General features: G+C 35.1%; 2 protein-coding genes across 3 annotated transcripts; both read left to right on the forward strand.

Moving 5' to 3' along the window:
• Positions 1 to 23,480: 23,480 nt before the first annotated feature.
• LOC107879262 lies at positions 23,481 to 23,864 on the forward strand. The gene has a single exon (XM_016726335.1). It carries the CDS (start codon positions 23,481 to 23,483, stop codon positions 23,862 to 23,864), a length of 384 nt encoding a protein of 127 aa, XP_016581821.1.
• A 6,365-nt stretch (positions 23,865 to 30,229) lies between these two features.
• Positions 30,230 to 53,789, forward strand: LOC107839316. 2 transcript variants are annotated; one of them, XM_016682749.2, is made up of 9 exons: positions 30,230 to 31,323; positions 32,358 to 32,546; positions 46,220 to 46,312; positions 46,477 to 46,659; positions 46,745 to 46,847; positions 46,942 to 47,127; positions 49,182 to 51,616; positions 52,512 to 53,104; positions 53,298 to 53,789. In XM_016682749.2, the coding sequence occupies exons 1-9, from the start codon at positions 31,096 to 31,098 to the stop codon at positions 53,305 to 53,307; spliced, it is 4,020 nt and encodes a 1,339-aa protein (XP_016538235.1). In that variant the 5' UTR covers positions 30,230 to 31,095; the 3' UTR covers positions 53,308 to 53,789. The 2 variants fall into 2 exon arrangements, with proteins under 2 accessions (XP_016538235.1, XP_016538234.1); XM_016682748.2 differs by having other exon boundaries at positions 30,232 to 31,323; positions 52,509 to 53,104.
• Positions 53,790 to 54,031: the final 242 nt, after the last annotated feature.

The following is a 54,031-nucleotide window of genomic DNA, read 5'->3' on the forward strand; positions in this document are numbered from 1 at the left end:
ATTATTATAATTTATAATTTTTTTATTTCAATTTAAGTGATACGATGTTTAGATATCCATAATAATTAATTAGGTGTGATATAATAAATTCATGATTGAAGTAGCGAAACAGACATGTCTTAAATAACTTATAATAATTAACTAGTAGTGATATAGAAAAATTACTATAAAAATAGTTGATAAAACGATTTAACTAAGTCTCATATAAGAGGTCAAGTTAATTTAATATAAAATATTATTAAATAATTTGTAATAATTAATTAGGGGTGATATAGTAATATCACAAAAAAGTCGACAAGCAGGCATGTCGACGGAGACCTGTCTGCTCACTGTGACTTCTAATATAGGAAAAAGAACCTAGTATTACAACTCTTTCTAGCTTTGGGTAACAACCTAACACACCCTGGTACGTGGCTTATTCTTGTAGAAGTCATCTACCCCTCACTAATGTGAAAGATATTCATCATCCAGCCTGATGAGAAGTCATCTGCCCCTCACCCTTTTCTTTCTCCAGGCAGTGGCATTTATTCTCTATGTGAAATTAATTCTACATTTATTCACTTAGTGTAATGCAAAGATGAATAACTTTTACGTTACAAAGGAGGTGAATAAATTTATTCTAAACATCCGTTCTAATAGAATTATGTAACATGTAAATTAATGGTTCTTTAATACTATTAAATATCACTCTTGCAACTCCATTTTCAAATATTATATAAAGGGTGTCTTTGGAGAAGATAAAAACACACCACATAAAGAAAGAAATCATCTTCCTCCTTTCCTCTTCCTCTTGAATTGTTTTGGGCAATTGGTTTGGTCAACCTTCAAACTTTCAGCCACGAGTGTACGTGTTTGGAAGTAGTTGTGGAACCTTGGGAAGCGACCAGCTAGAAAGATTTGCACCGGAGTCGGGCCAAAATCGCTTTCAAGGCAGTGGCTTGCCACGACACAGTTTTTGTGACTATTCTCTTACTATTATTAATTCCAGTTTCATATCTAATATTGTAGTAATTTTTTCAATAATTTGAAAGCGATTTTCTTAAATACAATATTGATAAATGGCTATTTCTTTGAACAAAATTTTTTCTGATTAGTCAAAAAATGAGCCATTGGACGAAAATAATTTTAAAAGTTGGTCACAAAAATTTTTGATTTTCTTAGAACAATTAGAAGTTGATTATATTTTATTTAATGATAGTTCTAATATTATTATCAGTTCCAACACTATTGTGATTGTTGATAAATTTGCTAAAAATGAAGGATAAAAGGGATAGCAAAAATGTCAGAGGACATTTATTGAATCATATGGTTAATACTTTATTTGATTTATTTGTTAGTTAAAAATCTGCTAAAGAAATATGGGATAGTTTGCAAAATTCAAAACAGGGAGGACAAAATGATGTCCAAGTTCATCTTGTTGAGGGTGATAAAATGATCGTTGCTATAGTCGTTGAGACGAGCCTGGTGGCTAACAAGACTGACTGGGTGTTGGACACAGGGGTTTCAAGGCAATTCTGCGCCAATAAAGAATTGTTCCATGACTTTCTCGAGTCCATTGATGACGAGTGAATCTACATGGGTAACTCCACTATTGCTGGAGTTATGTGTAAAGGAAAAATTTCTCTTAAATTAACTTCTGGTAAAACATTAGTGTTGAACAATGTTATATATGTTCCCTCTCTCCATAGAAACTTAGTTTCTAGAGCACTTCTAAATAATGTAGATCTTAAACTTATTTTTGAATCTGATAAAATGATGAATTCTATGCTTTTAAGCTCGAATCTTCCTGACTATATATGGAAGGGAAGCTGTCTTATTTGCATGTTATATTCTTAATAGAGACCTTGATAAAAGAATAGACAAGACTCCATATGAGTTATGAAAAAGGTTTGTTCCTAACTTGAAATTTTTGAAAGCGTGAGGGGTGTTTGGCTAAGGTTGGTCTACCTGATTTTAAATTGATAAATGTAGGTTCTAAGACTTTTGGCACTGTCTTTATTGGTTATACTCAAAATAGTACTGCATATAGATTTAAGTCATTAAATGATTATTCCATTTGTGAATCTAGAGATACAAAATTTTTTGAGCATGTTTTTCCTTTGAAAAATGATGTACCTATTGATGTTCAAAATAATACTTTTATATCTCTGTCGATTAACTCTCAAGTAATGCTTGCATCTGATGTTATTACTAATGAGCATGAAAATGAGCTTAGAAGGAGTAAAGGACTTAGAATTGAGACTAATTTTGATCCTGATTTTATCACCATTTTCTTTACTGAGAATTTTGATGTCAATACTTTAAATGATAAATTAGTGTCTATCTACTTAATAGAAGAAGACCCTAAGACACATGATGAAGCAATGAGTTCAATGGATGTGATATTTTGGAAAGAGGCTACTAAAAGTGATTAGATTCTATAGCCTCTAATCACACATGGGAATTGTATGATTTGCCTAAAGGTTGTAAACCCATAAATAGTAAGTGAATATTTAAGAAGAAATTGAGGCATAATGGTACAATTGATAAATATAAGACTAGACTTATGATTAGGGGTTTTAACCAAAAGAAAAGTGTTGATTATTTTGATTCTTATTCTCCTGTAACTAAAATAGCGATCATTAGGACTCTTATTGCTCTAGCCGCTATTCATGTTCTAGTGGTACACCAAATGAATGTCAAAACTGTATTTTTAAATGGTGATTGAGAGGAAGAGATCTATATGACTCAACCTGAGGGTTTTGTGGTCCCAGGACAAGAGAATAAAGTATGCAAATTGAGAAAGTCCTTATATGGACTTAAGCAGACACCTAAGCAGTGGTATGAAAAATTTAATTCCACATTAATGAATAATAACTTTGTTGTTAATTCATTTGATATCTGTGTTTATTCTAAAATGATAGAATCAGATTGTGTGATTATATGTTTATATGTGGATGAAATGTTAATCTTTGACGTTGTCATACCCTATTTTTACCTGAGGTCAAAACGAGCATGACGTTATAGATTCTAAAAGAATGAAAATTGTACAGAGTCGCCACCTTATTTTAAGGGAAATGAGGAAAATCTTTTTTTATTTATTAAAATGCATGACTTGTGTTTTAGTCTACGAAACCAGTTTAGATTCTAGGTAAGGGTTTAAGTTATTCTGAAGGGAAGGGATTAGGCATCCTTCAGAATCCACAAGTGTGGTACCCGGCTAGACTAAATTTATCAAAGAGGGAGGAGGTATAAATATTTAAATAATATAAACCTGTATGTGTACTAAATATATAAATAAGTTTACTGTTATGAAAATATGTACAAAAGTATGTATAAAAATATAAAGATTTCATGTAAAAGGAAAAAAATATTTTTTGTAACGTATAAAAAAAAGAAAAGTATTTTTATATACAAAAAAGGAAAAGTATTTTTTAATCAAAAATCACAAAGGAAAATATAAATTCATTTTTTAAAAGAGAGCTATGTAATATGTGAATGTGAATTAGTTGATTAACTTAATTATTTTATGTAAATATTAACGGCTTAAGTTTTGCCTAAAATTGATGAAATTATGTAAATAAAGAATATCCCCGTCCGGCACCCAAAAAGTAAAATTTTCACTATTTTTACAAGTGTGAGAATATAAAATACAATATAAAATTTAAGGGCCCCTTTGACTGCAACTCCCGACGAATATTTCAAAATAACCTGTATAAACACTTAAAAAAAGAATATTAGTAACAAATAAAATAATCAAAATAAATTGAACAAGTATGTATGCGTATAAATATTTAAAAATATATTTTTTGTTAAAAAGTGGGCTCAGATAATGTCATGACTGCGAAATGGTTGCTCAATTAATTGGTCGTCCTAAATCGTCCTGCAACTAAGTGGTTGCTCAATTAATTAGCCGTCCTAAATCGTCTTGCCAAGATATGAATTGTAAAATCTTGTGTTGTTATAAGTTTCATCATCACCCAAAATATTTATTTTATTACGTATTTGTACACGTAAAGTCCGTGTTTTGTTTACGGAGGCCTCAAATTAATAATAATTTTTCATCGGCCATTGTATTGTTACTTGATATGAATAAATAAACTTGAGAAAAATAAAGTTTATCTTTGTAATGGGGTGGCCTCAAGTATCCGATGGAGAGATAATGTCATTGGCCAAGCATTTATTTTTTTATGTAAATAAGTAAACTTTGAGAAATAAAAATCCGTCTTTTGTCACAGGGTGACCTCAAGTATCCGACGGAGAGGTAATGTCATTGGCCAAGCATTTATTTTGATATAAAATAGTAATCTTTTGAAAATAAAATCCGTCATTTGTAATGGAGTGGCCTCAAGTATCCGACGGATAGATATTTTCATCGGCCAAACAATTAATGGTTTTTAATAACAATGAAAAATGACGAAAAATTAACAAAGTCACTGAACGCATATCAAAATCATAAATAGAAATTCAAACGATTATCAATGATTAAAATAATAAAATGACAAAAAGATCAAAGTTAATGAATAAAATGATGTAGCCATGACGAAGTAATTGAAAATAACAAAAATAGAGTAAAATTCCTAATTGTATAACAGAGTAATGTAATAAAATAGAAATAATAGTTCAAACATGATTGAAAAATGTGAACATTCACTGAGAAGTGACAATAACCACCATTAAGCATCCATAAACAAAGAAATACGAAAATAAATTCACATAAAATATCAATCAACAAAACCATTAAAAAATATAACGAAGATTGATGGAAATGGATAAAGGAAAGAAAGTCACTGGGACACAAAGTTTCGACCATGAATAGTAAGAAAATATGAATAGCAACTACAACACTTGAAATATATATATATGTGTGTGTGTGTGTGTGTGTGTGTGTGTGTGTAACCAATATAATCCCTAGTAAAAATGGTGGAATTTCACCAAAATAGGGAGCAAAAATTTATTTTATTTTATGTGTATATATATATTTTTTTGTTTGTTTGAGAGAAAGAAAAATGAGGAAAAATTTATGTGTATTTATTTATTCTTGAGAGAGGGGAGAATGAAGAATAGAATGTGTATGTGATTAAAAAATGTGCATATGCATTTGTGTATTTTTGGGAGAGAAAATGAAAAATAAGAAAAGATTTTTTCTTGTGTTTTTTTTTTGTGTATGTATTTGAGAGAGAGAAAAAATATGTGTGGGTGTATGAGAATGTGTGTGTAGGGAGAAAAGATGAATAAAATTGTCTTCCATCCTTGCCTATTTATAATAAAATTGGGCACTCCTATTATCCAATGGATAAAAGGGTGTCCCCTCCTTTTATAATAACACATTCTTTAGTTCTTAAGATATTGATCAAGGGATGTTCATCCTTTTGACCAATGGATAGAGTTATTGTCCAAAAGGTAGTGTCATTGAGAGGTCATTGTCAGATGTGACAAGACAACACTGAGTGGTCATTGTCGGACGTGACAAGACATTATTGTGTAGTCATTGTCGGATGTGATAAGACATCGAATTATTATACTGCACAAAAATAATTGATCCGACTCAGCATTTGCGGACTGTAAAATATAGATGTTGAATGAAAAAATGTAAAAAATATTAAAATTATTAAAATATAATTAATTTAAAAATATATTAAATATATATATATATATATATAACATCATGTCTTGTACGTGTGCGGTTGATTGTAAAATGTTAATAACGATGATGATTTGATAAAAATCCTAAAATTAGAAAAATTATTAATAAATTATAAAAAAATAAAAATATGAAGAAAAATTGATTAAAATCCTAAAGAAAGAATAATTATCAATAATTTATCAAACAATTGTAAAAAGATGTGAAAATTATGCTTCGTGCCCTTTAACTAACAAAAAGCCTGAAGACGTTAATTTTAGGCACGGAGAGAAAAAATTGGGTGTCAACAGTTGCCGCTTTTCATTTGAGGACGATGTAGAAGTCTCAAAATGAAAACATTGACGTGTAGCCAATTTTTCTCAACAAAAATTATTTGAAGAAAATTCGATCGAACTTCAATTTAAAGTTACCTACATACCTCGAGTTGTATAAGGATCAGGTCAATGTATTTCAAAAAATTTAAGCAAATTGCCCTGTTGTTAAGGGTGAGAGATCATGCGAAATGATTATTGGGAGAAGGACTAATAGGAAACAAAAGTGTTCATCTATTTTCTATGCCCCTTTCAAAATTTCCCCTGTGAGTTGCTGGAGACACAAGATTGTGCACTTGCTGGGGAGAAAGAATGATTGCGGTTGTGACGATCGAAATCTACACAGAGCTTCCTAAATATCTCGAGTGTTACGAGAATCAGGTCACTGTAATTCGAATCATAGCTATATCAAAATTTGCCTCAGTGTAGAGTTATGGTGACACTGGGTTCCTTCAAGGAAGACAATAAAGATTTTAACACGAATGGAATGAATACGGATGCTTGTTCCAAAATTAACTGTTTGGGTAGCTGGAAATGAGTAGATGTCGGATAACAATATTTGCTGGGGACTTTGAGGAAAAAGAAGATTGCGAATTTTCAAAGAATGCCTCAGTATCAGATTAAGACAACATTGATTAATGATAATAAGGATTATAAAAATGAGAGTTTTGGGTCGAGTTGAGTTGAGTTTCTTTGCCAAAATTTCTGACGTAACTAGGGATTCCTGACATTCCGCTAGCTTGCCCCAGTTTGTTGCTAAGAGAATAGTTTCACGTTGAACTGCATGTTCCAGTATTGTCTCTGTTTTTTAAGGCAATCTGCCTGGCGGGGTGATAACTGAAATATAAATAGCCTTCGTCGGCTGAGTAGTAATTGAAATGTAAATAGCCCCCGTCGGCTGAGCAGTTTATTAAATATAAATAGCCTCCGTCGGCCGAAATTTAAACAGCCTCCGTCAGCTGAGCAATTGCTGAAATGTAAATAGCCTCCGTCGGCTGAAATGTAAATAGCCTTCCCTGGCTGAAATGTAAATAGCCTCCGCCGGCTGAAATGTAAATAACCTCCGTCGGCTGAAATGCTTGTTGAGGAAGTGAAAGCTGCATTATATGCCCTATTATTGGGGGCGAGCATGCCCTGTCCTATTGTTTGGGGTGGATTTGCCTTGTCCTATTATTTAGGGCGGACTACCCTGTCCTATTATTCAGGGCGGACTGCCCTGTCTTGTTGTTCGGGGGGAACTGCCTTGTGTTATGTTAGAGTTTTATAAACATCTGTTAGTACTTGATAACCGAGTCTTAATGGGGATATCCCTTTAATGCGACCTGCAAAAATTCAAGAAATTTCTTTTAGAGTTAAAAAGTATTAGCGAATGAATTGATAAAACCTGGCTTCCTGGCTTGTGATAGAGATCTGATGTTGCGTTTCTGATGGAATGTTGCAAGATACTTGACACGTGCCTCCTTGAGCATTATTATGACCTGCAAGATTCGAGAAGATTCCTTAGTGTCTTGGAATAATTATGGATAAATTGACGATACCTGAATTCTCAGCTTGTGATGGTGAGACAGTATTTAGGCTTCCAAGATGTTTAAACCTTTGTTGTACAGTGTTGTACCTGCGCTCAAAGAAAGTTTCTTAGTTTGGGGAGGGGATGTTGATTTTGTATTGATCGAGAACTCGACCTAGCAGCTATCTCGTCTTTCAATCTTTCAAAAATCGATAATCTATTCAGGATTTGGAGAAGTGACACTTCCTAACTCCACATAATGTGCTTATACTAGTATGTCTTCTGGTGGAAACTTTCTTCATCTTGATCTTCGCTTTCGGAATTCCATCAAAGTGACGTGGTTGTTGTGGCTTGAGATGATAAATGAAATTTGAAAAGATGTAAAAGATTATGTTGTTAATATGACCGAGCCTGACTTAAGCTGCCTACATATCCTAGAATAGAAATCAAGTCAAAACGTAGTTTCGTGTGAGGGAAATCAAAAAAAATTGGCCACAAGGGTGGGTATGTGGAGAATGGTAAGGTTGATAATCATGAGCTTGCTTTGGAAAGCTCATTTGGCCATTTGCTGAAGTGGTGCCTCTTATGTATGAGTCTTCAACATCTTATGGCTTTTTCTTGTGCTAACAATGAACATCAAAGAATTTCTTAATTTGAGCAATGCTTTTATAAGTTGTTGGAGTCGATCAAGCGTTGAGATTTTCATCTCAATATTTTTTGTGTCAGAATTTTGAGCGGAAGAGTAGTGAAAGCGTTGTATAAGCTATCTTCATATGTAGTCTCCCTGACTTGCGTTTTGATGAAAGCAAGAGTCTTGGGTACATGCGCGAGTCTTCTCTGAGTAAACTCTGAATATTTCTTGGGCCTCATTGATAGTCTCCTTATCTTGTAGGCGTCTTCGTATATGAACTCTTTTTGGGTCCATTACAGTCGTCCTTTCATGTACCTATTTGAAAAGAAATAACTTGCAACAACAGATACAACAACCCTTTTGGTTGTTGCATAATTATTTGTCAGTTGAATATGTTTTCAAAGTGGGGTGCCCCTTTTGGACACCGATGACACTTTATGCAGAAGGGCCCCTGTGATCGTGTAATCTTGTATTGATGCGGTAACCCTTTTGAGTCACCTATAATGCTTTTGGAATGATAACCTCTCTAGTTATTGCCAATAAATCTTCGCATATGATCTCGGAAAAGTCTTGCGCATCTTTTGTATCAATACTACTTATAGATTCCTCTTGAATCGTCAATCTTTGGATTATCTTGCGCATTATTTGATGTTGGATACGAGGCGACTTATAGATATCCTTTGAATTGTCAGCCTTTAGGTAATCCTACGCATTATCCAACTTTGGATAAGAGACGACTTACAGATATCCCTTCAATCGCTAGCTTTTAGGTGTTCCTGGACATCTTCCGACCTTGGACATAATATGACTTATAGATATCTCTCAAATTGTTATTCCTTGGGTAATCCTGCACATAATCAATCTTGGATATGACGCGGCTTATAGAGAACCCTTGGACATACCAATTTGATAATCTCGCATATTCTCCGGTAAGGATTTAGTCGTGACTTATGGGTAACCTTCGGACTATCAATTTTAGGTAACCCTGCATACTATCTGGTTAGGATGTCATTGCGTCTTACGGATGACCTATGGGCTATCAACTCAGAGATAATCTTGCACACTATCTTATTTCAAATAATATGACTTAAAGATGATCCTCAAATTGTCAATTTCAAGGAAATCTCATATGACATTCGCTTTCAGATAGCGACTTAAAGACGAATCATGTGTTTTTGATGAATTCAGATGTTGATTCATAGAATGATGAGATATCCTCGATGCCAATGTATGCTATCTTACGTGTCAATAGATATTGAATGTTGATATCCTCGATTGATGTATCAGTCATAATCCAAGCTTGAACGCTTGTAAGCATATTCTAAAAATCCTCCTGAAGATTTGGTAGACCTCCTTATGACTGAAGTAACGAGTGTTTGATCCTGTGCTAATCGTCGATGTGATTTTGGAGCATTTGTATTAATAGTATCTTTTAACAATATTTGTAGAGAAGATCTTTGGTTAAGTTGTGGAAGTGTCTTCTGTATTGACCCTTGGTGCATTTCTCTCGATATTGTAGTCAATTCATCCCCCGTTGATGTCTTGTAGCTCTAATGATGTCTTGCATTATTTGGTACAAATCAACCTTAATTGTAACATTTCCAAGTTAAACGTCTTAGCCTTCGTTGATTTTTGAAACGTTCTTCAAAATTTTGCCCCAGGCTCTTGGAGAGACTTTCTCGATGATTCTTCGCTGCGTATCTTGGGATAGTCTTGATGGATCGTGTCGGGTTTTTTGGATACCATCGCGTTCAACTTTCGCTCATCGTTAGGAAAAAATAAAATTTTGTATTATAAAGGGACCGAGCCTTATATAGGCTACCTACGTATCCCGCCGAGGGAAATCAGGTCACACGTAGTTCCAACTATAAAAAGAAAAATGATTCTACTTAAGTTCGACCGAACCCGATAAGGGTTGCCTACGTATCTCACCATGAGAAATCAGGTCAGAACGTAGTTCTGATACAAGATAATTAGAGGAGATCTTATGCCTTCAAATATAGGACTCTATTTATTGTCTCTAAGTCAATCAACTTGGATTCGTCTATATCGTATTCCCGCTAAAGTTAGCGTTTCTCTGTAGAGTGGCTTATATGAAGGCCCCTCTGGCTCGACGTGGAGGATGGTGTCTCTAACGTCATATACACTCCTCTATTTTCATGATTTGGCACCAAATCATTATTTGCATTTGGTTGATCTTCGACACATTGGATTGCACAGGTCTTGATCAAGCACTCAATTCTATGCCTTAGCCTATTACAATCTCCAGTATCGTACCCTAAAACTCCAGAGTGGAAAGCACATCGCTTTGTTTCATCGAACTATTTAGGTAATGGATTAGGAATCTTTGCCAACTCCGGTCGCAATAAATTTACAGCTCTCATTCTCTTAAAAAGTGTCAATGGTTAAATAAATTGAGTGTAGCTTCGATTGCGCTTACCCTTCGAATTTTGTCTTAGCGCAAAAGTTATCAGATTTTGATAAACTGACAATTTGATTGGTACTCGTGGTTGTGGTGGATTTGGTATGTGATAGCTTGGGGTTAAAGGTAATTTTGTTGGATATTATAGGCATGATGAAATATATGATTCGATATTTGCATCAGTTCATTATCAGGACTTTGAAGTGATTGGGATGATTCAGGTATTGAATGGTGTGGTATCATAACAAATATTTCTTCTTCATTCTCCTCCTTGGCTCCTTCGATGGACTCTAACTGAGTAGAATTGCTCGAGTTATTTGCCGACTTAATCTTTCCAGAGTTAATCGCCTCTTCTACAAAATTCCCCATTTTGACACAATCAGCAAACTTCGGCCCCAATGTGGACATTATCCTTTCAAAATAAACACCCTTTTGACTGCGGATAAAATACTTCGTTAATTCACTTTCATCCATTGGTGGTTGAACCTTTTCAGCCTCAGACCTCCATCGCCAAGCATATTCCTGGAAGGATTCAGAGGACTTCGTTTGTATATTGATAAGGTAAAGTCAATCAGGTATAATTTGTATTAAACTTGAAACGATTCATAAATACTTCAGCCATGTCGCTCCATTTACGCCAATGACAAGGGTCTTGTTTGGTGTACCAAGTGAGAGCCTCACCAGACAAACTTCTAATGAACAACTTCATTATGAGCTTTTCATTTTTTTCTAATCTTACCAATTTATCACATTACGCTCTTAAATGAGTATGAGGATCCCCGGTTCCATCAAACAAGTCAAACTTAGGTGGCTTGAACACGATTGGCAAATCAACATTTGGATAGATACATAAATCTTCGTAGTACAAATGATTGTTGGCTTAAGTTTCTTGGAGGTGTTTCATCGCTCGCTTGAGATTACGAAGCTCATTTACGATTTTGTCATTCCCCTCTTTTTGTCCTTGTACTTATCGGAAGCCTACCTTTAGCAGGCATGGTGAAAACGGGTGTCTCAGTCACTCACATTGGAGAAATATATTGTTCTTGAAAGGTAGCTTTGATTTATTCGTTGAATATCACGAGCAGATGTGACAATATTTGGATGTGGGGTCCAATGAGAAAATTTATAGGAGGTGATGAGTGTGAACGGGGATGAGGGATTTTTTAAACCAACAGTCGTTGTGGGAGGTTGTACTGACTGATAACGTTCATGTATTGGAGTTTCTAGCGACGAAAAAATAGGAGGGTGCGGATGTGTGGGGTTCCTTCCTTAGTGTAGTTCTCCTCTTAACGTCTCGAGTTGTTGCTCCAAGAGAAAAATACGGTCATCTTTATCTGCATCGTCTTGTCTTTTCAAAGTCCCTGATATATTTGTTAGTGTTGGACTACTTCTAGTCGAGTTGACGACATTGGTGTTCATTCTTGGGATATAGCTTAAGTCGGCTAGTTCGATCGATCAACACAATCAACCTCTCTCAGGTGATAATGCAAACATAAATGAAAGTTAAAGAGTTAGTTCATGTCAATGGACAAGCACATTCAAACAATGTCAAGTAAGCACAACCTATATTATGGAGCCTCTTTTTGCCAGAGGTAGGCCATCGCTCAGATAAATTGATATAGATAGATCTAGATTCTGACACACTGTGGATTCAGAACATTTTTAATTTTTTCTTGAAGAGGGAATGTATACAACAAGGGCGGTTAAGAGAGGCCTTGATGATGGCGATAAAGATATACAGTCGGTATGAATTGATGAAAGCGAGCTAAAATGATGCCTTTAAAAGAGTGAGCATCTCAAGCCTCGTTATTGATGAATGGGGATCTTGTGGTAGAGATATCGAATGCAAGAAGAGTATTGACGATGTCTCACGCTCATTGGCAGGAAAGAGTTAGAAGTGGGTGAAGATGAATAGTATTCCACATCCATTGTCTTGAAGAAGGGTGTCAAATAATTGAAGAGTTTTGAATAATATTCTATGTCTGTTGACTAAAAAAAGGAATCAAACATTGGAAGAATGCTTGACGACATTCTACTCTAGTTTGGATCAAAAGAAGTTAGACGTCGGTGGAGTTTTTTAGTGACATTCCCTGTCTGCGGACTTGAAGAGAACGTCGAACAAAAGCAAAACATTTTTAGAACACTCGGCTTTCATGGAATTTGAGAAAGATATTTGTGAAGCAGAGTTTTAACAATGCTCTGTATTCGTGAAAATGGTGTCAAATGTTGGCGAGTTTGGGTAATACTCTATGTTTATTGACGTGAAAATGATGTCGAATGAAGGAAGAGTAAAAGAAGGCCAATTTGATTGTTCTGAATCCATCAATGTTCGATTTCTGGATTATCTGAATCAGTTCTAACACAAAATATGTCATAAAGGTTTCATAACCTTCTGACGAAAGGGTGGCTGCCTAGTTGCGAAGACAATACCTTGGACCGTCCCGCCTAAGGTATATGCAATATGACCTATTTCTAGAGTAGGATTTTTCAATAAATGTTTAAGAGTGGGACTGAATATTTGCGAGAAAGTGCACTAACCTAACTACACCGACTCTGAAACTAAGGAATCCAAAGAAGGTTCGGAGGAGTGCAGTACACCCCTCGCGTGTACCACAGTGTGTGAATTGTGTACGGCCAAAGACTCGATAGAAAAATGCAAGTCATAAAGCATTAACAAGTAGTGTTATTCAAACAAATAAGGAACACAAGTTTGGATTTGACTTGCGCTCTTTCACACATAGCATGATATAAAATTATGTAAAACGAATAACATAATAAAGCATAAAAACCCTAAACTAAGCATGATATAAAAATGTAAAGAATTTATGAGCAAATTCACATAATTTGTAGTGTGATAGGTAAAAAATTTAATCATATACAAAAAATGTAAAAATACCTCCCCTGATTGAAAATCGAGTCGATCATGATTAGAATGTCTCCTCATCCTCAGCAGAGTCGTCATTCTGTCATATCCTATTTTTACATGAGGTCAAAACGAGCACGACGTTATGAATTCTAAAAGAATGAAAATTGTACAGAGTCGCCACCTTATTTAAGGGAAATGAGGAAATCCCTTTTTTATTTATTAAAATGCATGACTTGTGTTTTAGTCTACAAAACCAGTTTAGATTCTAGGTAAGGGTTCAAGTTATTCTGAAGGGAAGGGTTAGGCATCCTTCAGAATCCACAAGTGTGGTACCCGGCTAGACTAAATTTATTAAAGAGGGAGAAGGTATAAATATTTAAATAATATAAAGCTGTATGTGTATTAAATATATAAATAAGTTTATTGTTATGAAAATATGTACAAAAGTATGTATAAAAATATAAAGATTTCAAGTAAAAGGAAAAAAAATATTTTTTGTAACGTATAAAAAAAAAAGTATTTTTATATACTAAAAAGGAAAAGTATTTTTTAATCAAAAATCACAAAGGAAAATATAAATTCATTTTTTAAAAAAGAGCTATGTAATATGTGAATGTGAATTAGTTGATTAACTTAATTATTTTATGTAAATATTAACGGCTTAAGTTTTGCCTAAAATTGATGAAATTATGTAAATAAAGAGTATCCCCGCCCGGCACCCAAAAAGTAAAATTTTCACTATTTTTACAAGTGTGAGAATATAAAATACAATATAAAATTTAAGGGCCCCTTTGACTGCAACTCCCGACGAATATTTCAAAATAACCTGTATAAACACTTTAAAAAAGAATATTAGTAACAAATAAAATAATCAAAATAAATTGAACAAGTATGTATGCGTATAAATATTTAAAAATATATTTTTTGTTAAAAAGTGGGCTCAGATAATGTCATGACTGCGAAATGGTTGCTCAATTAATTGGCCGTCCTAAATCGTCTTGCAACGAAGTGGTTGCTCAATTAATTGGCCGTCCTAAATCATCTTGCCAAGATATGAATTGTAAAATCTTGCGTTGTTATAAAGTTTCATCATCGCTCAAAATATTTATTTTATTATGTATTTGTACACGTAAAGTCCGTGTTTTGTTTACGGAGGCCTCAAATTAATAATAATTTTTCATCGGCCATTGTATTGATACTTGATATGAATAAATAAACTTGAGAAAAATAAAGTTTGTCTTTGTAATGGGGTGGCCTCAAGTATCCGACGGAGAGATAATGTCATTGGCCAAACATTTATTTTTGATGTAAATAAGTAAACTTTGAGAAATAAAAATCCGTCTTTTGTCACGGGATGGCCTCAAGTATCCGACGGAGAGGTAATGTCATTGGCCAAGCATTTATTTTGATATAAAATAGTAATCTTTTGAAAAAATAAAATCCGTCATTTGTAATGGAGTGGCCTCAAGTATTCGACGGATAGATATTTTCATTGACCAAATAATTAATAGTATTTAATAACAATGAAAATGATGAAAAATTAACAAAGTCACTGAACGCATATCAAAATCATACATAGAAATTCAAACGATTATCAATGATTAAAATAATAAAATGACAAAAAGGTCAAAGTTAATGAATAAAATGATGTCGCCATGACGAAGTACTTGAAAATAACAAAAATAGAGTAAAATTCCTAATTGTATAACAGAGTAATGTAATAAATAGAAATAATTGTTCAAACATGATTGAAAAATGTGAACATTCACTAAGAAGTGACAATAACCATCATTAAACATCCATAAACAAAGAAATGTGAAAATAAATTCACATAAAATATCAATCAACAAAACCCTTAAAAAATATAACAAAGATTGATGGAAATGGATAAACGAAAGAAAGTCACTGGAACATAAAGTTTCGGCCATGAACAGTAAGAAAATATGAATAGCAACAACAACACTTGAGAAATATATATATATATATAAATGTAATCAATATAATCCCTAGTAAAAATGGTGGAATTTCACCAAAATAGGGAGCAAAAATTTATTTTATTTTATGTGTATTTATATGCTTTATTGTGTGTTTGAGAGAAAGAAAAAGGAGAAAAAATTTATGTGTATTTGTTTATTCTTGAGATAGGGGAGAATGAAGAATATAATGTGTGTGTGATTAAAAAATGTGCATATGCATTTGTGAATTTTTTGGAGAGAAAATGAAAAATAAGGAAAGATTTTTTCTTGTGTTTTTTTTTTGTGTATGTATTTGAGAGAGAGAAAAGATCTGTGTGGGTGTATGAAAATGTGTTTGTAGAGAGAAAAAATGAATAAAATTGTCTTCCATCTTTGCCTATTTATAATAAAATTGGGCACTCCTATTATCCATTGGATAAAGGGATGTCCCCTCCTTTTATAATAGCACATTCTTTAGTTCTTAAGATATTAACCAAAGGATGTTCATTCTTTTGACCAATGGATAGAGTTATTGTCCAAAGGGTAGTGTCATTGAGTGGTCATTGTTAGATGTGACAAGACAACACTGAGTGGTCATTGTCGGATGTGACAAGACATTATTGTATAGTCATTGTCGGATGTGATAAGATATCGAATTATTATACTGTACAAAAATAATTGATCCGACTCAGCGCTTGCGGACTGTAAAATATAGATATTGAATGAAAAAATGTAAAGAATATTAAAATTATTAAAATATAATTAATTTAAAAATACTGTAAATATATATATATATAACGTCATGTCGTGCACGTGTACGGGTGATTGTAAAATGTTAAGAACGATAATGAATTGATAAAAATTTTAAAATTAGAAAAATTATTAATAAATTATAAAAAAAATAAAAATATGACTAAAAATTGATTAAAATCCTAAAGAAAAGATAATTATCAATAATTTATCAAACAATTGTAAAAAGATGTGAAAATTATGCTTCGTGCTCTTTAACGAACAAAAGGCCTGAAGATGTTAATTTTAGGCACGGAGAGAAAAAATTGGGTGTCAACAGCCATAATATGAATGTTGTAAATGAGACTAAGAAATTTTTATTTTCTAAATTTGAAATAAAAGACCTTGGAGAAACTGATGTGATTTTAGGGATTAAAATCAAAAGAATTATTAATGGTTTTTCTTTGTGTCAGTCTCATTATATTGAAAAGATGTTGAAAAGGTTTGATTGTTTTGATATAGTTTCAGTGAGAACTCCTTATGATCCTAGCATACACTTGAAAAAGAATAAAGATTTCAGTGTTTCTCAAACTGAATATGCTAAAATAATTGGGAGTGCAATATTTCTTATGAACTATACTCGACCTAATATAGCTTATGTTGTTAGTAGATTGAGCAGATATACTCATAATTCCAGTAGTGAACACTGGAGTGCTTTTCATCGCTTATTAAGGTATCTGAGAGGTACTGTGGATTGATGTTTGCATTTTAATAAATTTTCTACCGTTTTAGAAAGTTTTTGTGATGCAAACTGGGTGACTGACAATGATGAAGTTAGCTCTACCAGTGACTATGTGTTTACTTTTGGTGCAGGTGTTATTTCATGGACTCCTTCAAAGCAGACTTGTATAGTACGTTTTACCATGAAATCTAAATTCATTGCTCTCGAGTTGGCAAGGCAAGAAGCTAAGTGGCTGCGAAATCTTTTGACAAATGTGCCTTTATGGGGAAGACAAATGTCACCAATCTCTTTACATTGTGACTCATAAACTGCAATTGGGATTGCTAAAAATAGTGTATACAATGGTAAAAAGAGACATATTCGCATCAGACATGGTATAGTTAAACAACTATTGAAACATGATGTTATTTCCTTGGAATATGTAAGATCCGAAAGAAATTTGACGGATCTTACGACCAAGGGTTTGACAAGAAAAATGATCCTTGAATTGTCGAGGGGATGGGGCTAAAGCCCATGGATTGAGGTAATATGGTGGATACCCATTTGTGATCAAACGAAGCTATATAGGTCTTCAATAAACACTACACGTCCTATCTCTACGACATGAGGTAGTGTATTATGAGGTTGAACTTATTTTTGTTCTTAATGATCCATAGCCTTGAGGTGGTCTATGAGATAAACTTGATGGATAACATACGTGAGTGTAAAAGGTTGGTCGCCTTTTTATGAAAGACTTGGGTTATCTTTCTAGAGCACTCATGAGACCCAAGGTTTGTGTGCATAACCATAAAAAGCACTTTGTAGTATCGCGGAGGTTGCTTAAAATCAAGGATATAGTATGTGTTGTTGGGGTCTCAACTTATATCCATCTAGTTCAAGAGTATTTTACTTTTTTGATATTTGTTGTTGTATCATATCACTACGTGTCAATTCAAATCGAAAAATATTGACATTTAAGTACGTGTTCCTTCTTTTTGCCCAGAATTTATTCTTATTCTTTATCTTTGCATTAGTGGGGGACTGTGGAATTAATTTTATATTTATTCATTTAGTGTAATGCAAAGATGAATAACTTCTACGTTACAAAGTAGATGAATACATCTATTCAAAACGTCCATTCTAATAGAATTATGTAACATGTAAATTAATGGTTCTTTAATACCATTAAATATCACTCTTGCAACTCCACTTTCAAATACTATATAAAGGGTGTCTTTGGAGAAGATAAAAGCACACCACATAAATAAAGAAATCATCTTCCTCATTTCCTCTTCCTCTTGAATTGTTTTGGGCAACCTCCAAACTTTCAGCCACGAGTGCAAGTGTTTGGAAGTAGCTGTGAAACCTTAGGGAGCGACCGGCTAGAAGGATTTGCACCGGAGTCGGGCCGAAATCGCTTTCAAGACAGTGACTTGCCACGACACAGTTTTTGTGACTATTCTCTTACTATTATTAATTCCAGTTTCATATCAATATTGTAGTAATTTTTCCAACACTCTATAAAACATCTATTGTGCATTTACAATACATTTACTAGGAGAGCTTTCACAGCATATGGTTCTGGTGGTACAATACTCAAGAGACTATGACTCGAGCAATTATCTGAATGCTGTGAACAACATTATAAGGCAACGCAAAAAACTACTTGTCCAGAGAGTAAGGAAGTAGAGGAACCTGATTTGGCTGTTATTGGTTTCACAGTGTCCACATGATTGGAGCTATGAGCGCGACATGAAGCTAGAGGAGTATTAAGAAAGGAAATAACCTCGAGTGTTTGATTTCCTAGTGAGAATTCATACCCCTTACCTTAAGCCTTTTCTTACCTCCGACTTGCCAAATCACAAATCTATTAAAGGAGCTCAACCTTATTTCAGACTTGTTCTATCCAATTAGAACCTATAAGTTATCTGATAACCTATGATCTTGACAGGCATATACGAGGGAGAGATGATCCAATCTGTTATATCAAGACTGTCATACCTTATAGCAACAAAGTGTAGATGTATCGGGAGAGGAGCGCATAAGCAAAAAAGGCTGGTATGACTACTATTTACTATGCAAGTATTGTAAGTGCATGGTGTTAGCAGCCACCCTTTGGAAAATGAGGAGGGATATAGGGTGTGTTTGGTATGATGGAAAATGTTTTCTGGAAAATCCTATTTTTCCTTGTTTGGTTGCAAAAAAATGTTTGGAAAACATTTTCCACAACAACTCATTTTCCTAAATTTGTGGGAAAGTGACAAATGTGACTTATGACCCCACCTCCATCAACCCCACCTCCATCATTCTTTCCCACCCCAACTACACTCATGTTCACATGACTCAAAAAATTCACATTTCTCAAAAATTTACATTACTCGAAAAAAAAATTCACTGTGCTTTACTTCAGTTTTTCACTGCTTGAAATAAAAAATAGTGAAACCCGAATTTTTCCCATTTCCAATGTTCGTTAAATGCATTGTTATTTTCATATGCATAAAGGAGGACTTACCTATGTTACTTTTGCTAATTGCATATTTCATTTTGTCATCGATGTAACTTGTTTCACAAAGTTGAATAAGCTTGTCATTCCGTTATATTTCTATTGATTGTAATATCTTGAGATTGTCCTGACAAAATATTGAAAAGTGTCTCCTATATTTGCTAATTAATAGTTGGTTAAATTTAGTGATTGTAATATTTTAGTATTCGATATTGATATTATTTGTTATGCTTAAATTAGTTCTTACAAATTGTTGAGTTGCTAGAGATACTGATATACTAGTTAACTGTTAGTAGTATTTTCTAAAAAAAATATTTTTTCACTCACCAATCAAACACTAGAAAATATATTTCTAAAAAATAGTTTCTACCCACCAACCAAACACCATAAAATAATTTTCAAAAAATATTTTCCACTCACCAACCAAACATGCAAAAAAAAGTAGCAAATCAACTTATTTTCCGAAAAAATATTTTCCAAGAAAACATTTTCCATGAAAAATATTTTCCATCATACCAAACACACCCATTGTAGGGACAGAAATCATAAGAGGAAGTACATGAAATGTTGTCAAATTGTATCATCTTGTATATAGTCTTGTCTAGTCAAAACACCATGTCAAGTAATTGTAGCATGGAAAATAATTGTTTATAGTATAAATAAATGGTCAAACTTGTGAGTTGTTAAGTCTTACTTGAAAAGTAGTTATAAGCACCTACAGTATCGGATCACCAAATTTCATAATGCTATCCTCATGACAATCAAGAAGCTATACTAATTTGTCAATATGGCAACGGGAACACCGCTCGCATCCATACAAAGCTCAAACTTGTTATAGAACCCTAGACTCCTCCTTTCAGAAATTGAAAAGAGGAAACATCTCAAAAATTGGTCGACAAAGTCAAAAGGAGAGATGTAGAAAATGAATTCTAGCTGATGCATAAATTAAACTCTCCGCTCAATATTGTTGAGCTGCACCAGCAGTCATGAGCAACAAAAAATTAGTAGTCCACCAACAGTCATGCTCTATTTGATTTTAGACAAACTTTAAAAGGCATATTACCCATTACTACAAAATAAAATAAATAAACCGATACTAGCTTCTGACAATAAACCTGCAGTTACTCTAAATTTCACAGAAATGGGGAAAAAAAACAGCAAAGCTAACCAAGCCTGAAAATTGACTAATTGGAAAAAACATCATCTCAATGCATATAGTCTGTTCCTGGACTGTAAGGTATTTTTCCTGTTGCTTAGCTAGTTGAAAGGCGTCACTAATGGTGGCAGGGGTTTCAATACCCATGATAGAATTAATATCTGGCTTCAATCCTCGAATAAAGCTGGTCACATAGAACGCCTTCTGTAAATTTGGATAGGCAGAAACCACACGGGACAGGGCCTCCTTAAACTTTTCTGTGTATTCATGAACACTCATATCTTCTGTCTATTTAACACTTGTAAATCTGGCCATCAAGTCCGTAGGTTCATCACAAAACCTTCGACAAATGTCCATGCAAAACTTGTCCCAAGTAACAGCAAACGATCCTCTTTTTTCCCAAACATAGCATTCGTACCAGGACTCAGCTTTACTTTTAATGTTGAGTGAAACATACTCCATTTTCAGATGATCTCGGATGCCACAGAGTTCGAAGAAGCTGTTGCATCGCCTTATCCAGCACCTTAGATTTACAACGTCAAATTCGGGGAATTTAAGTTTTGATTTTGGAAGTGAGAATATGATGGTGGTGAGTTGCTTGTGCTCAGTTTCAAGCTTATCAAGTTGTTGGCAATAAAGTGATTGATTCCACTATGCACTATAATTGTACTCCTATTCTAAACGGGACAATCGACTCATGCTAATAAGTTGTTAGCTATTCGGGATGTATTAATAATAAATATATATTTAAGACAGACCATATAATACATAATCATGTCTTGTAATTTGAGTTTTAGGGGTCGTTTGGTAGAGTGTATAAGAATAATGTTGAATAAAGTGTATTAGTTATGCAGATACTATTTCATTCACAGTGTTTTATTTGAAGTATTAAAAATAATATATATTTATATAATTTTTATATAAAATTATTTATTTACCAAAATATCCTTTTTTTTTTTTTTATCTTTTCTTTCAAGCATAAAAGTAGCAGCAGCTACTAGTCAAAAAATTCAAGAAAGCACCCATGACTGCATAAGGTTTGAAGAGTTTCTGCATTCCTAACAGATCACCATGACAACTTCAAGAATCAAATTCATATTACCATCCAACTTTTACACTTCGATAGTGAGTGACATATTTCCCGTCAAACTGACATTGTGGCCATTAGTAGTTTTTTTTTCATATGATAGTTTGCCTTTTGTTTTTTCAAATCTCAAGTTTGTATTAATGGTGACATTTTTGTTCTTAAGGATGAGAATGAGGTCCATAAAATTGGACTAATTCTAATCACAATGATACTGCTATTCAGTATCTCAGCTGAGATACTATCATGCTCATGGCTAGCAGCAGGTGAGATATTGAAATGGAGGTAGCAGCAGCTCAAATCATAGCAGCAAAAAAGCTGAAAAAGAGGGGTAACTTTGACATTTAACAAGTTAATACATGTGTTTAGTATCTTTGTATTACTAATACATGAGAAATGATGTGTATTGTTAATACACACCTCAATACACAATAGAGTGTATAACTAATGGTTGTATTAGTTATACATAAACAAAAAAAATATCAAACAATGTACTAGTAATGCACATTAATTAATGCATGCATTATTTTTTTCAATACATTGTACCAAACTACCCCTTACTGTATAAGACATCATGTAAGACGTGAATTACTGCATAGGAACGCCACATAAAATGGAGTATATGTTTGTTTATATAGCTTTATATAAATTTAAGTGTCTACTTGTGTATAACCTAAATTGAAGGTGCAGATATCAGTCGAGGTATTATGCCTTTAAGATAATATTTTTATGAATCTTTCATGACATTGTGGTTTTAACTCAATCTACATTTCAATGTTATTTTGTATATAGGCTCTTACTTACTAAAATTAGCGATCTAAAATCAAATTTCACAAAGAGGTGACAAAAGAATTTTAAAATATAAAATTTTTAACTGTGAAGTCATATTTTTTTAATTGAATAAACTTTTATAGCAACTAAAAGAAAAATATATACTTGTGAAGTAAGAGTATCAAAAATGACAATTTCTGTTTTTTCAAAGAAAAGATAAGAAATAAAATCACAATAGTAAACTTTGACTCAACTCTTGTAAGATTTTATAATGATTTTTAAAATAGTATTGTGCTGCTTTAATATAATGATAAGTTGTTGCAATATTTGAAATTTTACGAAAAGATACTAAACATGTTGTGAAGACATTAATATCCATGTGTCAAAATGGATGTCCATGTGTCCCTATTCTAAAAGGGTGCATGTGCAAAAGTCATCCCCCACCTCCTTTTCTTATAGTATAAAATTATCATCTTTACGTGGGATATAAATGACTCATGTTTGAATGTAGAAAGTGGAAGGGGGGTGAAAATATTAATACATTCAAGTTTCCTTGTTTCATTGCATTTTGTTACTTTCATATACAATTTTAAATTAATTTATCAACACGAGTTTTTGTAAAAACTTTTCAACTAGATTAATATTTATTTTTCTTAAATAATGTCAAATATATTCAAATATAAATTTGTTGCTCTAGATATATTGGATAAAATTTATGTTTTAAGCACTGAATACTGAAGTATATTTAAATGTGATGGGTCTAATAGACATTATAAAAAATGAAAATCAGGAATCACATCAAGACAAGGCCAATGCCATAATATTTTTCTGTCATCATCTTGACGAAGATTTAAAAATGGAATACCTCATAATTAAGGATCTACTTATATTGAGAAAAAATTTAAAAGAAAGTTACGACCGCCTGAAGATGGCCATCCTTCCACAGACACATTATGAGTGGACTCATTTGACGTTACAGGACTTTAAAAATATATCTGATTATACTTCTGTGATATTTAAAATTAAATCGTAATTAAATTTATGCGGAGAAAATATAACTGATCACGACATGTTAGAAAAAATATTCTTTACTTTTCCCGCCTCAAGTATGCTTCTGCAACAGTATCGAGAAATGAGATTTAAAAAGTATTCTAAATTGAGTGCTCATCTTCTTGTTGCTGAACAAGATAATTAGCTTTTAATGAGAAATCATGAAAGTCGACCTCGTGGTACTGCCCCATTCCCTAAAGTGAATGCTGCACATTTTCATCAAACCAGACGTGAAAAAAGCTCTGGCCCCAATCGTGGCCGTGGTCATAGTCGAGGTAGATATTTTAATCAGGGTGATCGTCTTGCATTAAACAATGACCCTCAACACCAGCAGTGTAAAAAGAAGGGTAAGGCTCCTGAAGCAACGCCAAAGACGAACTTTGAAAGTAAATGTTATCGATGTGGAGGAAAGGGGCACTGGTCGCGTACCTGTCATACGTCAAAGCATCTGGTAAAGCTCTGTCAGGCGTCCCTTAAGAAAACGGATAATGACGTTGAGGCAAACTTTATCTCTGAAGATAATTTGAGCCCATGAATTTAGATGCCTCGGATTTCTTTACAATCCCTGGAGCATATGTTAATCATCCTGTAGATGATGAATATGAAATAGTCTAATTGTTTTTCTTTCCAGTTAGTTGTATTAGTTTACATTTCTGTTAGTAGTATCTCACTAGTCTTGTAAATAAATAAAGTTTGTATAATATGTTATGTGCTAGTAATGCTATGATGTTTAATTTGTTTATATTTCATCTTGAAGAATACATGAATACTCTTGAAGTAGAAAATCAGAAATTTACTCCTGAAATAGAAAATTTGAAATTAAGATATGATAGAGAAAATTCTCTACAGCTATATGTATATCTCGATTTGCTTCTAAAATAGCAAAATATTGACGGAGGTCCTAAAATATCATAGTTTGATATACTTAAGGCACGTTGTAATAATTATATTTCATTCTCGAAGAATGGAAATTTTTCATAAATTGTTAATTATCTTTCATTCTCAATGAATGGGAATTTTTGATAAAGGTTACAACTATAGATTTATTTTCTGAGGTGAATGTGATATGAGTAATATTTAGTAAGGCATATAAATGTGCACTTGACTGTGAAAATCACATTCAGAAGGGGTACAAAGAATTATTCTGAAATTTACTTTCGAAGTAGTAAGTTTGAAATTTATCTTAAATCTACTCCTGAAATAATAGAACCTTGAAAGTTACTCTTGGAGTAGTAAATTTGATATTTACTCCTGAAGTAGTAAAGCTGATATTTACTCCCGAAGTAGTAAGATTGTGCAATAGTAAAATTTTGTAAACTACTCTCGAAGTAGCTCACCTTTTAATTTAGTAAATAACTCATGCCATGATAAATTTGGACTTTACTAGTTTAAATAATTTTATTTATTGCGTGAATGATTTTGTCATCCTAAAGATGAGCATATTGAATTTTAGATATATAATGAAGAACTAGAAGATTCTTCAAGAAATATTACTTATTCTCATGATAAGTTAATTGAACCAGCTAATGTTGGGACTGAATTTTCTAAATTCTGAAAAGCATAAAAGATGAATAAGGGTCCATTCACCTGTCATTTGATATGATGCATCCATAAGATGGTTACATGTATGTTTATTGTCAACCTGCAGTTTGACATTCATAAAGTTGTCTTCTCAGTTGAGTCAAAAGCATGATTTTTAAATAATATAGTCAAGATAATTGATCTTGATAATACTGATTAGATTCAAGTTGGTTTAGCATCGAATGCCTCATATAAATAGCTAAACTATTTGCCTATGAGAACAATGCTGAAAGGTATTGGTCTGAAATATATATTGCATACAATAGCCCTTGTGTGTATTAGACCAATAAACTATGATCAATTTTTTTCTCTCAATTCGTTAAGGATCAGGAATCATATATTTTCCATCTAATAACTTTTCAACGTGCGTTATACAATAAATAGATATACCATGATTCACAAAGATGGATTCTCCAAAGTAGATTGGAGTATATGTTAGTTTTTATAACATAAAGGGGAGATAATAAGCAACTAAGAAATGTGTTGTGAATTATCGTTAGTACGATCCCCATTCAAAAGATAATTCTAATCAAATGCCAGAAGGATTTGCTGCCCCAAAATTGATTTTATGTTTAGCTGCAGATGCTCCTACTATATGTCCCTGAAGGACAGCGTCTATAGCATTCTTGAAGCATGGTAGATCAATCGATTCTAAATAAAATAATCCTTAAAGAAAATGGAGCAAATGATCATAGTAAAGAGGCAATATGCTCTTGAAGAGCGATGACATAACGCTTCGTGAAACCTCTAGAAGAGGTTCAGGTACTTGAAAATAATGATGTGATGAGATCTCAATAAGTTATGTCGTAATGTGAACCGATACAAATGATATCTCGTCGATGATATCTTTAGTATTATAGTGCGCAATATTGTATAATGTTATGAGGATCTGAATTCTACTTTTATTGAAGCATACTGACGTAGAAATAATTATCAAGTGGAATATGCTTCTTGGTAAACATAAGGTTTATTTGGCCTGCAGTCCTGGCACTAGAAGATGTTATGTATTTAATATTGAATGGTTCACTTGATAATGAAATTTAGATGAGAATTCCAGAAGGATTAAAGATGTCTGAAGCATATAGTTCAAAGTCTCATAAATTATATTCAATCAAGATTACAAAGATCTTTATACAGTCTAAAATAATTTGGGCGTATACATTATAATCACCTTAGCGAGTACTTGATGAACGAAGGTTACATAAATGATGTCGTTTGTCCTTATATTTTTATTAAGAAAACATCATTAGGGTTTGTTATACTCATTGTTTATGTGGAGACCTAAATCTCATTGAAACTCCAGAAGAGGTCCAAAAAGGCAATTGAATATCTAAAAAAAGAATTCGGAATGAAAGATCTTAGAAAGACAAAATTTTGTTTTGATATGTAAATTGAACATTTAGCAGACCACCAAACTGCCTATACGAAGAAAGTTTTGAAACAATTTTACATGAAAAAAACATTTCCATTTAGTACTTCAATGATTGTTCGATCACCTGAGGTGAGTAAAGATTCATTCCGATCTCCAGAAGAGGGTGAAGAAATTCTTGGTCCTGAAGTACTATAGCTCAATGAAATTGATACACCTATGTATCTTGCTAACAGTGCAAGGCTTCATATAATCCATTCTGTTAATTTTTTAGCCAAGTACAGTTCTTCTCTTTCACGTAAATATTGAAATAGAGGTAAGCATATACTGCGATATCTAAAGGGGTCTATTGATATGAGCCTGTTTTATACTAACAAAATTAGTCCAGATCTTGTTGGTCATATAGATGTAGGTTATTTATCTGAACCACATAAAACTAGATCTCAAACAGGCCATGTGTTTACATGCGGAGGTACTACTATGTCATGGCGATCTACAAAGTAGTCTATCATTGCCACTTCTTCAAATCATGCTGAGATAATAGCTATCCATGAGTCAAGTAGAGAATGTATATAGCTGAGATCAGTGATTTATTCCATCAAAGAGAGATGCGCCCTGAAGCTCGATATCAAGGTTCCCACAATCATATTTGAAGAGAATGCAGCATGCATAGCTCAGTTAAAAGAAGACTTTATAAAGGAAGATAGAACGAAGCACATCTCGCCAAAGTTCTTCTTCACACATGATTTCCAGAAAAATGGTGATATTGATGCACAACAAATCTGTTCAAGTGACAATCCAGTGGATTTGTTCACCAAGTCTTTACCAACTTCAACTTTCGAGAAAATGGTATACAAGATTGGAATGCAAAGATTGAACCAGTTGAATCGGGGTCTTCATCAAGAGGAGTAGGAATACGTGTTGTACTCTTTTTTTCTTAACTAAGGTTTTTATCCCACTGATTTTTTCCTGTTAAGGTTTTTAATGAGGCAACACTCAAATACGTATTCAGTAAATTTCTCTATATATGGACATTTAAGGGGGAGTGTTATGAAGACACATTAATATCCATGTGTCAAAATGGATGTCCTTGTGTCCCTATTCTAAAAGGGAGCATCTGTAAAGTCATCCCCCACCTCCTTTTCTTATAAAATTATCATCTTTACTTGGGATATAAATGACCCATGTTTGAATAGAAAGTGGAAGGGGTGAAAATATTAATACATTCAACTTCCCTTGTTTTATTACACTTTGTTACTTTCATATACAATTTTATATCATAACAAATAAATTTTGAATTTTAATTTTTTTGTAAGCAGAGGATTTATGATATTTTACTATAGTTTAGATAGCACAAAGAGACTAAAGGATAAACTTTCAAAGAATTTTAATGACTTTTGTTAGTTATGACTTATGATGTTATGTCTTAGTTGAGGGATTTAAATAAATTTTTGGGACAACTTCATTTTCTATCGATGACTTAAGCCTATAATTAAAAATCAAGTAAAATTTTGGCATGTGAATGTTTGAAAGATCACTCGACTTATAGAAGCAGTAATTATCTGTCCAAGTTACTAAATTTAGTTTTGTCCTTTACGAAGTCATCCAGCTTTGTACAGTTAACTTTCCAATTTTATCTAAGCAGCTTTTATGTTTAGTTTATCCTAAAATACAATTCTTGCTACCTATTTAATAACAAAATTCTTTTGACAAAAAAAAAATATATTTAAGACTTACTCTAAATCTGACTCACTAAAGATGAGTAGACTCTATAAGAAATTCCCTTAATAACATTTAATTAAATACAATTACTTTTCAATTTTCAGTATTTTAAATATTAGAGATGCCTTAGCAACATTTAACCGTAATTTCGACATAAAATTGCATGTTTTGCTTTTAAAATGGGTTGATTTTTTTTTTTTTTTTTCCTTCAAATTGATTGATGTCTAACTTTTCTCCTTTAACAATGGAACTTATGCCTAGTGAAGATATAAGCTCTTTAGAAACTGAAAACGTGCTCGATCATAACTTGGAATATGATAACATAAAAATACAAATGTATATTCCGTAAAAAAATTATTTGTAACGAAGGTATAACTAAAAATATCAATACACATACATGCTAAAGGTGCAAATGATCCTAATTTTCTAGGTTGGAGGGCTGAGCTTAATAGCATCAAGCCTAATTAGATTGGAAATTTCTAGCCCAACCTCCACTATCCCGCATATTAGATTGGGCTAATTTCACGAACCAAATTTATTTTAACAGTTCTACATATATCGACTATAGATTTATATAAAAGGATACTAACTGAATTTTCACTTCTTTTTTTTTTTTTTCTTTAAAACACAATATATATGTTCTCAAACATAGGCTATTCAAATTCTTGGCCTACATATTTTGAAAAAACAAGTGGAACACGTAATGATTCAATGGTCAAACATAACACAAGAATAAAAGCAAATCACGACCTTGGACCACCTTATGAATCTCACCGCTAAGACTGATTCTTAATGTATTTTGTTGATTTAACTCTCCTACACATAATAAATTTTTAACTAACAAGAAGATGAATAATTTGTTTTGCAAAATTAAACTATTGATATACAAACACATTTCTAATTTTTAAATACAAACACATTTCTAGTTTTAAAATTTCAGTACAATGTAACATATTAATTAAGAAAATCACTTGACTATTCCAATGTTCATAAACTTTAAACATAATAGGATAGTACGTGATAATAAGGTAGTAACACTATTTTAAATTTAAAATAGAAAAAAGAAATACACACACCAAAAAAATAAAAAATAAAAAATAAAAATGTAGAAATTGAGCAGGGGTTGGTTAGAGGCTAAAGCTGAGGCCCATAGCCAAGGCCCACAATATAGGGCACTGTGTTTCACCTCTAGATTGTTGGCCCAAAATGGATTTAAGTGTAGATGCACGTGTGATATTTGCTTCCCAAATTATATAGTAATAAAATACCAAAAAAGAAAGACTAATAGAGTTTCGATATACCCATTCAAATTGAATTTATTGATCATCGTAAGGGAGTTAATTAGACAAATTGATTATGCTGAATAATTTCATGTATATAGTATTATTGTTTGATTAATTAAGTTCATACAATTTATTAATTGATTTTGTACTTCGTAAAAGGAGAAGAGATTAACAATTTATTCTGAATGAAATTTGAGGAAATTTGATATTGTTCGAGTAAAAAATTGTCAATAAGAGTGCTTAGTGCTCTGTAGATTTTTATTCAATGATGCCACATGAATCGCTGAAAGCATGTATGTATAGCCAGCTCAATAAAGAAAGTTTCGAAAATTAATTTATTATTTATATTTTTATTAATATTTTGGTCTAGTTGGGGTGGGGGAGGGATTATTATGAGTCATATTTGAAGTTTGTCAAATAATCTAGAAGCAAAAAAATTACTAAGATGTCTCTCCCGATTTTTCTTTTATCTTGTCTTTAAATAAGTATTACGATTAATTGGTTAATAAAATATGGAGCGAATATCACAAGATAATATTAGACAAATGTGAGTAACTAAATCACAAATAGAATAAAATATTAAATTTAATATAATGAATGAGTATAATTCTATTTGTTATATCATTTCAAGAAAAACTTATATTAGATTAAAAGAGCATTAACTATACTAATAATTCTCTTTTCTTGTGATTTTATACTATTCAAAAGCCGTTATTTACTTAAAATTTACATCATCCATCACTTTTAATTCTATTTAAAGAATAGTTGAATACATTAAGACTCTTACTACAAACACAAAGTTCTTGAAAGATAGGACCATACAAATCTATTAAACACAAATTCATCATACATATACATTTTTACAAAAACTGTTTTCACGGTTTAAACCCATTATTCTTCGTTTCATTTTATTTTTTGAACAGTGAAAAGGAGGATAAAAGGGGGCAAAAAAAGATGAACAAAGAAAGTATAAAAACAAATCTCCTGTTCTCCTTTGCCCAATTGTGGAGTGGTGTTGTTTTCTACATCGTCAAAACCAATTCAATTCCTCTCTCTTTCTTCAATTCCTATTTCTCTCTCTCTCACACACAACACACACTTCAATCTGTGCTTCCCATTCTCACACATACACATACACATACACCCCTTTACGCTTCCCCTTTCTTCTTTCAGAAACACCATTTTTTTTTTTTTTTCTCCTATTTATCATATATATCTTTCCCATTTCTATTTTTCATCTGGATTTTCAAGACCCCCTTTTATTCCCAATGAAAAATTCTGTCTTTATCTGATATAAAAATCAAGAAAAGTTTTCTTGATTTGTCATTTGGTTGTATCTCAGGACTTTCTTGATTTCTCAGAAGTTATGTTTTAGGGGTATCCTTTTCGGTTTTAATCCTTTGATCAAGAGTCCCTTTTAGGGTTCCTTTTGGTTTTAATTTATTATTATTTTTTTTTTTTTGGGTGAAGGTGTTTTTTTTGTGGTTTATTAGTTTTTTCCTTTTTTTTTTTGAGTTGATATATAAGAGTAGGTAAAAACTATCTAGTGCTATTAACATCCTTCTTGGTAATTTATGGTTATGCAAAATTCAGGAATTGGCCTTGCTTTGCTGGGGTTTTATTTGTAATTTAGATTTAGCTTATGTATGATATACTTGATAAAGGGGTTGTTAGTTTGAGTAAAAAGATTAGTTAGAAAACTTTTTAGCAGCATTTAGAGGGTAGCTGGTGAAAAAAGGTTGGATTTTTATTGGTGAAGTTGTCGAAAACAGAAAAGAGCTTTTGTAGTTGTGTTGTACAAGTAGTATTGTATGGGCGAACATGAGGAATGGGCAGAGCCAAGTGGGCTATTGCCGAATGGGTTAGTGCCAAATGCAGGACCCGTGATCGGAGTCCTTGACTCTGAGAGATGGGCAAAGGCCGAGGAAAGGACTGCAGAGCTCATTGCCTGCATCAAACCCAACCAACCATCCGAGGAGCGCAGAAATGCTGTTGCTGATTACGTGCAGCGGCTTATCATGAAGTGCTTCCCATGTCAGGTTGTTTTGATGTTACAAAATTTTGGTTACATTGCAACATTGTTGGAATTTGCTGTTGTTATGTTATGTAATATTTTGCTAGTTCTCTGTGAGATGAGTCACTTACCTTTACAAAGAAGGACCAATGAATTCCCTTTTTCTCAATGCATTAGGAACTTCAGTGGTGTGTTGTAAACTTCTGAAATGATGTATATCTTGTTGAAATTAGTGATCTTTATTCTGTATTCTAGAGCTCTGCATTGAATATACAACAGGTGGGTAACTAAGAGATTTGGTTAAATGTTGGGATTTTCTTGTCATAGATAATGTTATTATGAGGTGGGTATTTCTATTTTTCTTTTATTTGCGAGAAGTAAAGAGGGTGTTAGATACAAAAGTTGGATAGGAATACCTTGAATTAGTGGGAGACTGCTGCTACTACTATTTCCTCACTGAGGGAGAGGTGGGCGAAGGTTTTAGTCTAAAAATCCATTCACATTGATAGGGGGCAGGGAACCAATAGAAAACATGTCCGGGTCTATCAAACAAACTATAGGTTCCCCTTTTCGTGCAATAGGGGATAGTTGGGGATGTTATGAAGGCCAATGAGTTATGAAGTGTGAAAATGGAAGAGAGGTAGAGTGTGGGTATTGGTGGAGATGGGTGAAGAGAGTACAATGTGAGCTGGTTATACTTTTAGCTGGTTTATGGTATTGTAATCGTTTTCCCCCTAAAGAGTCGAATCATCGTTCTAATTGTCACATACCTTTGATATGTCAAAAAATGTTGTTCTATGTCAGATATGAGTATAAGTATTGACTATTTTTTTGGGTGAAATGAGTCCTCAGGATAAGTGTGCATGACTTGTACATTTAACTGTGCTATTTCTTTTGTTGTTGCAAGTCTTCCTTCTCTAAAGAAGTGATTACTTTGTTCTACTTACTTATCCAAACACAAAAAGAGAGAAAACAAAAGGAGCAAATGTTCCATCCCTTTTTATGTGTTGTCTTTTGGCATTTTGCTTGTAATTTCTTTAACCACTTCACATTTTCCAGGTTTTTACATTTGGCTCAGTACCCTTGAAGACTTATCTTCCCGACGGGGACATTGATTTGACTGCGTTCAGTAATAACCAAAGTTTAAAAGATACATGGGCTCATCAGGTTCGTGATATGCTAGAGAAGGAGGAGAAAAAGGAAAATGCTGAATTTCATGTAAAGGAGGTTCAGTACATTCAAGCAGAAGTAAGTCCTTTTTCTAAACCCCCTTTTCCTTGAGGTTTGCATGCACATATTCTTAATCTTCTCCATTGGTGCCTATTAGAGAGAGTAGGTAGTCGTGGCTGGCTTCTTTAGGAGTTAAATGGTGTTTAACAATTTGTGACATCTGATAGGATGGAGAATGTTCCTTAAATAAAAAGAAAATATAGGTTATCAAATAAAAAAAGATAGGATGGACAATGTTTTAGGAGTATATTTTAAATATAAGGAGTTTACTTCAGGTATTTAAAATTCTCAAAACAAGATGGTACCATGATCATCTTCTGTTGGTTTTATTCGGGGCTCGAATTTCACTTGTCCTTTTGCTTGGGATTCTATCTCTAGTTGTGTAAAGATATTGGTCGTTCATGCTAACTATACTTTGATATTTGATGTTGAATTTTTGAAAGCAAAACATTCAAAGATTTGCTTTTGTTACTATTTTTTTGGTCAATATTTTGGAACTTTTTCCCATTTGGCTTTTCAGAGAATTGCTTTCCTTTTTATTTTGATGAAAGAAAGCATGCACTATCTAGTCTCTTATTTCTATGGTTTATGCAATGGTTTTATCTTGTGGTTTTGGTCTATGTTACCATATCTTGTTGGTCAATTGTTGTGGTTTTAACTTGTTGGTCAATTCTAGTGGTTTTATCTTGTGGTTTTGGTCAATGTTACGATATCTTGTTGGTCAATTGTTATGGTTTTATCCTGTGGTTTTAGTCAATGTTACCTTATCCATCCAAAAAAAAAAAAAAGAAATTGTGTTACCATATCTGTTTGTTTTACTTACCATCATCTGTTGTATTTATTTTTAATCATCATAGATGGAACTATTCCTACCTTACTAAAAAAAGAAGGAACTATTCCTTTGAAAAATTGACACTCATTTGATTCTGTTTATTAGAGTTGCAAAAGTAACGAAATATTTTTCTCACTTTACTTGAGACTAGATCGTAATTAGCATTAAAGGGAGATAAAGCACATTAAAAGTATGGTTGTATTTGACTATAGTTGTCAGAGCAGAGTTATATTCCAGAAACCGTGTCAATTCTATATTAAGTTTCCTTTCAATGCTCTTAAACAAAAAATCATAGAATCCGATGGTGTTAACATTTGATATTGTGCATTAAGATAATTTGGGACTTTGTGGGATTATATATTTGTCACATCCCCAAAACCTCATGGGCGTGACTGGCTCCCGCTAACAACACTTGTTGGGAGAACCAACTTTCCACACATTCACAATGCATACAACACTGAGATAAAAATGTGTACAAATTCAAATGCACGAAATAATGATTAAACGCAAAGTAATGATCCAGCAAGATATCGCGTAACGATTTACGAAAACAACAGTAGTTTAGGTAACAAATCTCTAACCCAAACCCCACACTAGACCATGGAGCATCTGAACAAAGTTACATGAGTTCAGCTTTCGGGCATGCAACCCAACAAAAAGAAATATAAGCTAAAAATAACTAAAGCTGGATGACAGCCTCCACGAACAATGCGAAGGTTCACCTTAGCAACAGAATCCACACATAAAGATCATTAGCCACAAGTCTCTCTCCGCAACCGTATCTGCAGGTATGCAAGTAAGGAGTGAGCTATATAAATATAACCCAGTAAGATCCTCGGCTCGCTACTTTAAGTACTCCTGGGACAAGTATTAGAAAATACAACAACACCAAGAACGTATCATTATTACACACAGGAAGTATATCATAATAAGATGTCCAACGAGACCAACAATCATTCCTCGGAAACTATATATCTCAACACAATTTATACCAAGTATTTATCACCATTTGAAATCAAAGTAATTACCCAACACCAGAAGTTCCGGGCCACATACACAATGTGCCAAATATCAAGAGTATACACAATACCCGGGAAACATACACAATGTCCCATATCAAATAAAAAAGCATACACAATGCTCAAAGGAAGCATACACGATGCCCCAACGAAATTAGGAAGCATACACAATGCCCCAATCTCACAGTACACAATCATATCACATCACGAAATAATTTATAAAAGGAGTATTAGTATTCTTAAGCATAAAGTATATGTGTCTGGCCTTGAAGACCGTCGATTTTGCCAAGCACACGCTCGTCCCAACACATGGACCGGGCAGATATAAATATATCTTAAAAACAAATTTGAAAGCAAGCACCCAAAGTTTAAAGTCTTACTTACCTCGCGAATGACAAGTTCCTCAACCTTGCAATGCGTAGTACACCAACCAAACAACCTCCAATGATTTCAATCTAATAAAAATATTACTTAACGATGCCAATTGTGCTAGCCGATATCAAGTCTCAATACTCCTAACCTTTTAGTTTAAAGCTAAACCTTAGTATCTCATAACTTAAGTGATGAATTAAAAATTATCTCTATCCAACCTAATTTCTCAATAATAATCTCATACAAATTAGTTACCTAACCATTTGATCTCATTAGCCACAAACATTATAAGAAACTCTTAAATGCTTATTCAAAACTCCACTAATGCAAAGAATTTGCAAAGTTGTACAATAAGTACTTTTGTTTTCACGTTCAGGAAGTTAACATATCTAAAATCAATTAATTACAATACAAAATCAGGAGTCCCACAACATGAATATGATCCCTTTTCTCTCTCTACTTATTGCTCAATCATTACATCATAAAAAACAATCATTAACTAATCAATAGCTTCCACTTTATCTCGTCAACTCAATTAGGACCAATCTTCCGAAATACTCTTTGTGTGCACAGTTTTCACGCTAAAGAATTAGGAAAAAGATGCATACCTTATAAATATGAAGTTTCGCAGGTGAGTGTTACTGGCTAATGTTATTCTACGCCGTTGGCTCGCTCTCTTCCAAGAGTAAAGAGATCAATTGCCCTAATTCTTTTCTTTTCTACTCCCTTGAAGAAGTTGTTGCTTTTGAAAACTTAAGAAACTGTTTACCCTACCTTTTACTTCCTCATTAGAATGTGCAGCCCCAAATGTAAGAGGAGAGGTTTTTTGTCTTTTGGAGGGTTTTTGTCTTTTGTCTTGCCTATTTTAATTATATTAATTAACAATAATAATAATGGCTAATTACCCACTTACCCCTCATTAAAATCTGGATTATTACATTCTCCCCCACTAAAAATAACGTTCGTCCTCGAACGTGACAAAAGTCATACAAGAAATGTCAAATGAGTGGGAAAATCTAACTCGCATGGACAAGTGAAAAATAAGATGCTTTTTGAACAACCTAGGTAGCTCGGGCAAATAATCTGAAAACACACCAACAATTTCTCGAACAATAAGAACACTGTCAATAATAATATTTTCAGCTCGTGCATCATGAACAGTAGCAATAAAATCCAAACACCCATGACCAACCATTCGATGTACCCTACATAAACTATTATCTTTTCTTCAGTCACAAAGTCGTACCTTTCTACACTAAAGGTGGGTATAAGCTTATCAAAATCAATCAAAGCATAAAAAAAAATGTCAATCAGATCATATCCATAATCACATCAAAGTCAAACCTAGACAAGCAAATCAACTATATGGTGTCCGCGCTAAACAAATATCACACAACATCCATAAACTCTATCCACTAATAAAGTGTCCACCGCTTGGGTCATAACCATATATAGCACCATTAGAGTCTCAACTCTTCTTTCTAAGAAAAAAACAATAGATGGGGATACAAACAAGTACGTAGAGCAAAGATCAATAAGAGAATATTTCTCTCATGAGAACTAACAATATAATACCTGTGACTACCGCATCAGGTGCCTCGCTGTCCTGTCTAGCCATAGCGAAGAATCTGGGTGGTCCACCCCCTGTTTGAGCAACCTGCGCACCCTGTCGATTTTGTCCATAAGCACCCTGTGGAGCAACTCTAACTGTCTGAGCTTGGGCTTGTGCTCCTGTAACATTCCATTGCACCAGAGTAGTAGCTTGACTAGTCCCAGAATCTCCCTTAGGACAAAACTTAGCAATATGTCCCTATTTGTTCCGTAACAAGCCCTATTTGTTCTGTAACAACGAGCACTGTGATTTCTACCACAATTGGAACACCACGGATGCTGGCTTGACTGATAAGAACTGTTACCCTTCCTCTGCATCTGTTGTTCGCCCTGTCTAGCTGAATAATTGTTCCTCAAATACTGTCCCATGGACTCTGACTGCGTAAGCCTGGATTACCTATAATATAAACTACTATTACCCCTAGATTGAGCACCACTAAATACACCTGAATTACGTGCCTTTTTGTTTTCTCGATTAATCCTTTCCATCTCATAATAGGACTCAGAACGGAGAGTAGTGTCAAACACCTCAGAATAGGACCCATTACGCACATCGCGTATCACTGGACCACGATAACGAACCTCAAGTCCATCCACAAATCGTCTTACTTTCTCCCTCTGATCTGCAACTAAAGATGGAGCATACCTGGACAACTCAGTAAACTTAGCTTCGTACTCAGTGACTGTCATGGATCTCTGTTGTAACTCGTTAAACTGGCATCTCATGTCATCTTGTTTGCTCAAGGAATAAATCTATCCAAGAACATAGCTGACTCTGACTAAGTGATCAGTGGTAGCCTTGCTTGTCTGCCCTTCAAAACGGAAGTCCACCATGCCTCGGGAGACCCTGAGAACAGAAAAGTGGTAAATTCTACACCACGAGTCTCCTTTATAATAAATGATAAAATCAACTCCTACTTTTTAAATTTCAAATTTAGTAGTTCATTCTCTTTAGGACACTTGTATATAGATAAGTATTATCCTTTTCTTAGTTTATCTCTTTGTTGTATTGTATTTATATATACTCAGTCTACAATCAATGAGAAGTATCGTTCTTTTCATTCCATTAACAGTCTTATACTTCATATGGTATCAATTAACTCTCACGAGTATAATTCTTTTGATCCCTCCTGCTCTTCCCATCAAAATAGCCACAAACATAACTGTAACAAATTCAGATGCCAACACCACAATTGTCTAGTTCAATTCTATCATCCAGTTACCAATCAAACTAACTGGCAGCCACAATTTTTCCCTCTGGAAAGCACAAGTGTCCATGCTTATGCGTGGTCACAACATTTATGGCCATCTCAACGGTTCTTGCCCTGTCCCTACCCTCAGAGTCACTCAAAATAATCAGGAAGTCGAAAATCCTGAATTTGTTTCATGGTATCGCCAAGATCAGCTTATTCAAAACGCCATCTTGGCCTCAGTTGATCCTACACTTGCTGCTACAGTTGCCGCTGCATCCACCGCCAAGGCTGCTTGGGATGCTTTGCACACTGCCTATGCCAACAAATCGCAAACAAGAATCTTTAGTTTGCGTGATCGTCTTGCTCGTCTCTCGAAAGAAGCCCTTTCCGTAGCTGATTATCTACACCAAGTTCAATCTCTCTGTGATGAACTTGCCACTGCTGGAGCTCCTGTGTCTGAAGAGGAACTGATTGTCAAAATCCTCACTGGACTTGGCCCAGAATTTCGTGAAATATCTGCTGCGATCTGTGCAAGAGACTCTACTATCTCTTATCCAGAACTTTATGAAAAGTTGCTTGATCATGAACTTTTTATAAAACATGAAGAAGCAAAGAAACCATTATCATCACCAATTACTGCTGCTATTGCGCAGAAAACAAACACGTATCCTCGCCAAGGAAACAACTCAAACACGTATCCTCGCCAAGGAAACAACAACTCCAACAGGCGTCCCAGTGCAAATTTCCCCAACACCAACCAGCCATGGCATAGCGGAAAAAATAACCAACAACGACGATATGACAACACTCTGAAGTGCCAGTTGTGTGATCGTCCTGGTCATTCTGCCAAAGTCTGCAGAACCCGATCACACAATCACCTACAAGCCCGAGCAAACTATGCTGCTCGGCTTTCAATTCAAGAGGCTCCTTGGATTGTTGATACTAGCGCCACTCATCATATGGCCGCAGATGTTCAAAACTTCACTGATGTGCAAAACTACACGGTCCAGAGGAGATAGCAATGGGAAATGGTAGCAGCATTCCAATATCTCATACCGGTAACACCAACATAAGTGTATCAAATAAGCAATTTAAGCTTCTCAATACCTTATGCTCTCATGATATAAAAAATAACCTTATTTCTGTTTCTAAATTTTGTTGTGATAACCACACCTCCATTGAATTTTTTCCTTTTTCTTATCTTGTGAAGGATCTGAGTACAGGGCTGCCTCTATTTCGCGGGCAGAATAGAGATGGGTTGTATGAGTGGCCGTCGGGCAGTGAGCATCATTTACCACAATGCAATGTTGTCATTCCTCTACACCTGTGGTATCGGTGTTTAGGTCATCCTAGTCATCGAATTTTAAATAGGATTTTGCATCAGTTCTCTCTTTCAGTTTCACATTCTAGAACCAATTCAATTTGTAATTCGTGTTATTCTAATAAAATGCACAGGTTACCTTTTTCTGAAAATTCATTGCAATGTAAACGACCATTGCAAATTATTTATAGCGATTTATGGGGGCCCTCTCCTGTTTTGTCAACCGATAACAAGCGATATTATGTCTTATTTGTTGACCATTACTCGAAATACATGTGGTTGTTCACTATAAAATCAAAAAAGGAAGATCTTGATGTCTTTCAAGCTTTACATCCCTTAAATGAGCGACGGTTTCAAACCAAAATTCTCTCTCTATACAGACGGTGGTGGTGAATTTCAAGGTTTATCATCATATCTCAAAAGTCATGGTATTGAACACTTAGTGACCCCTCCCTACACACCCCAAAGAGTTGCACTAGTTGAACGCTGTCACAGACTTGTTATTGAGACGGCCAAAACCTTGCTGCACCAAGCCTCATTGCCCCCGATATTTTGGAGTTTTGCCTGTCACCAAGCAGTTTACCTTATAAATCGTCTAACAACTCTAAATTTACAAAATAAATATCCCTGTGAAATTCTATTTCAAGAGTCTCCAAAGTATGAATCCCTTGAAGTTTTTGGTTGTTTATGCTACCCATGGCTCAAACCATATGGCAAAAATAAATTAGAGCCAAGATCTAATCCCTGTGTGTATTTAGGATTTTCTAATAAACATTATTGCCACCGATGTTTTGATCCCGTCAGGAATAAATTATACTTATCAAGGGATGTTCTGTTTTTGGAAGATACCTATCCTTTTCAGAATATGTTTTCCAATTTAAAACTCAAACAGAGCGATAATATTGCCTGGGAAATTTGTTCTGATGTTCAACCTTTGAATCATAAACCATCAAGTTCAGACTCTTGTCATCCACTCCCAGATGCTCTGCCCGTGCAGTCTCCACTACCCAGCTCAACGTCTGCCACACCAGAAGGCGTCTCCGCTGCATCAGGTAATTCTCAAAATTTATATTCTTCTTTGTTGCCACCTGCAATTCCACCCCCACCTGATAATACTCAACCACCACCATCATCCAAACCATTAATCACCTATCAACGCAAAAATCGTCCACAACCAAACACCTCATTGATGCCACTTCCTTCTACTGTCCAGTCCCCTAGCCCGCCTTCTCAATCACCCAATGACAACCCTTCTCAGAGCACACTTGCTTTGATTCCGTCCATTCCTTCACCTGTGGTGACCACTTCAACTCATCCCATGCTCACACGCTCCAAAACAAATAACCTCAAACCCAAGCAGTTTAGTGTTAGCATCAACTTTCCTTGCCATTTGTTCCTCGTACATATAAACAAGCGGACAGAAGCCATGAAAGCTGAATTTGATGCCCTTGTTAGGAATCATACATGGGATTTGGTTCCAGCTGCTCCTTCGATGAATGTGGTTGACTGCAAGTGGTTGTTTCGTATAAAACATAAATTTGATGGTTCCATTGACAGGTACAAAGCTCGGCTTGTTTCAAAGGGATTTACCCAGCGTTCGGGATTAGACTACGATTCGACTTTTAGCCCGGTAGTCAAACCAGTAACTGTTCGGTTGGTGCTTACTATTGCGACACAGTACAACTGGCCTATCCATCAGATTGATGTAAATAATGCCTTCCTACAAGGACGTATTGAGGAAGAAGTGTATATGAGGCAGCCACCAGGCTTTTAAGATCGAAACCTCTCCATCGATGTCTGCAAGCTGAACAAAGCGATCTATGGCTTGAAACATGCTCCCTGAGCATGGTACACCGAGCTCAAAAATTATTTGTTAACTGTTGGGTTCGCCAAGTCTCAATCTGACTCTTCTTTATTTATTTTGCATAAATTTGGGTTCACTGTCTATGTTCTTTTCTATGTGGATGATATAATCATCACTGGAAATCAGATTCGGGGGGTTCGTCATATAATAGATGGTCTTTCCAATCGCTTCTCTTTGAAAGACCTTGGACAACTCCATTTTTGGGTGTTGAGGTTATCTCTTCTACTGATGGTCTTTTTTTATCTCAGCACAAGTATATTATGGATCTTTTAGATGACGTTGGCATGATAGGTTGTAAAGGAGCACCTACACCTATGACTTCCACTACCACTTTGACAGCTTCGGTGAATGATCCTCTAACTGATGGTAATATTTATCGACGGGTAATTGGAAAGTTGCACTACTTATCCTTTACACGTCCTGATATTGCCTTCACAGTTAGCAAGCTTTCTCAATTTATGCACAATCTACGTCACTGTCACTGGAAAGCAGTCAAACGATTACTTCGTTATCTTCATCACACCTGCCAATATGGTATACGATCGCAAAAGCTCCAGATTCGCGTCTGGTTGTTTATTTTGATTCGGATTGGGCTGGTGATCCAGAAGATCGCACCTCTACATCTGGATATGTTATTTTCATGGGTAGCACACCAATTTCCTGGTCCTCAAAGAAACAATGCTCAGTCTCTCGATCTTCTACAGAAGCTGAGTACAGAGGTGTGGCTACTGCTGTTGCAGAAACCAACTGGCTCGCAAATCTTTTTCACGAACTTCGTCTTTCACTTAAGGGGGTTCCGCAGTTTTTCTTTGACAACATAAGCACCACTTACATTTGTTCCAATCCAGTTTTCCATAGTAGGATTCAGCATGTAGCCATTGATTTCTACTTTGTTCGTGAACAGGTCCAGAACAAAGATATTGAAGTACATCATGTTCACTCAGCTGATCAAGTGGCTGACATACTCACAAAACCACTTCCCAAAGCCACGCCACTTTTGTACAACAATTTTCCAAGTTGGGTGTTGTTGACACTACCAACTTGCGGGGGCGTAATAAAGGATAAAATCAACTCCTATTTTTTAAATTTCAAATTTAGTAGTTCCTTCTCTTTAGGACTCTTGTATATAGATAAGTATTATCCTTTTCTTAGTTTATCTCTTTTTTGTATTGTATTTATATATACTCGGTCTCCAATCAATGAGAAGTATTGTTCCTTTCATTCCATTAACAGTCTTATACTTCATACTTTAATCCCAAGGTAGTAAGTATTTTCTCGTATCAATCTAAAAACTTTTGAGGCTCAACAGAAGATGGTGTAGCATCAAACTCCGGTGGCTTAAGATCCATGAAATTCTTAAGATCTTTGGGTAGCCCTACAGTTGTAATCGAATGATCAACTGGTTGAGGTGCCTGAGAAGTTGCAACATTCAACTGAACTTGTGCTTGCGTCTGCAAAGTAGCCTGAGGAGTTGGAGTTCGACCCTGATTAGGCACCAATGCCTCCAGTACATTCAACATTCTTACCACAACGTCGGCAGGCAATGTAACAGTAGGTACAACAACAGGTGCTGTAGCTGGAGTATCATGATCAACCTGGTCCTGTACTTGCTCAGGAGCCATAACTTGGGGCTGGCCCCCACTCCTAACTCCATGCTGAGGATTAGTCTGTGCCCTAGTTCGAGGTCTGGTTGGATGAGACCCAACTTGACCACCACCACGGGTAGAACCATGTCCAGTAGGTGCGTTAAATTGACTAGTAGAGGAAGAACCACGTCTCTTAACCATCTGCGAACAATGTTTAAAGGTTAAGACTAAATTCAACTCAAGACACGAATAATGAATGAAAAAGGAAAACTTCCTAGATGTTTTGTAGCCCCAAGTTCATAAGTATGGGCGCCTACATACTAATGAACAAGAACCTACTAAACACTGCTCCATGACCCGGGACCTACAACCTAGGCTCTGATACCAACTTTGTCACGTCTCAAAAACCTCATGGGCGTGACTGGCTCCCGCTAACAACACTTGTTGGGAGAACCAACTTTCCACACATTCACAATGCATACAACACTGAGATAAAAATGTGTACAACTTCAAATGCACGAAATAATCATTAAACACAAAGTAATGATCCAGCAAGATATCGCGTAACGATTTACGAAAATAACAGTAGTTTAAGTAACAAATCTCTAACCCAAACCCTACACTAGACCATGGAGCATCTAAACAAAGTTACATGAGTTCAGCTTTCGGGCATGCAACCCAACAAAAAGAAATATAAGCTAAAAATAACTAAAGTTGGATGACAGCCTCCACGAACAATGCGAAGGTTCACCTTAGCAATAGAATCCACACGTAAAGATCGTCAGCCACAAGCTCTCTCTCCGCAACCGTATTTGTAGGTATGCAAGTAAGGAGTGAGCTATATAAATATAACCCAGTTAGGTCCTCAGCTCGCTACTTTAAGTACTCCTGGGACAAGTATTAGAAAATACAATCACACCAAGAACGTATCGTTATTACACACAGGAAGTATATCATAATAAGATGCCCAACGAGACCAACAATCATTCCTCAGAAACTATATATCACAACACAATTTATACCAAGTATTTATCACCATTTGAAATCAAAGTAATTACCCAACACCAGAAGTTCCGGGCCACATACACAATGTGCCAAATATCAAGAGTATACATAATACCCGGGAAACATACACAATGTCCCATATCAAATCAAAAAGCATACACAATGCTAAGGAAGGCATACACAATGCTCAAAGCAAGCATACACGATGCCCCAACGAAATTAGGAAGCATACACAATGCCCCAATCTCACAGTACACAATCATATCACATCACAAAATAATTTATAAAAGGAGTATTAGTATTCTTAAGCATAAAGTATATGTGTCCGGCCTTGAAGACCGTCGATTCTGCCAAGCACACGCTCGTCCCAACACATGGACCAGGCAGATATAAATATATCTTAAAAACAAATTTGAAAAGCAGGCACCCAAAGTTTAGAGTCTTACTTACCTCGCGAATGACAAGTTCCTCAACCTTGCAATGCGTAGTACACCAACCAAACAACCTCGAGTGATTTCATTCTAATAAAAATATTACTTAACGATGTCAATTATGCTAGCCGATGTCAAGTCTCAATACTCCTAACCTTCTAGTTAAAAGCTAAACCTTAGTATCTCATACCTTAAGCGATGAATTAAAAATTATCTCTATCCAACCTAATTTCTCAATAATAATCTCATACAAATTAGTTACCTAACCATTTGATCTCATTAGCCACAAACATTATAAGAAACTCTTAAATGCGTATTCAAAACTCCACTAATGTAAAGAATTTGCAAAGTTGTACAACAAGTACTTTTGTTTTCACGTTCAGGACGTTAACATATCTAAAATCAATTAATTACAATACAAAATAAGGAGTCCCACAACATGAATATGATCCCTTTTCTCTCTCTACTTATTGCTCAATCATTACATCATAAAAAACAATCATTAACTAATCAATAGCTTCCACTCTATCTCGTTAACTCCATTAGGACCAATCTTCCGAAATACTCTTTGTGTGCACAGTTTTCACGCTAAAGTAGTAGGAACAATATGCGTACCTTATAAATATGAAGTTTCGCTGGTGAGTGTTACTGGCTAATGTTATTCTACGCTGTTGGCTCGCTCTCTTCCAAGAGTAAAGAGATCAATTGCCCAAATTCTTTTCTTTTCTACTCCCTTGAAGAAGTTGCTGCTTTTGAAAACTTAAGAAACTATTTACCCTACTTTTTACTCCCTTATTAGAATGTGCAACCACAAATATAAGAGGAGAGGGTTTTTGCCCTTTGTCTTGCCCACTTTAATTATATTAATTAACAATAATAATAATGGCTAATTACCCACTTACCGCTTATTAAAATCTGGGTTATTACAATGTTTCAACTTTCAAGAGTTACTTATTTATCAGATCGCTTGCCAGTATATTTCATGTTTGTTATGCACCACATATAGGTTCTGCAAAATCATCTCAGTTTAAAAGTGTTCTTGTGCAGCACCCAAGGGTGTTGCCTAGTGGTCAATGAAATGTGTTTTCGGAAACAATGAGGTCTCAGGTTCAAATTCCAACAGAGACAAAAAGACAATAACACTGGGTGATTTCTTCCCATATGTCCTAGCCTTGGACAAAATTCCTGGTACCTATTGCTAATGGGAGGTAGCAGGTATCTCGTAAATTTGTCAACGTGCGCAAGCTGACCCGAACTCCACGGTTAAAAAAGTGTTCTTGTAAATGTTCCTATTGGATGTTGCACCTGGCATTTAATATACATCTGTTCCCTTTATTCTTCTTTTTTTCTGATATTTAATTGGAGTTGTAATGGTATAATCATATATTCTGTTTGCATAATGTATTCGGCCAGAAGAAATATATTGAGAGCCTATTTTGAGAATATGGGGAATTTTTTCATGTAATTAGTTCTATGTCTGTAGTTTGATTTGGTATAATGCTCGTTCCCAAGGTCAATAAATGTTATATTTCCTCCGTTTCAATTTGTTTTTCTTAGTTTGACTTGACACAAAGTTTTAAGTAAATAAAGGAGACTTTCTAATTTTGTGGTCCTAAATTAAAGATGTGTGTAATGTGTCAAAATGCCGTTCGAATCTTGTGGTCTTAAATATGTCAGGTAGCATGTTGAGTATAAAGAATTACTAAATATAGAAAGTGACATTTTGTTTTAACAAACTAAAAAGGAAAGTAAGACATACAAATTGAAATGGAGAGAGTACTTTCTGTGCTTTTTTAATTCTATTGGCGTTGCTTTTAGGAATGATTACAGTTGAAATTCACTACAGTGTTATTTTACTATAGCGCTTAGACAGACATTTTTCTCTCTTCTGTCTGAGGATCTGTCAGGAACTCTGAAGTGGATCTATAAGTTCTCCATAGAAAACTTCTTTGGTCTGTTTCTGCAGTTACTTGACCCTTTGGGTTTGGATCTTATCAATCAGATTTACTGATAATTGGCTATATCGTTTTTGGAGCTCCTGAGGCTATCTATAGAACTTTTTGAGACTTTTCTGGTTGGAGTATGTTCATTCAGTAACTTCTTGCAATTTGTGAGGAATATCCTCCATTTGCACTAGTAATGTGGACCAAGCATGGTGCATTAGCCACTAGGGATTATAGTGTCGAGTGGAGTTGCTTGAGGAAGGAAATGTTATTTGATTTTGTAGCTAATACTCTGTTTTAAAAAATAAAAAAGGAAATCAAGCAAGCAAGCTAGCTAATACTTCAATTTGAATAATCAATCATCTTTAACTACTTGGGTAGCTTAATAAGGTTAGTAGTTGCTAATGTTGGTTATATAGTTGAATTTTGTAGTTCTCTCATATGCACCAGTATCTTATTGATTCTATTATCCATGAGTCCCTCTCATTGTTCTCTTTTTCTTTTGTGTCTGCAGGTGAAGTTAATAAAATGTTTAGTTGAAAATATCGTGGTTGACATATCTTTCAATCAGCTAGGGGGTCTATGTACCCTTTGTTTCCTGGAGGAGGTGTGTAGTTTCTTATGCTATAACAAGGTCTGCTGTTTGATGATACAGCCATAGGGTTAACACGGTGCTAAGTAATTACTTTTCCTAAATGGAACTAGTTGAGAATAACGAGTTCTTAGTAAAGGAGCATGAACACTTTACTGTACATGTTTTTCTTTTTGTAGGTTGATCACCTGATAAACCAGAATCATCTATTCAAGCGCAGCATTATCTTGATTAAGGCTTGGTGTTATTATGAGAGCCGTATACTGGGTGCTCATCACGGTCTCATTTCAACTTATGCCTTGGAAACCTTAGTTCTTTACATATTTCATGTGTTCAACAATTCCTTTGCTGGGCCTCTTGAGGTGCATGTTGCTTTCACTTCTTTGTTTATTCTTCTGTTTTACTGGTTTTATTTCTTATTTTGTGTTGTTTTCAATTTATACATAGGTCCTTTACCGCTTCTTGGAGTTCTTCAGCAACTTTGATTGGGACAACTTTTGTGTTAGTTTATGGGGTCCTGTGCCAATTAGTTCACTTCCTGATGTAACTGGTAATGAACATTTGTCGAGTCCTTTTGTGTTTTTGATTTCCTGTAGTTTGGCGTGAGTTGATTTAATTGCTTAATTTTGTTGTTCGTGTTACAGCGGAACCTCCTCGCAAAGATGGTGGGGAATTGCTTCTCAGTAAATTGTTTCTTGATGCCTGTAGCTCCGTCTATGCTGTTTTTCCTGGTGGGCAGGAAAACCAAGGGCAACCATTTGTATCTAAACATTTTAATGTGATAGATCCTTTACGAATAAACAACAACCTTGGTCGTAGTGTGAGTAAAGGTACTTGAAATTTGAATATTTCTGTTCACTAATAATATTATACTCCCTCCGTTTAAAAAAGAATGACCTACTTTGACTTGGCACAAATTTTAAGAAAATAAAGAAGACTTTTGAATCTTGTGGCCTTAAATTAAAGTTATGTCAAATGTACCAAAATGCCCTTTAATCTTGTGGTCCTAAACATGCCATATGGAAAATTGAAATTAAAGTATTGCCAAAAAAAGGAAAGGGGTCATTCTTTTTGAAACGGACTAAAAAGGAAAGTAGGTCATTCTTTTTGAAACGGAGAGAGTATTAAAAAGGCCCTTTGTGATATGTTGTTCGCTTTTTTATCCTCTAAATGTTAATTTTTTCTAACATGAAATCTATCTTAAAAGGGAAAAAGAAGCTACTAACATTTTGTACAAATAAGGATTAGAAATAGGAAAATGAAGTACTTGTGTAATTGATCGCGTGTAAATAAAGTAATTTAGAAAGAAATCATAGGTAGAAGAAGATAACAACCGCTAAACATTTATAAGGACGGTTAATAGTTGTCGACTTCAGATGCCTATGTGATTACTAAGGTAATTAATAGAACATGGATATAAGTTTTAGCACTCATAAAATGAGTAAAATGTGGATAAACTATTACACACAAATTCTGTACAACTAACATGAAATCTTCATGCAATCCGCACATTTAAGTGCTCATGTAAAAGTGAAGACTTTTTTTTACCTTTCCATCAAATGCTTCTTCTATTATGCTTTTGTGAAGCAAGTAGAACAAAATGAAGGAAGAATCACCTAAGTGGAACAAACCCTCAAAACATAATTAACATTTATCATTTGCAGTTTGTAAAATTTTATAATATTGTGCAAGTACATCTTTTAAATATTATTTATGTTATTTAGAACTTTATTCTTACTAATAGAAGGAACACTCACTAGACGCGTATTCTAAAACTAGTAATGACACTATAAGCTTTGATGTCATTAATTTCATTCTAAGTTGTTTGGGCTCTTCACGTTCGGTGCCGCACCCACATCGACTAGAAAGGTGTGGGAGCCATGCCGGATTTGGTCAACCAATTTTGGGTACTTTGACCAAAATTAGCGGAGAAGGTTCGGGTTATAATCGAAACAACAGTTAAGGTAAAATTGAAGAAAGTGGAGTACCTTGTATAAAAATTTCTCTGTTAGTCCTTTTCCTTATATCACTTTCTTTTGGATTAATATTTTTTCGTCATAATACTTTGTATGTTTTCCACAAAACGTCTCATAATTTAGACATATAACTCTATTTTTAAGTATTTGAATTATTTTAGATGAATCCCTGCACCCGTATCTGTACCCCAGATCTTAAAATTTAGAACATGGAGGATCCGACCTGTGGATCTGCTCCCGTATCGGACACCAGCTCCCGATTCCGAGCAACTTAGATTTCATTAATTTCCATTCACCCTAGGCCATACTTACAGAGGTCTTTGATCATGAGCATTTACTTATATTTAGTTGCAGTTCTCAATATTTCTCCGTGAGTTTTATTTACAAATTTGATGCTGAATTTAACTATATATTTAAGGTTCTGATGCTTAATTTCAGTCACCACTGACAAGTGAGGGATAACCTAGTGGAAAACACCCTCCACCTAATGATCTTGAGGTTTGGGGTTTGAGTAGGTTGCAAAAGGGCAAGGGCTGGTAGACTCCTTGGCGGTGGGTTTAAACTTTTAACCATATCAGAGAAAAGGGGGTCTGCCTCTACTGTTTTTTACATGATGCATGTTGGTGCGCTAGAAGAACAGAAAGTTACAATTCAATTGTTAATTGTCGTTGTTCCACTTGTGGGATTACACTGGGTATCTTCTTCTTCTTGTTTGTTTTTGTACTGTCGTAGCTAAACTTTCTTTGACTAGTAAGAAGTTTTGAGTGAGGGAAATTCTTGAGGCACAGCCTTGTATGGTAACTGCTTAATAGAAAGTAACTGCATTGTTTCAAATGATTTGGTTATGACATGTTCTTCACCTCATTGCTTCTTGATACTTCATATTGATCTGATTATTATTCTGGCAGGCAACTTTTATAGGGTACGGAGTGCGTTTGGATTTGGTGCCAAAAAGCTGGCAAGATTATTGAACTGCCCCAAAGAAAATCTAATTTATGAAGTAAATCAGTTTTTTATAAATACATGGGACAGACATGGCAGTGGCCAAAGGCCTGATGCCCCAGAGGCCGAATTGTCACGCCTAAGATTGTCAACGCCAGGTGACATACTGGCTTCGAAGAATTTTAGGGTCAACACAAGTGGAAAAAAGGTGAGTAAGGTGGAGGGAGCCAATCCACCGAATGTTTCTTCTCAGCATGGTAATCATTCTTCTGGAACCTTCTCTAGTATGAATGATTTTTCTGTGTCCTCTTATACTAAAAACCAAAAAAGCCATGGCAATTTGAGCAACTCAAGGGTTTCTGATCAAGCGCAGAAGGAAACCACTTCCTCTCAGGTTTCACATACTGACAAAATTCAGAGAGAATCAAAATCTGATCAAATAGCGAATGATATCCAGGGTAGGTTTGTTTTTGCAAGAACACGGTCTAGTCCTGAGCTTACGGACACCTATGATGACAGTAACACTCAAGGAAGGCGTGGGAGAGCTACAGAGACTGCAAAAACACAACCCACTCTGTTGAGACAGGACAGCAGTTATAAGAGGAACCAAGGATCTGAAAATGTAGCAGGTCAGAGTGGTCGATCATTAAATGATAACATGCCAAGACACATTCCATCCCATCAGAGTCATGACCCTGTCAGTGAATCTAACGTTAGCTTTCACCGAGAATCAAGCATCGATGTTCTGAATGAAGAGCTATCATCCACTGGCGGGACACAAGGGATGCATCAGGAAGAGCAAGATCTTGTGAATATGATGGCGTCTACTTCAATGCATGGATTTAATGGGCAAGTTCATTTCCCTTTTAACTGGGCGTCAGCTCAATTACCTTTTCCTATCTCTCCTTCATTTCTGACTTCTATGGGGTATAATCAACGAAATATGCCAGGAGTTCCCACTAATATTCCATTTATGGATCCTGCATTTTCGAACATGCAATTTCCGCATGGTTTGATTTCACCCCATTTCAACCAGTACTTCCCAGGCCTTGGGTTGAATCCAACTTCTGAAGATCCAGTTGACCGCAATAATGAAAATTTTAGCTCTATGGAGATGAACTCAGGCGAGGCAGAAAATGATTTCTGGCAAGATCAAGATGCTGGTTCCAGTGTTGGATTTGACCCAGAAAATGGAAATTATGAGACACTTGAATCTGATTTTAAGCAACAGTCTATACATTCAGGTTTTAACTTTGTTCCTTCATCTTGGGTTAGTGGCTCTGGCAACCCTCTGGGATCTCAGCAGACGTATATGAAGGAAAAACGTGGGCCAATTAGGGAAGAACATTCTGATAATATTCACTTTCAGGATAGCAGGCTGAATGACATTTATGCTGAAGAAAGGATGGCAAGTTCCAGGTTCTCATCCAGTGCTCATAGTAGTTCTATGAGAAGTAAAACCTCTTCTGAGAGTTCTTGGGATGGGTCTTCTGCTAAAAGCACTAAGTCATCAAGGGAAAGGCGGGGAAAGAAAACAGGCGCTGCAGAGCCAACTACTGGCTATGGGAAAGGTAAGATGATGTCTGACCACGTGTCAGATCAAGCTGAGGATGATGATCAGGATTGGAATTCTGTGTCAAATGTGGTTACTGAAATGGCTGATAGAAACCAAGGACCTCCTCATTCTGTTATTTCCATGCACCTTGCAAGGCATGTGCCTGAACATGAAATTGCTCAGAAAAGTGGCTCGGACCCAATGATGCCCATTGCACCAATGCTTATTCGGCCTGGTTCTCGGCAAAGAATGACTGATAATTCTGGGGTTATTGCATTTTATCCCACTGGGCCACCAGTTCCATTTCTCACGATGCTTCCAATATATGATATTCCACATGAGGCAGGAACTACTGATTCTTCAACAAGCCATTTAGGAGGAGAAGAATGCGTAGATCACAGTGATTCAGGTCAGAACTTTGATACGTCTGAGGGACTTGACCACTCTGAAGATTTAACTCCGTCCAGTTCTTTTAGAGGGGCTACTTCTATGGAGCCACCAGATGAACACAAGCCAGATATACTTAATAGTGACTTTGCTAGTCATTGGCAAAACTTGCAATATGGAAGATTTTGCCAAAACCCTAGACATCCCGAACCACTTGCTCATCCTTCTCCAGTAATGGTTCCACCTGGATATTTACAGGGTCGTTTCCCGTGGGATGGTCCTGGAAGACCTCATTCAGCCAACATGAACCTCGTTACTCAGCTGATGAGCTACGGTCCTCGTGTATTGCCCATTGCACCCCTACAGTCGGCTTCTAATAGACCTCCTAGTGTGTTTCAGCGTTATGTTGATGAGATACCAAGATTCCGTAGCGGGACAGGGACATACCTGCCAAATCCTGTAAGTAGTTGATTCATGAAACTTATACATTGTTAAATTTTATCTCTATATCTCTCTATTATGTTTCTTTAACTGATAGTATTAGGAGGGTGCTAGAGTGTCACATTGGTTGTGAATGGGGTAGTTGGTCTCTGTAGATGGTCTTGGGAAATCCTCACCTCATGAGCTAGTTTTTGGAGTTGAATTAGGTCCAAAGTCCATTTCTTAACGTGATATCAGAGTCACATCCTCACATCCTCACCTGATGTCCAGTCTTGAGTGTGTGTGCGGGGAGAGGGTGGTTGTCTCACATTAATTGTGGATGGGGTACTTGGTATCCTTATATGATCTTGGGCAAATCTTCACCTAATGAGCTCGTTTCTAGGGTTGAGTTAGGCCCAAGGTCCATTCTTCATCATGGATGTTATAGAGAACTATGAACATCTATGAACAATAAATATGGAACTCTCTTGTTTCTGAACTTCTTATTTGTGCTCGCTCGTTGTATCTTTTCTATAAATTTATTAATGCAACTCAATGTTTTCACTGTGTCTGTTTCACATAATGTTCAAGCATTAGTATAAAGAATGGTGCTCAGATGCCTCTTTTATTAGTGGGAGACAGGATTATCCTTGTCACTTGTTCCACGGGAGATGTTTGTGAAAAGTGAAATCTCAATTCTGTTTTACTTTTCCATGCTTTTGAGTTGATGTTGAGGATGGTTAAAGTGACATTTTGCCTTTATTATGGCCATAAATTTCACACACAGATCACTTTTCTTTCCACTGGAAGGTAGCTTGATTTTGTGTTTTTTTCCGTTTAGTATTTGTTCCTCTGTTCTGAGTGCAAGATCTTTTCTAATTGAGTGTATTTCAATTGGGTATTTTACGTTTGCAATTTGATGTGGCTTCAGAAGGTTTCAGTTAGGGATCGACACTCATCTAATACAAGAAGGGGCAATTACAACTACGAGAGAAACGATAACCATGTTGACAGAGAGGGGAATTGGATTATGAATCCAAAATCGCGTGCTGCTGGGCGCAATTATAACCGCAGCCAATCTGAGAAATCAAACTCAAGAGTGGATCGGTTGGCATCCAGTGATAGCCGGGCAGACAGATCATGGAGCTCACATAGACATGATTCTGTTCCTTCTTATCTGTCCCAAAATGGTCAGTTGCATGGAAACTCAAGCCATAGTGGCCCTCCTAATGTGGCATATGGCATGTATCCATTAACAGCAATGAACCGAAGTGGAGTGACTTCAAATGGACCGGGTGGATCCCCTGTTGTAATGCTGTATCCATTTGACCACAATGCTAGTTATGGTTCACATGGAGAACAGCTTGAGTTTGGGTCTCTGGGTCCAGCAGGTTTCTCAGGTGCAAATGAACAGCCTCAGCCAGGTGAGGGAAATCGACAAAGGGGAGCATTTGAGGATCAAAGATTTCATGCAGTGTCTGGGCAACGGTCTTCTCCAGATCAGCCATCTTCACCTCATCATCAAAGGTAAACCAAGGTAATATTTATGGTTTCATCAGGGGCTTTGTTCAGATCACGACTCTGGGGCATTTATTCGAATTGCAGCCTCTTATATGTGAAACTGAGCTGGTTTTGGCTTTAGGTTAACAGTTAGTTTTGTCTCTATTTCTTCCGTGGTGATGAAACTTTCTTAACTTTTTTCAATTCATAATATCCACAGGAGGATTTGAGTACTTTGGAAGATCAGTGACTGGAAGGAACCATCATTCGAGGGTACAAATTCGTTATCTCTTGCATTAAGCTGGACAGAAGATGGTGATTTGGTGATGGAAGAAACATTGGCGATGGGCTGGCTTGTTACCCCCCAGCCAGTCATATACTCGGTTTGGTTTTGCAGTGAAGATCTGGACACCATGAGAAGTTACTCTTCAGATTTTGCCAGAAAGTGGTCACATCTGGTCGTTCAGCTCTTAGTTGTGTATGTTAGCTTTGAAATCCTTATTTAGCTGCAGCAATCCTCTTCAAAGAGATATAGGTTTTATTATTTTCTCGTAGAGATTAGCATATTATTATTATCTCATTGAAGTAGAAACTCTTGAAGAATTTAGAGTTTTAAACTTGTTATAGTAGTTTTACCATGAGAAAAGTTCATTTTCAATAGAATGTAGTAGGATTTTGTCAACAAATATGAAATTGTACTAGCTTCTGCTCATTCAGGATATTTTTACAGTAGTGACGTGACTGATGGTTACAAAGAATTGAGAGTCCTTTTCAAACGTGGTCTTTCATCTGCTGTGCTGCTAACTGCGCAAGGCACTTCTGCATCAGCAAGTTTTCTTTTGATTCATGCAATGATTATGAGGAGCATGTCATATATATATGTACTTGTAAAAGTACACCTGCGGGCTGCGGCATCAGTGAAGCTGGAATAGACCATACATACGAGAGAATCGA

This window comes from Capsicum annuum, chromosome 8 (genome assembly GCF_002878395.1).
Source record: "Capsicum annuum cultivar UCD-10X-F1 chromosome 8, UCD10Xv1.1, whole genome shotgun sequence".
Classification (NCBI taxonomy): Eukaryota; Viridiplantae; Streptophyta; class Magnoliopsida; order Solanales; family Solanaceae; genus Capsicum; species Capsicum annuum.

Excerpts from the sequence above, each read along its gene's own strand:
- LOC107879262 (XM_016726335.1), top strand. The coding sequence starts at position 23,481 with ATGAGAAATCATGAAAGTCGACCTCGTGGTACTGCCCCATTCCCTAAA.
- LOC107839316 (XM_016682748.2), top strand. The coding sequence starts at position 31,096 with ATGGGCGAACATGAGGAATGGGCAGAGCCAAGTGGGCTATTGCCGAAT. Across the intron at positions 46,313-46,476 it reads CCCTTTGTTTCCTGGAGGAG|GTTGATCACCTGATAAACCA; the intron begins GTGTGTAGTTTC and ends TTCTTTTTGTAG. Across the intron at positions 46,660-46,744 it reads CCTTTGCTGGGCCTCTTGAG|GTCCTTTACCGCTTCTTGGA; the intron begins GTGCATGTTGCT and ends ATTTATACATAG.